Source organism: Gossypium hirsutum, chromosome A08, assembly GCF_007990345.1.
Source record: "Gossypium hirsutum isolate 1008001.06 chromosome A08, Gossypium_hirsutum_v2.1, whole genome shotgun sequence".
NCBI lineage: Eukaryota > Viridiplantae > Streptophyta > Magnoliopsida > Malvales > Malvaceae > Gossypium > Gossypium hirsutum.
The window spans coordinates 95,495,491-95,567,579 of NC_053431.1; positions in this window are offsets into that span (position 1 = coordinate 95,495,491).

A 72,089-nucleotide genomic window follows, 5' to 3' on the forward strand; every position below is an offset into this window, starting at 1 on the left:
CTCTCAAGGGAGTAGTCGGTACGCACTGGTATAAAATGTGCTAACTTTGTTAACCTATCCACAACAACCCAAACAACATCCTTTTTGTTCGGGGTTACCGACAAGCCCATCACAAAATTTATGGTAATCCGATCCCGCTTCCACTCTAGAACCGTTATAGGCTGAAGTAGACCCTAATGTACTTAGTGTTCAGCCTTCACTTGTTGAAACACAAGACACTTGGAAACGAACTCTGAAATATCTCGTTTCATCCCGACCACCAATACATTTTCTTCAGGTCGTTATACATTTTTACACTGCCCAGGTGGATGGACAAACAACCATTATGTAGCTATCGCAGAATCTTCTAAATAAGCTCATTGCCCTTGGGTACACAAACTCTATTTTTGAACATTAAACATCCATCAACACCAATACGAAACTCAGATTCATTTTCCGTCTCACACTGAGTCTTCTTAGCTTGCAACTCCTTCTCATCATTCTGAGCCTTACGGATCTGTTGTAGAAATGTCGGTCTAGCTCTCAACTCTGGTAGAACTGAACCATCATCTAATAAATCCAGTTGGGCATCCATTACTCTCAACGCAAATAATGATTTTCTACTCAAGGCATCGGAAACCACGTTCACCTTGCTCGGGTGATAGTCAATCACCAACTCGTAATCCTTTAATAGCCCTATCTATTATCGTTGCCACAGATTTAACTCCTTTTGAGTCATCAAATACTTTAGACTTTTACAGTCGGTGAAAACCAGACATCTCTCACCATTCAAATGGTGTCCCCAAATCTTTAATGCGAACACTATAGCTGCTAGCTCCAAATCATGGGACGGGTAATTTCTCTCGTGTGACTTTAGCTGTCTCGAGGCATAGGCTATAACCTAGCCTTCTTGCATGAGCACTCACCCTAACCCATTCAAGGATGCATCACTATGCACCACAAACTCCTTTTTTGATTCTGGTTGCACTAGAACTGGAGCTTCGGTCAACAAAGTCTTTAATTTCTCAAAACTCTGTTGGCACTTCTCTATCCATTCGAACTTGACATCCTTTTGTAATAACCTTATCATCGGAGTGGCTATCATAGAGAATCCCTTCACAAATCTTCTATAGTATCCAACTAAACCCAGAAAGCTTCAAACCTCTATCACATTCCTCTGTGGTTTCCACTCAATAATAGTTGAGATCTTGCTTGGCTCAACTATGATCCCATCTCCCGACACGATATGTCCTAGGAATCCAACCTCTTTAATCCAAAATTCATTCTTACTGAACTTGGCATATAATTGTTTATCTCTTAATGTTTGCAAAACAGTTCTCAGATGCTCCGCGTGCTTACTCCTATTACTTGAGTAAATCAATATGTCGTCGATAAAGACTACCACAAACTTATCCAAATCCGACCGAAAAATGCGGTTCATTAAATCTATAAACATTGCAGGAGCATTTGTTAAACCGAAGGCATAATAAGAAACTCATAGTGCCCATACCTCATCCTAAACGCGATTTTCGATACATCTTGCTCCTTAACCCTTAACTGATAGTAGCCCGACCTTAAGTCGATCTTGAAAAACATGATGGCTCCCTTTAACTGATCGAACAGATCATTGATCCTTGGCAAGGGATACTTGTTCTTCCCGATTACTTTGTTGAGTTTTCGGTAGTCTATGCACAATCTCATCAACTCATCTTTCTTTTCCACAAAAAGTACCGGAGCACCCCACGGTGAATAACTCGGTCTTGCAAAACCCTTATCCAATAACTCTTGTAATTGAGCCTTCAACTCTTTTAACTTCGTAGGAGCCATCCTATACGGAGCGATCAAGAGGGGTGCCGTACCAAGGACCAACTCGATACTAAACTCAACTTCCCTAGTTGGAGGGAATCCGGGCAACTCTTCCGGAAACACATCTGGGTATTCACATACCACAGGCACTAACTTAATTTTCACTTCCAACGCCTGAGTATTTAACACAAATGCAAGGTAGGACTCATATCTTTTTTTCAAATATCTCTCCGCATTCATAGACGATATTACTACAGGCAAGTTATCTGATTCACTCTGTTCAACTCGGAGGACATCCCCGTTTTCACATTTCAACTTGATGACTTTTCGTCCATAATCCAATACAACCACATGAGAAGTCAACCAGTCCATACCTAGGATTACATCGAATTCATCAAAAGGCAATAACATAAGGTTAGTCGGAAAATAATGACCTCTAATTGTCAAGGGACAGTTTCTACATACTTGGTCTACCAACATATGTTTGCCTAACGGGTTAGACACTTTAACCACAAATTCAGTAGGTTCAACTAGCATATTCATACTGGGTGAAACACCCCGTACCCGAGACCGTTGCCGGAGTCGAACACAAGGTATTAACGGGCTTAATTCATTACTTAAACAGCTCATACAATCAATTTTAAAATTTTCTAGACAAGCTGGCTAATTGCATCACAGTCACTTTAAAAATCATATCTCGAGTTCCGTAACTCGAAATCCAATTCCGTAATTTTTCCTGAAACTAGACTCATATATTTATCTAGTAAATATTTTTGTAGAATTTTTAGTCGGGCCAATTAGTACAGTTTATTAGTTAAAGTCTCCCCTGTATCAGGGTTCGACTACTCTGACCTCTATGCATTACGAATTAGATATCTCCATGTACAGGGCTTCAATGCCTATGCCGTTTGTCTCTAATAAAACTAGACTCAATAATGAATCTGTACATATAAGACATGACTTCTAATTATTTTTTTAAAATTTATGGTGAATTTCCAAATTCAGAACAGGGGTTCCAGAAATCGCTCTGGCCCTATTTCACGACAATTTAAACATCTCATAAAATATAGCTCATATACCTGTTTTGCTTCTTCCATATGAAAATAGACTTATAAAGCTTCGATTCCATAATTTATTCATTATTTAATTCCATTTATATTATTTTTAGTGATTTTTCGAATTCACATCACTACTGCTGTCTGAATCTATTTTATGGTAAAAATTTACCTATTTCATGATTTCCATGGATTAGCTAGTAATTTGACATACATAACACCAAATATGATCATGATTAGCCATTCCAATGGCTAGTCATTACCAAGAATTTCCATACTACTCAATAACCATATCATAAGTGTAACACCAAAAATGATCAGTCATGACATACGGCATAATAATCAAATAGACTTAGACTATTACTCAATCAAAACCGAATTATTAAGGCCAAACTTACTGAACCTTATAACTAAGCACCCATAAGGCCAAATCCAAACTTAGCATTTAAGCCATATTCACATGGCTAAAAGTTTACATATTAAAGTTCAAAAAAACATAATAGCCTATACATGCCGAAATGTTCTCTTAGACCAACTAAGAAGAGGGTACCAAAAAGTTGCAAGCTGGTGTGATGACTTCGACGATGGTCCCGAGCACACAAAATGGGTCAAAGAAACCTAAATAAGTAACAAACAAACACACCAAATGAGTATATAACTCAGTAAGTCATAAGCCTTACATACCGTCCATTTGTAAAAGATCATAAGAGAAAGCAAATAATGCAAAATCAGTTACTCCAACCATACCGAACTATGCTATAATTTCTTAGAATTTCGATTCAATCTCATGCCAAGTCCTACAATCAAATCAAATACCAAAACAACCCAATTGATTTAGACCCGATTCCTCAAAGCATGGAATCATGATGCACTAGATAAATTTATACCTACTCAGCACATGTCTCAAGTTCGATATTTTAGTTACTAGTTCTACCACTTCGTTCTTTCATGCACACTTTATATTATCAACCGTATTTGCACACATAGTGCTCGTCACACTCGCACACATAGTGCCATAGTAAACCGCACACTCAGTGCATTGGATTTTCTCTCATGCTTCAACATCCAAATCGGCACACATAGTGCCACTTAATTCCGCACACATAGTGCCTTATGTTAACTCATTATGATGAAGCAATTTACTTAATTGAAATAGCACATATGGTCACATTAATAAATAGGAAAATCACTCCAAGAGAATACTCATCAAAAGGAATCCTTTTATGATTCACTAGTATTATTTATATACAAACTAATCAACCTTACAAAAATGCTTAAGGACTTACCTTGTGTTGGGTAAAACGGTTCCAACTCGGCTACTCGATGTTCTTTGCTTTGCCCTTGCTTGATTCCCCTCCTTTAACTTCTTGAGCTTAATCGAATAAGTTAAACTAGTTTAACCGTCTTGCTAAATATTTATATCAAAATATTAATGATTTCATATCATAAGAAACACATGGTAAATTTTTATCCTTCTACCTTATGCTTTTGAGCCATTCGGCTAATAACCATATAATATCACCTTACTATCAATAATCCAATTACACATACATATATACATATTTGTATATTAGGCAACCACCCTTACTAATTACTCATTTTAGTCGATTTTATACAATCAAAGGTAATATCACAAATGGGCATACTTATATAGCCGAATGTGCAAAAATTAGATTTAACATCACCTATACACTTAATTAGATGGCCGAATACATATACTATCAATTATAATATCATTTTTATTCTTTTAAACACATAGTTTCCTCTCATGAACACTTGACCGAATTTTTCCTAATCTAGCATAGCTTCACATCTATTTGTAACATCATATAAATCCACATATAACTACATTTCTACCTAAATTTTCTTTCACATTTCTACTATTTCCATTCACAACATCAAAAGCACCATACTCTTAGCATTTACCTCTCCCTAACCGTATGCCATTTAATTACCTATTTAGGTAGAAAATTAACATATGGGATATAATAAGACATTGGCTACTAACTAGATTTTCACAAAAACTTTAACAAAACTAACATGAATCCTACCTTAATCAACCCCTTAGGATGGCTGAATGTCTTAGAACATTTCTTCCTTCTTTCTCCTAGCTCACGGCACTTGAAAAAGAAAGAAGATGAAGACTTTCTCTTGCTTTCTTATTTTATTCATCTTTCCTTTCTTTAATTTATTTTAACCATTTACTAATAAAAGCATTACATTAAAAATTCAGCCTAGTGGAAGAACCATCCTTGCTTGGCCGGCCACTACTTGAGTTTTGGGCAATTTGACATGCAAACCCAAGTTTTCTCACCTTGTTGTTATTTGATCCTTACAATTTACCTATCATCTTTTCTAAGTTTCTCAACTAAGTCCTTTCAAGAAAATTCACATTCCTAAGAATAAATTAAAACATTAATTTTTCATACACACACTATTACGCATCAAATTTATGCAATTAAAATTAAAGTAAATTTTTATGACTCGGTTTTGTGGTCCCGAAACCACATTCCGACTAGGGTCAAATTAGGTCTGTCACAACTCTCCCCCACTTAAAAATTTTCGTCCCCGAAAATCTTACCAGCGAATAAATTCGGATAACGTTCTTTCATAGATTCTTCGAGCTCCCAAGTAGCTTCTTCAACCCCATGCTTAAGCCACATTACTTTCACTAATGAGATTTTTTTATTTCGTAATTCTTTTACTTCACGTGCTAAAATGCGAACCGGTTCTTCTTCGTAGCTCAAATTAGATTGAATCTCGATCTCAGATGGAGCAATTATGTGCGATGGTTCGGACCTATATTGTCGAAGCATCGAGACATGAAAGACGTTGTGAATCTTTTCAAGTTCAGGGGGTAAAATTAATCGGTATGCGACTGGCCCAATCCGTTCAGATATTTCATACGGCCTGATGAACCTCGGACTCAATTTGCCTTTACGGCCAAATCTCAGCACCTTTTTCCAGGGTGAGACTTTAAGAAACACTTTGTCTCCAACCTGATATTCAATGTCTTTTCTTTTTAAATATGCGTACGACTTCTGACGATCCGAAGCGGCTTTCAAACTTTCATGAATTACTTGAACTTTCTGCTCAACATCCCTAATCAAATCAACCCCGAAGATTTTACTTTCACTAAGTTCAGTCCAAAACAACGGTGTACGGCATTTATGACCATAAAAGCCTCGTAAGGTGCCATCTTAATGCTTGATTGAAAACTATTGTTGTAAGCGAATTCAATCAAAGGTAAATACCGTTCCCATGAGCCAGTAAACTCAAGGATGCAACATCTCAACATATCCTCAAGTATCTGAATTACCCGTTCGGATTGACAATCGGTCTGGGGATAAAAAGCGGTGCTAAAATGCAACCTGGTACCCAATGCTTCTTGCAATTTTAACGAAAATTGCGATGTAAATCTCGGATCTCTATCCGACAAAATAGAAATAGGTGCTCCATGTAACCTTACAATCTGAGAAACATACAGTTCAGCTAGCTTGTCAAGGGAGTAATCCGTACGTACAGGAATAAAATGAGCCGATTTTGTCAGTCTATCAACAACCACCCAGATCGCATCTTTCTTACATGACGACAATGGCAACCCAGATACAAAATCTATTGTGACTCGATCCCATTTCCATTCGGGTATCATAATCGGCTGAAGTAACCCTGAAGGCACTTGATGTTCCACTTTCACTTGTTGACATATCAAACACTTCAAAACAAAGTCAGAAATGTCTCGTTTCATACTAGGCCACCAAAACTGACGTTCCAGATCGTTGTACATTTTCGTACTACCCGGGTGGATTGACATGCGACTACTATGAGCCTCGCTTTAAATCAAAGAAATAAAGTTCTGAATTTCTTGGAACACACAGTCGACTTCTGAACCTCAAACAATCGTCATCATCAATTTTAAACTCTGATTCCACATTTGAAACACATTCAACTCGTCTAGCAACCAATTCATCGTCAACTTTCTAGGATTCACGTAATTGATGAATCAATAATGGTTTGGCCTTTAATTCTGCTACCAACACATTATCGGGTGAAACGGACAGGTGTACATTCATTGCTTGCAAAATAAACAGTGATTTGCGACTTAAGGCATCGGCAACCACGTTAGCCTTTCCCGGGTGATAGTCGATGACAAGCTCATAATCTTTCAACAACTCGAGCCAACGTCTTTGTCGCAGATTCAAATCTCTTTGAGTCATCAAGTATTTGAGGCTTTTATGATCTGAATATATATGACACCTCTCTCCAAATAAGTAGTGTCGCCAAATTTTCAAAGCGAACACAATGGCAGCTAATTCAAGATCATGGGTTGGATAGTTTTTCTCATGTGCTTTCAATTGTCTCGACGCGTAAGCTGCTACTCGGCCTTCTTGCATCAACACACAACCTAGCCCAATCAAAGATGCATCACTGTAAATGACAAACTCTTTACCGGATTCAGGCTGTACAAGCACTGGAGCTTCAGTCAAATAAGTTTTCAACTGATCGAAACTTTTCTGACATCTTTCTGACCATGCAAACCTAACATCTTTCTGAAGTAGTCTCGTTATTGGTGTGGCTATCATCGGGAAACCCTTTACAAACCGTCTATAGTAACCAGCAAGCCCCAAAAAGCTTCGAACTTCGGTAACATTTCTCGGGGGTTTCCAATCAAGTATGGCTAAAATTTTGCTCGGTTCAACTCGAATTCCCGATGCAGATACTACATGCCCTAAAAAGCTAACTTCTCTCAACCAGAACTCACATTTACTGAACTTAGCATACAACTGCTTATCCCGTAAAATCTGTAACACTAATCTCAGGTGCTCAGCGTGTGCAGTTTCATCATGTGAATAAATCAAGATGTCATCTATAAACACAACTACAAACCGGTCCAAATACTGCCTGAAAATTCGGTTCATCAAATCCATAAATACCGCAAGGGCATTAGTGAGCCCAAACGACATCACTAAAAACTCGTAGTGACCGTATCTCATCCTGAAGGCAGCTTTAGGTATATCTGAGTCTCGAACTCGCAGCTGATAATAACCCTATCTCAAATCTATCTTTGAAAACACTGAGGCTCCCTTCAATTGATCAAATAAATCATCAATACGCGGTAACGGATATTTATTCTTTATTGTCACTTTATTCAACTGACGATAGTCGATGCACAACCTCATGGTTCCATCCTTCTTTTTCACAAACAATACTGGTGCACCCCATGGTGAAAAACTCGGTCGAGCGAAACCTCTATCTGTCAACTCTTGCAACTGTGCTTTCAATTCCTTTAATTCGATTGGTGCCATACAGTACGGCGCTATCGAAATTGGTGTAGTCCCAGGTACAAGTTCGATGCCAAAGTCTACTTCTCGAATGGGTGGTATCCCGGTAACTCCTCAGGAAAAGCATCTAGATACTCACGAACCACCGGTACCGTTTCAAGTTTCCTTTCCGACTCTTTGTGATCAAGTACGTACGCCAGATATGCTTCACTCCCCTTTCTCATATATCTCTGAGCGATCATCGAGGATATTATTTCTGGCACTCCGTTCAAGTCAGTAGACTCAACTCGGACTATCTCATTATTTGCACACCTCAAATTAATGGTCTTTCTTTTGCAATTCACCACTGCATCATGCACGGTCAACCAATCCATACCGAGAATAACCTTAAATTCATCAAACGGTAAAAGCATCAAATCTGCCAGAAAACAGGAATCTCGGATTATCAGAGGACATTTCTTACACACTTTGTCAACAAGTACATATCGACCCAAGGGATTTGACACTTGAATTACGAACTTAGTAGACTCAACTGGTAGAGTTTTACTGGATGCTAAAGTCTCACATACATATGAATGAGTAGAGCCAGGGTCAATCAATGCAATCACATCAATATTAAAGAGAGTGAAAGTACCAGTGATAACATCAGAGGATGATGCCTCCTCTCGTGCGCAGATGGAATAAGCTCTAGCAGGAGCACGAGTCTCAGATCGAACAGCCGTATCAGACAGCCGTATCAGAAGTCCCTCTCTGACTACCACCCCTACCTCCTGAAATTCTCGGTGGTCTACCTCTAGTCGTTGTTCCACTAGGTCTTGCACCTTGCATCTTATTTTTCTCATTGAGTTCCGTGCAATCTCTAATGAAGTGATCCTTCGAACCGCATCTGTAACAGGCCCTGTTAGTAGACTTACCCCAACATTCACCTACGTGTCGTCTTCCACATTGTGGACATTCAGGTTTTTCTTGGCGATTGTTACCCACATTAGCAACCGAAGTAGCTCGAGAGTCCGTTGATGGTCGCTCTCTAATAGAAATCCCTGCAGTCGTCTTCGATTTATTAGTATCTTTCCTGAACTTCTTTACAGCCGAGAATGAAGTTTTACCCGCCAATCTTTTACGTAAGTCTCTAGCTTCAAATTCAGCCTTCTTTTTCTCCTTTCCAAGTTCTTCTGCCTTGCAAGCTCGTTCAACTAGTGTTACAAATTCTTTTATCTCTAAAATACCCACTAGTAGCTTTAAATCTTCATTCAATCCTTCTTCGAATCTTTTGCACATGGCGACTTTATCAGCTACACACTCCCGAGCATATCGACTGAGTCTTACAAACTCACGTTTGTATTCAGATACTGTCAAACGACCTTGTTTGAGCTCCAAGAATTCTTTACACTTTTTATCCATGAATCGTTGACTAATATACTTCTTTCGAAATTCCGTCTGAAAGAAATCCCAAGTAACTCGTTCCTTCGGGACTATAGTAACCAAGGTTCTCCACCAATAGTAGGCTGAGTCTCGTAACAAAGATATGGCACACTTTAAACACTCATCAGGTGTGCAAGATAGCTCATCAAAAACCCGGATGGTGTTATCAAGCCAAAACTCGGCCCTTTCAGCATCATCAGTAGCTGTGGCTCGAAATTCCTCGGCCCCGCGCTTCCTAATCAAATCCACATGAGGTTTACTCAGCCTTACAGGATCGGTATCTGTTGGTATTATAGGCACCTGAGGCATTATTTAAATTCGAAAATGGTTGAGCAGCAGGGTTAGTTCGGGCATATTGTGCGACCCACTCATTCATCTTGGTAAAAAGGCTTGTTTTGCCCCATCATCTTGATTATTCGCGGATGATTGAGGTTCAACAGGCGGTGTCCCTTGCGCAGGAGTAGCCGCTACACTTTCAACGTCATCCGCTAAGGTTCTCTCTAGATTGGGTTCCATTTACTAATCAAAACAATAATTTCGATCGTCAGAAGTCATCACACTATCAAATACTAACATTAAGGCATGTATAGCTAGACTCATACACGCTATGGTAGTCCTAGAACCGACTAAACCATAGCTCTGATACCAAAAAATGAAACACCCCGTACCCGAGACCGTTTCCGGAGTCGAACACAAGGTGTTAACGGGCTTAATTCATTACTTAAACAGCTCATATAATCCATTTTAAAATTTTCTAGACAAGCTGGCTAATTGCATCACAGTTGCTTTAAAAATCATATCTCGAGTTCCGTAACTCGAAATCCAATTCCGTAAATTTTTCCTAAAACTAGATTCGTATATTTATCTAGTAAAAATTTTTGTAGAATTTTTGGTCAGGCCAATTAGTACAGTTTAATAGTTAAAGTCTCCCCTGTATCAGGGTTTGACTACTCTGACCTCTATGCATTACGAATTAGATATCTCCATGTACAGGGCTTCAATGCATATCCCGTTTGTCCCTAATAAAACTAGACTCAATAATGAATCTGTACATATAAGGCATGACTTCTAACTATTTTTTTAAAATTTATGGTGAATTTCCAAATTCAGAATAGGGGATCCAGAAATCACTCTGGCCCTGTTTCACGAAAATTTAAACATCTCATAAAATATAGCTCATATACCTATTTTGCTTCTTCCATATGAAAAGAGACGTATCAAGATTCGATTCCATAATTTATTCATTATTTAATTCCATTTCTACAATTTTTAGTGATTTTTTGAATTCACATCACTACTGCTGTCTGAATCTATTTTATGGTAAAATTTACCTATTTCATGATTTCCATGGATTAGCTAGTAATTTGACACACATAACACCAAATATGATCATGATTAGCCATTCCAATGGTTAGTCATTACCAAGAATTTCCATACTACTCAATAACCATATCATAAGTGTAACACCAAAAATGATCAGCCATGACATACGGCATAATAATCAAATAGACTTAGACTATTACTCAATCAAAACCGAATTATCAAGGCCAAACTTCCTGAACCTTATAACTAAGCACCCATAAGGCCAAATCCAAACTTAGCATTTAAGCCATATTCGCATGGCTAAAAGTTTACATATTAAAGTTCAAACAAAACATAATAGCCTATACATGCCGAAATATTCTCTTAGACTAACTAAGAAGAGGATACCAAAAAGTTGCAAGCTGGTGTGATGACTTCGACGATGGTCCCGAGCACACAAAATGGGTCAAAGAAACCTAAATAAGTAAGAAACAAACACACCAAATGAGTATATAACTCAGTAAGTCATAAGCCTTACATACTGTCCATTTGTAAAAGATCATAAGAGAAAGTAAATAATGCAAAATCAGTTACTCCAACCATACCGAACTATGCTATAATTTCTTAGAATTTCGATTCAATCTCATGCCAAGTCCTACAATCAAATCAAATACCAAAACAACCCAATTGATTTAGACCCAATTCCTCAAAGCATGGAATCATGATGCACTAGATAAATTTATACCTACTCAGCACATGTCTCAAGTTCGATATTTTAGTTACTAGTTCTACCACTTCGTTCTTTCATGCACACTTTATATTATCAACCGTATTTGCACACATAGTGCTCGTCACACTCGCACACATAGTGCCATAGTAAACCGCACACTCAGTGCATTGGATTTTCTCTCATGCTTCAACATCCAAATCGACACACATAGTGCCACTTAATTCCGCACACATAGTGCCATATGTTAACTCATTATGATGAGGCAATTTACTTAATTCAAATAGCACATATGGTCACATTAATAAATAGGAAAATCACTCCAAGAGAATACTCATCAAAAGGAATTCTTTTATGATTCACTTGTATTATTTATATACAAACTAATCAACCTTACAAAAATGCTTAAAGACTTACCTTGTGTTGGGTAAAACGGTTCCAACTCGGCTACTCGATGTTCTTTGCTTTGCCCTTGCTTGATTCCCCTCCTTTAACTTCTTGAGCTTAATCGAATAAGTTAAACTAGTTTAATCGTCTTGCTAAATATTTATATCAAAATATTAATGATTTCATATCATAAGAAACACATGGAAAATTTTTATCTTTCTACCTTATGCTTTTGAGCCATTCGGCTAATAACCATATAATATCACCTTACTATCAATAATCCAATTACACATACATATATACATATTTGTATATTAGGTAACCACCTTTACTAATTACTCATTTTAGTCGATTTTATACAATCAAAGGTAATATCACAAATGGGCATACTTATATAGCCGAATGTGCAAAAATTAGATTTAACATCACCTATACACTTAATTAGATGGCCGAATACATATACTATCAATTATAATATCATTTTTATTCTTTTAAACACATAGTTTCCTCTCATGAACACTTGACCAAATTTTTCCTAATCTAGCATAGCTTCACATCTATTTGTAAAATCATATAAATCCACATATAACTACATTTCTACCTAAATTTTCTTTCACCTTTCTACTATTTCCATTCACAACATCAAAAGCACCATACTCTTAGCATTTACCTCTCCCTAACCGTATGCCATTTAATTACCTATTTAGGTAGAAAATTAACATATGGGATATAATAATACATTGGCTACTAACTAGATTTTTACAAAAACTTTAACAAAACTAACATGAATCCTACCTTAATCAACCCCTTAGGATGGCCGAATGTCTTAGAACATTTCTTCCTTCTTTCTCCTAGCTCACGGCACTTGAAAAAGAAAGAAGATGAAGACTTTCTCTTGCTTTCTTATTTTATTCATCTTTCCTTTCTTTAATTTATTTTAACCATTTACTAATAAAAGCATTACATTAAAAATTCAGCCTAGTGGAAGAACCATCCTTGCTTGGCCGGCCACTACTTGAGTTTTGGGCAATTTGACATGCAAACCCAAGTTTTCTCACCTTGTTGTTATTTGATCCTTACAATTTACTTATCATCTTTTCTAAGTTTCTCAAGTAAGTCCTTTCAAGAAAATTCACATTCCTAAGAATAAATTAAAACATTAATTTTTCATACACACACTATTACACATCAAATATATGCAATTAAAATTAAAGTAAATTTTTATGACTCGATTTTGTGGTCCCAAAACCACATTCCGACTAGGGTCAAATTAGGTCTGTCACACTGGATTCTAATTTCATGCAGACATAAGAATGGGTAGACCTTGGATCAATTAAAGCAATAACAAAAATATCATGGATTGAAAAAGTACTCGTGATCACGTCGGGAGACTCTTCCTCTTCACGGGCACGAATAGCGTAAGTCCTTGCAGGTGCTCTACCTTCGGACCTCACTGCAACATCTCTTGGTGCACCTCTACTAGTAGCCCAGCTTCCAGAGTTCTTTTATGGTCTACCCCTAAATGGAGCACTATTTACCTTCGCTTCTTGCTTTTTCTCCCTCTCTTCCATTTCGGGGCAGTCTTGGATGAAGTGGTCCAGTGACACACATTTGAAGCACCCTCTTTCTTTACCTCGACACTCATTGAAGTGACGCCTACCACATTGTGAACATTCTAGCCTATCTGGCTGAGCACTGCCGACACTCGCAACAGAAGTGGTTTGGGCTCTAGAAGTTGTGTTCTGCCTATTCTTATTTCTATTTGAAAACCCCACTGAAGCATTTGATCGCGTAGTGAATTCCTTCAATCTCTGAGATTAAGGACTAATGTGACTTCCCCATCTATCTCTTCTTTAAATCTCGCGACTCAAAAGCCGCTTTCATCCTCTCTTTTACTAGCTCCTCTACCTTGCATGCTCCCTCAATGAGCACCATAAATTCTCTTAGTTCTAGGATGCCAACAAATACTCGGATATCTTTATTAAAACCATCCTCGAACCTCTTACACTTAGTGGCTTCTGAAGACACGCATTCCCTCGCATACTTACTGAGCCTCAAAATTTCATGTTCATATTTCGTCACCGATATTCGGCCTTGCTTTAGCTGTAGAAATTCCTTCCTCTTTTGATCTATGAAACTTTGGCTAATATACTTTTTTCCAGGACTCTTCCTCGAAAAATTCCCAAGTTACTCTCTCTCTCTCTCGGTACCACAAACATGAGATGTTCCACCACTGGTAGGCTGAATCTCTCAAAAGCGATATTGCACACTTCATGCACTCCTCAGGTGTACACAACAGTTCATCAAATACCCTGATGGTATTTTCCAGCCAAAACTCTGCTTTCTCCGAGTTGTCATCTATGTCTCAGAATTCCTCAGCCCAGTGCTTCCTAATCTTGTCTACCAGAGGCTTCTCTCTTCTAAACAGGTCCACGCCTTGCAGAGTTACCGGGGCATATTGAGGAATCAGAGGAGGTGGGGGAGGTGAAGCATTCAGATTCGCACAAACGAAATCCATATACCAAGCATCCATCATTCGGAGATAGGCTTCTCTAGCCCCTCCGTCTTGGCCCATAGTCACGCGCTCACTCTCAACTAGCACGGTCCTTTCGGTGGGAGCTGGCGCGTTACTCTCTACTTCATCCGTCGTGGCTCTATTAGGATCCATTTACTATATAAAAACTACAATTTATAATCGTCAGAAGTTGTCACACTATCAATATACAGTTATGGCATGTATAGCTAGACCCGTACTCTCGCTAGGTTAGTCTTAGAACCAACTAAACAATAGCTCTGATACCACTAAATGTAACACCCCATATCCATAATCCATGCCAGAGCGAAATACGAGGCATTCTTAACTCGATATCACGCACACAACATTCCTCAAGTCACTGAGACTTGATCCAAATTATAACTTTTCAATTTCTACTTAAAACTTCTTATTATGGGCCCACGAGCCCCAAATCAACCATTGAAAACTATTCAGGATCAACATGGGTCCTTAGACCATCTATAGAAAATTTAACTTTGAAAGAAGGCACACACCCGTATGGAAAGGCAACACGCCTGTGTGGCCATTTTGACATGGTCGTGTGATGGCCCGTGTGGCTCACACGACCCAAGAAATATAGAGACATGCTCCTGTCCTTGACTCCTGTAGAAATAATCTTAAATACACACCTATAAGGGTTTTCACACGGCTAGGAACACACCCGTGTGCCTGGCCCGTGTCCTTCACACGACCATGACATGACTGTGTCCTAGCCCGTGTGCAAAAAAATGGACATTCTATTTTTGATGTCAATATCCCCAAAATGTCACACGGCCAAGGCACACGCTCGTGTGCTAGGCCGTGTCCATCACATGGCTGAGACACATGGCCGTGTCTCTGCCTATATGTTTATCATCATGCATACTGACTTGAAGTCTTTACGTGCAGGGGACACACGGCCGAACCACATGCCCATAGGGCAAGCCGTGTGTCACACACAGTCTAGACACATACCCGTTTGTCTACTCGTGTGGACAATATAAGGCTATTTACCAAGCCTCATTGCCATCCTTATATACACAACTTACACATAAGCAACCAAAACCAATACAAGGCTATCTCATGCATCCAAATCAGCCACAATAAACAACATTTCATTAATGCATTTTACTCATCCATGAAAATAGCATCTTTGCCTATAAGTCAAAATGAATAATAGCCATCATTCAAGGCTTAATACAAAATAAAGGGTTTCCAATCCAAGCCAATACATTTGACCAACTCTCAGTGACACAAAACACAAGTTTAGTTCCCTATACATGTCATAGTCAAAAATATAAATCAAACTATATCGAAAACTTCGATTGATAGTGTGATCGATATCTCTAACTTTAGTTGATCCTTGAGCTAGATAGATGACACTATAAGAAAATGAAAAAGGAGAGGGAGTAAGAATAAAGCTTAGTAAGTTGCACATAAATAAATATACAACATAACTTTACCATTCATCAACAAGTATCATAATACACAAGTGGCCTAAGCACAACTTACTCATCAATATTCAATACACCTCATATAGCATATATCGAGCTCATAGTTCATACATACCATATAGGTACCTGTACCACTCACAACAGAGTTTTGCTTTCCTTGTTAACTTGAAATTATACTTTCACCGTTAAACCATTTGGAACTTTATCGGATACTCATTTAGCCTCAAACATAGGGTCAGGTGCTGAAGTCATGTCCCAGACATGGTCTTACACAAGCTCTAGTATATCTATACCGATGCCATGTCCCAGACATGGTCTTACACTGACACATCTCGTAGTCGATGCATGTCCCAGACATGTCTTACACTGGCTTACATCTCGAGGCCGATGCATGTCCCAAACATGTCTTACACTAGGGCTCGTCTTAATGCCGATGCCATGTTCCAGACATGGTCTTACACTGGCTCTCATAATGTGGTCGATGCATGTCCCAGACATGTCTTACACTAGCTCACACAAGTGGCCCAAATGTCATAGCATGAATATTTGATTTATTTCTTGAGGTTCATTCGGGAATTCTACTATCTCTATTCTCATCACATTATCTCATTTCCACAATCAAGAAACTCATGCTATAATAATTTCAAGTACAATTCAATCACATACATTATCAATATAGTTGTATTATTTACATACAACTTACCTTGGATTACAAAATGTGACGACTAGTCGATTTAGTCGATTTGCTTGGCTTTTCCCCGGTCTAGATTTGGAATCGGTATTTCTTGATCTAAAATAACAAAATGAACTTATTTAGTCACCTTATCAATCTAGGAACTCTACCATACATAAGTGGGAAAATAACCAATTTGCCCTTAGACTTTTACAAAGTGACCATTTTACCCTTAAGCTCGAAAATTGATTTTTATCAAATTTCTTCACACCTTAAGCCGAGCCGAACCCTTTCTACTCTTATAGCAACTCCAAATTTCCACTAGTTTACACACTTATAATCTATTTTACAATTTATGCAAAATAGACCTTTTAGGTATTTTCATGCTAACACCTTTCACAAAAGTTGGTTATAAGACACCCAAGACTCATTTTCTTTCATAAAAACTCAGCAAACATTACAAATCCTTTCATGGAAAAACCCTAAACTCTTAATCATTTTGCAAAATAGTACCCTCATTTCAAAGCTCATGCTTCAAGGGTTTCAAAAGTACAAAAATATTCAAGAAAAGCCATAAAAATCACTTACTTGTGAAGGCTTAAAGTTGTTGAAATTTCAAGCTCTTAAAACTCCATTCTTTGCTGAAAATTTCAGTGAAGAATGAGAGGTGAAGGAGATGATATCATCCTTTGATTATTTTATTTCTTCTTTAGTCAAATAGTTAAAAAATCAATTATCTAACATTGAAAATTTTCAATTCATTGTCCCCTATGATCGGCCACCCTATTTCTGAGGGTCTAATTACCCTTTAAAGGCCCCCAATTTTTATTCTCTAGATATTTGACACTTTTAGCTATCAATTTAGGACTTTTGCATTTTTTTCTCAATTGAGTTCATGAACGTCAAAATTAACTCACCAAATTTTTCATGCACTAATATAAACATTCAATGACTCCAAAATAATAATAAAATAATTTATTCAACTCCAGATTTGTGGTCCCGAGACCAATATTCTGACTATGCCCTAGATTAGGCTGTTACAAGGGTTACAACCCAATAATCAATATGAACCATATCACATGGCCATATATAAAATAAATCAAATATTACCATAAGCCAACACATTTGGCTAATCAATATGACACATGACAAAAAGACCAAGTCCCTATACATGCCATACTCAAAATGTTGAGACTAAATATGCCCAAATATCCAGTTGATGGTGTGATCGAGCCTTCGACGTCCTTTGATCCCCGAGCTAGCTTGGCAATACTATAAGAAAATGGAAAAGAGAGGGGAGTTAGCATAAAGCTTAGTAAGTTTACATGTAAATAAATAGTAATACAATCATAAAAATAAATACCAATGACATAACATAGTTTACTTATGTGTTATCATAAATTCATAGGCTTAACTTACACAATTCCAATCTTACCACAAGTTCATCACATGCCAAGCTCATTCATATAGGTTTTTTGTACATACCTGTACCAACTCATCATTGACTTACTATCGGATACACGGAAGACTTGCACATAGTGCTTCAAACGTAGCCACATGCTACCACATATCACAATCACACATTGCTCGCTCTCGAGCTAATCACGGGCCTGCTCACACAAGCTCACACAAGCTAATCACACGTACTCGCAACACATGCTAGGCTACCCAACCATCGGTAGAACGTACAAGACTAGCACCTGGATTCACATAATCACATGTAAACATAATCTCATGAGCTCATAATCACATAGTTCCTAGTGACATGTCACATTGTATCCTAAATTATTCCTAAGGTTCAAACGATATTTTCTCGATTTCACATCTTTGTCAAACTCGTTCACAATGTCATTCTCATTGACCACAGTATAATTCATACACTCATTGTAACAATTAAACATAGAAATTCATACATTAATTAAGCATTAAAGCATGATACAACATTGCATTAGTTACACATGAACTTACCTCGGTACAAAGTATGGACAATTAATTCGATTTAGTCAAAAACCTTGTTCTTTCCCCGGTCTAGGTCCGGACTCCATTTTTCTTGATCTATAATAGAAAATTTAGCTCCTTTGATCATCACATTATTCAAATCAGTCTAAAAATTATTATATAGGAAAAATTATGATTTTGCCCCTAAACTTTTACATATTTATAAATTAGTCCCTAGGCTCGTAAAATGAAATGTGTTCATTTTCATTGTTAACCAAGCCTAGCCGAACCTATTCCATGCTCATATCAGCTTAAATTTTCCTTTATTTCACATTTTACTACTTATTTTTACACCTTTTATGAACAAGTCCTTTCCATGCATTTCTATCAAAAATCACTTAGTAAAAGATGTTAAACACACATCAAACTTTCATATTCTTCCATTAAACATCAAAATACAAACATGTCACACATGGGTCAAATTTTATACATAAACCCTAGCTCAAAATATGGCTAGAAATGGATGGATCATGCTTCAATGACTTCAAAAATGCAAAGAACATAAAAAACAAGGCTAGTGAGCACTTACAATCAAGCTTGAAAAGTTGAAAAACCTAGCTATAGAGAGCTTGAGAATTTTGACTATGGCATGGAGAAGATGAGAAAATTTTGCTTGATTTTTCCCTTTTTTATTATTTTATTAACCAAATGACCAAAATGCCGTTTTCACTAAACTTTCAAATTTTACTCATGCATGCCCATTTTTGTCCATAAAAATAGAAATTGGGAAAATTTCTATTTAAGAACCTCTAATTAATAATCCAAAGCTATTTCATAATAAAAGCTTCTAGAAATACATACTTTTCCATTTATTCAATTTAGTCCCTAAAGTCAAATCATAAAATTTCTTCATGAAATTTTCACACAAGCATGGAATCATATCATAGACCTAGTAATAATCATAAAATATTTATGTCTATTTCAGATTTGTGATCTCGAAACCACTATTCTGACTAGACCCTAATTCAAGATGTCACATTACACACTCAAGATCATCTATTATTAAATAGTTTCCTAAGAAACGATATTTAAGTTAGAGATGATGGCCAAATGTCAAATGGTCATTAGTTCATGTAGAATCTTGAGAATTAAGATTCATGAACTGATTGGATGTAATCCATGTTCTTGCTAGTTAATCATGGGACCTGAAGGCAACATGGTTGATGGGTGTAAAAATGATCATAGCAATGAAAAATTATTTTTTTAAGGTTTTGAATACAAGACGCATGCATCATACTGCATTCTTAATATGTTTCTAAAATGAGAAGTATTTGCTCAATACAAAGCATTTTGTGAATCTTTATTTTTTTCAGTTCAACTATGTCTCATACTCCTCTTATTAGCATTCTCACCGAGAATAAATTAACTGGAGATAACTTTCGAGAATGGAAACGAAACTTACTGATAGTTCTTAGTTGTGACAAACGCAAATTCATTCTTAACGAAACATGCCCTCTTGAAGCTCAGCCCAAAACGAGAAATCACTGGAGAGATTCTGACTCGGTTACTTAAATCTATAGGTTAGTGAGTATGAGTAATGTGTTGCAAAAGCAACAAGAGAATTTTCATACTGCTAAAGAGATCGTGAAAAAGTTGGAAAATTTTGGATGATTTGCTCAGAGGTTAAGTTGTATTAGCTCGATAATTTGCTATTACAAATTTGATGAATTCTCAACAAAAAAGTAAACTTATGAAGGAATTACAATCCTATGAGTTGATGCTGAGTGGTGGTAAGTCAATTTAGGTGAAACCTGAAGCAAACTTAGCTATGAGCCCTTTGTCATCTAAAGGGATGTAGAAAGCTAACGGAAAGAAGAAACCGACTAAGTCTTCAGTTCCACCTCGTGTGGATAGGAAGAAGGCTAAGAAGTCAAAAGATCCTAAAAAGATCAAATGTTTCTTTTGCAATAAGAAAGGGCATTTCTAATCAAATTGCAAGAAGTATTTGGATTACATAACTAAAAAGGGTAAAGGTATGGAACTCTTTATAGATGAAGCTTGCTTAGTGGAAGAATCAATTGACAACTAGGTTTTTGATTCTAGAGCCACTAACCATGTGTGTGTTTCTTTACAGCGGTTTAGCGAAACGACATGTCTACATGACAAGAGCCTCTTATTGTGGACCAGAGATGGGAGCTATGTTTCAGCCAAAGTAATGAGAGATGTTATTTTACACTTTGATAAGTTTAGGAATATTATTTTAAAAAACATGTTTTATGCACCTCATTTTAAGAGGAATTTAATTTCTATAACATGTTTATTTTATGACGATTATACCATGACATTCAATAATGGGATTATTATTCATAGAAACCATTCTTTAATCTATAACGGATGGATGAAAAAAAATTCTACTTTGTCAAACCAAATAACTACTCAATGCTTCAAAATAAAATAGTGAATAAAAACCTTAAACCTTCTCACTCTAATAAGGAGATCCTATGGCACTTAAGACTTGGTCATATTAACCAAGAAAGAATCACCAGGCTCGTGAAATATGGTCCCTTAAGTATGCTTAATGAACTTAGTCTTCCACAATGTGAATATTGCTTGGAAGATAAAATGACTAAGAGGTCTTTTAATGCGAAAGGTACAAGGACCAACCAAACTTTAGAACTTCTGCACACTAATGTATGTGATCCCATGAGCATCAGTGCCTGAGGAAGTTATGATTATTACGTGACTTTTATCGATGACTATTCTAGATATGGATATGTGTATCTAATGTACCGCAAAAGTGAAAACTTTGATAAAATTTGAGAGTTTCATGCTGAAGTGGAAAAGCAATTACGTTTATCCATAAAGAATCTTTGGTATGATCGAGGTGGAGAATACTTGTTGATGAGTTCTTAGGATACCTCAAAGAGAATGAGATTTTATCCCAATTGACTATGCTATGCATTCCACAGCAGAATATCGTAGCTGAGAGAAGGAATAGAACATTACTTGATATGGTTCATTCAATGTTAAGATATTTACAACTTTTTAGTTCCTTCTAGGGATATGCAATAAAAATGGCTTGCTATATTCTGAATGATGTGCCTGCCGATCAACTAGTAAGACACCTTATGAACTATAGCATGGAAACAAACCCTCTCTAAACCACTTTAAAGTGTGCATGGACAAAATTGTGCATATTTGTAGGATATACGAAAGGAACAAAGAGAGGATTATTCTACAATTCGAAAGATAATAAGATCAAAGTTTCTACTCATGCTACTTTCCTCGAAGAGAGCTACATGGATAACTTTAAGCCTCAAAGTAAAGTGGTACTCGAGGAAATTTTGGGAGTGGTGAACAATCACCAAGTTCAATTCTCGAGAAAGTTGTAAAAAGACGTGTAAACGATCAACAGCATAGGGGAATCCATCGTAGTGGGAGGGTTTCTAAGAAATTGAACTTCTTCATCTATGATGGTAGTATTTATAATACGGAAGCCAATCATGAGGATGATGATCCACTCACTTACGGTGAGGCTATGTAGGATGTTAATTTTAAGATTTGGAAACAAGCCATGGATGCCGAGATGGATTTTATGAAATCCAATACGGTGGGGGAACTTGTAGACTTATTGATTGAGATTAAACCCATAGGGTGTAAGTGGATCTATAAGAAGAAGAGAAATATGGAAGGGAAAGTGGAAACACACAAAGCTAGACTTGTAGAGAAAGGTTACACATAGAAAGAAGGCATCGATTACAATAAGACCTTCTCTCCAGTAGCCATGCTCAAGTTTATCTGTGTACTATTATCCATTACCATTGCTCTCGATTACAAGGCATCAATTATAATAAGACCTTTTCTCCAGTAGCCATGCTCAATTTTATCTGTGTACTATTATCCATTACCATTGCTCTTGATTACAAGATTTGGCAAATGGATGTCAAGACAGCATTCTTGAAAGGCTATCTTGATAAGAAAATTTACATGGCTCAACCAACTGACTATGTTGTCAAAGGAAAGAAAAAGAAGGCTTGCAAACTGCTAAGATCCATTTATGAACTTAAGTAGACATATTGCTCATGGAATAAAAGATTTGAACAAATGATCAAGACTTTTGGATTTGAGCAAAATGCTGATGAACCTTGTGTTTATAAGCATATAAAGGAAAAAAAAGTGGTTTTCCTCATTTTGTATGTCAATGATATTTGACTTATCAGAAATGATGTAAGAGAATTGTCATCAGTTAAACTATGATTAGCTCAATAGTTTAGCATGAAAGACTTAGGTGAATCTAGTTATATTCTTAGAATTCGAATCCTTAGGGATCAAAAAACAAAACGATAGCTCTTCTCAAGCTTCATACATTAATAAGGTACTAGAACGTTTTTCAATGACTGATGCTAAGCTAGGCGTTCAACTGATTTCATCAGGTTTATATCTTTCTTTAGATGATTGTTCTAAGGTAGTGGAAGAAAGAGAGCCAATGATTAAGGTTCCATATATTAAGGTATGGTTAGTTGATATCAAGCGAATCCAGGTCTCAAGAATTGGCAAGTTGTAAAGCATATATTAAGGTATCTTAAAAGAATCATAGATTATATGTTTGTGGCTTCTGGGGAGAACCTTACTATTGCTGGATACACAAACTCAGACTTCCAAGCCTGTAAAGATTCGAGGAAATCGATGTCGGGAAATGTATTCGTTCTAGGCCATGGAGTCATAGTATGGAGAAGTGTAAATCAAACTTGCACTACTGACTCTACTATGGAGGCTGATTATGTGGCTGCTTCTGAGGCAATAAAAGAAGCAATATGGCTTTAAAAGTTCTTAATCAATCTTAAAGTCCTTCCTGGTATGAAAAAAACTATAACACATTATTATGATAACAATGCTGCAATAAAGAATACCAAGGAAATTGTAGCCGAAGAAATTGTAGATGTGATGAAAGTAGCTTCTGAAGATAACCTTGCAGATCTATTTACTAAGTTTTAGCAAACACGTCGAGGATATGAGAGTGCGAAACATAACACAATTACTTCACTAAGGCAAGTGGGAGATTGTTGGGAAATGTGCTCATATTATAGTAAACATGTAACTATTTTCTATTTATTTGAACGATGAATAAATAAATAAAGTTAATTTCACATTTCACATTTCACTATTATGTCTTTTGTATTTCTGTCTTTTATATTTTGCATGCATAGCAAAATTGTGACAAGAAAATATTAGCTCATTGATTGTCTAAGTTCAAACTAAAGATAAGTGGCATTGTAAGAACGTTTACATTGCGAGAAAGACAACTTACTTCAGTAGATAATCTAAATAAGCCCGTAATCTTGTAAAAGAATCGAAGTCAACATTTGATTCAAATACTACGAAGGGTTATTATGTCGTCTAGAATTCCAATTAGGGAGATGGTTAGTCTTGGCTGTTGGAGCAGTTGACTCCACGGTAGGGACATAGATGTATTAATTGGTAGAGTGATACATTGGACTGCACCCAAGATGAATTATTTCTGAATCCATGTGTGAATTAATTCACTTGTGACATTCATTGTGTGATTTACCTAAATCTTGAGTTAGTCACTGACCATGCGTATGCAAGTCATGTGTTTTGATATAAGTGGAGGCTTATTGTAACAACCTGATTTTTAGTGGTGAGGGAAAAGTGGTTTTGGTATCACAAATTTCCATCGTATCGACTCATAATTATTATTTTTAAAATAACTATAAAGTTATTAAAGTCGTATTAAAATTTGGTTTGAAAATATTAATGTTTAGATAGTTAATTAAAGAAAAAGGACTAAATTGTAAAAGGTGCAAAATATAGTTATTATAATAATTAAGTGAGTAAATGGTTTAATTCATAAATGTGGGAGGACTTAAGTAACAATTATGCCTAAATAAGTACGGTGGGATGGTAAATTAATAGAAAATGAAAAAATAATAAGTATTAATGGCAAATTTGTAACTTTAATGAAATCAAAACAAAATTAAGTAAAAGAAATATGTTTCTTCTTCATTTTACCTTACATAGCCGTAATTTTGAAAATTTCTTGAGCTAGGAGAATCGGCCATACTTATTTCTTTGCATGTGAGTTAATTTCTTACCAATTTCCTTATTATTTTTATATTTTTGAGATCATTGCTACTAGGTCCAACTAGCTCTTAGCTCTATTTTTTATTCTATTAAAAATTTTGGAAGTTTCCATAGATGAATATTTAATGTTTTTTATGAATACCATGTGTTTGGAACTTTGATCATGCTATTTGATTACTTTGTAAAGTGGTTTTTGTTAAATTTCGATTTTAGGATTAAATTGTGAAAATGTCAAAATATTAGAGTTTGACGGTGAATTTGATATTCATTGGAGGCTGGATAAGGGCCTAGTATATTTGGATAAAATATTGATTTGAGAAAAATGGTTAATTTGATGAATTTTGAGTTAATGGACTAAATTGCAAAAATTGTAAAAGTTTGGGGTAATTTTTTAAATTCAAAAAATAAAAGGGTATTAATTGTAAAATGGATTGGAAATGAAATATATGCTAATAAATAAATAATTTTACATTTTAGATCAAGATTCCATACATACTCGTAGAAAAAGAAAAATTACAAAATAGTCCCTGCCCTTCTGCAACTTCTACATTTTGGTCCAAGTAAGTTCGTAAGGTTTAGAATTTAATATCAAAATAAATTATTAAGTAAAATAACATGATAGAATTTATATAATTAGTCTAAATTTTTTATGATGAATGGTAATTTAAGGATTAATATTGAACTTGATCTTCGGCTTGGTTTGAATGCGGGATAGAGTACGATTGAGATTTGGTGCATAATGGTGGTTTGGAGTGGAGATGGTATTGGAGAGAGATAATTGTATATTGCTTGAGTAAACTAAGGTTCAACATTTTTTGCGAACTTTCATGTTATACTTTCTATTTGGTGTGATGGTTGGATTAGCTCTTATAAGCATTGGTGTGATGGAGGGATTGGCTCGAGCGAGCATATTGTGTGTTTGGTTGGATTGATGATGTACTTCTATCCGTAAGCCGTTATTTGAGTAGAAAATTTCTGTAAGTTATCTTGTTGGGTAACTCTAATGAATTTATCACATATATACTTGGGAATTGAATTGATTAATTATGAATTACCATTTGGGATTGTGGATGTCAGGAAACTTTCACAATTGTTATATTATTATTTATGAATTGTTGTATTCGCTTCAGTAAGATTTATCAATTTAATACGTTGAACTTACTAAGCTTTATTGAGCTTACTTGCGTTAAACTTTATTCTTGTAAATCCTCAAAAGGTTGGACGATCGGATCAGCAGTCAAGTCGCACTATCCAACTTAATTCGGTAGCTTTTGAACATTTACTTCATATTATATGGCATGTAATAGGTTGAATGATGATATTAATGTTTTGGATATGTAAATAGTTAAGTATGAATTTGGTTGTATGAATTGTTTGGGTTGATCTTCTTTTGGTACTTTTGGTGCCTTATCATTATGTGTATATAGTCATTTGATACTTGTTTGAATGGTTAAAAGAGTATGTGATGAATTGGTTTTTAAGTAGTTAAGATATGGTATGTTTGCGTTGGTGTTAATATGTGATATCTTGAATGAATTAATACGTTGAATTAATGTTATGTTTTGATATAAATGTATGTATACTTGTGGTACCAACGATGGTACATTGGTTAGACACAAAATTAGGCTGATTTTGGTATGTTTTGGCATGATTAAAGTCAATTTGGATAGGTATTTTGATTGGTTAACGGTTTACTTAGGTTCCAAGTAGCTTGAAATGGTAAACTTGTTGATTAAGGTACATTTTAGGTCTACACAGCCTGAGACACGGGCGTATATCTCAGCCGTGTGTGATATATGGCCGTGTGTCCCTTATAGGTTCAAGGTATGCAAGTCAGGCTGTTACATAGCCTAGCACATGGCCTAGCACACGGCTTGGCATACGGGCATGTGAGGTCATTTCAAGGGTTGCACGACTTGGCACATGGACATCTGGCTTGGCCGTGTGACCCAAGTTAGTGAGTTACACGAGCGTGGACACGGGTTGGGACATGGCCGTGTGTCCCTATTTCGAATGTCCACATGGTCTGGCCACACAGCCGTCTGACCCCTGCAATCTAAAATTTTCAAATTTTTCCTAAAATTTCATAATGTTTCCGATTTAATCCCGGATTGTTTCTATTGTGTTTTTAGGGCTTCGAGGGCTCGATTAAGGGACATTATGAATGTCTTTGGATTAAATTTGATTATGTTTGTATTAATGTATGATTTGAATGGTTTGCTATTTTGTTTGTTCGGTAATGCTTCGTAACCCTGTTTTGGCAACGGATACAAGTTAGGGGTCTTATGCTCTAAAGGTGATCGAGCCCATAGCCGGTATGTTGGGTACATAACTTGTGTATGGCATGGCTTTACTAGCAATAGTAGAATTCATAGCTCAATTAAAGAGTTAATGATATCCTCTCATTTGCATTGTGTGGATTGATAAATATAGAATGTGGCCACAAGTTGCTTGTTCTCGAATAAGCAATTCATCACAGTTATTTGTTGACAGTGGTCATATTAATCATTAAGAAGACACAATGGTGACAATGAGATAAAATAGGATTATATTAAGTGAACGGATTTAACTCAAAGGAATCAAGAATATCATACAAGGATAACACACACATGACGAGGTCATTGAACAAAGCAGTTGGATGAATTGCTTTTGTAAAGAGTATAAAATAAGGAGTTTTCAATCATGGTACTTCTTGCGGAATGACTCGATAATTAAGTAATTGTGAATTATCGGATGATGCTTTTGGACATAATTGCAATTACTAGAGCTTAATTGTATATGTCCGATTGGTCCCTCCACTGGCTAAACAAAAGCTCAACCGGACTCTATTTGAATCAGAAGAAAATTCTATGACTTTGGAATTAATTTAATTGAGTTGATGTATTCGATGTGGAATTAAATTAGGTAGTTGTGAGAATTGTTCAACTAGAGAATTTGATTAAAGAATTTTATTAAAAAATTAATTTGGAAAATCGAAGTGATTTTTGAAAAAAATTAATTTTGATCAAATAAAACTAATATTAAAGTTATTATATTAATATTAAATTTAATTAAATGTTTATCTTGTAGATAAAAATTCTATTATTCTAATAAGATCTAATATTAAATTTAATCTAATATTTATCTTGATAAATATTATATTAATTTAATATTAAAGTGATTAAGTTTAATCATAGTTGAACTCTCTGAAATCTCCCTATATAAAGAGAGCCTTGGGTTATTATTTCACACACTTTGAATTCAAGAGAAAATTGTAGAGAGAAATTTCTCTAAAGAGATTATTTCAGAAATTTCTAAAGATATTTTTTTGATTTACAACTTGACTCAACAGTTTAGAGAAATTGCAAAATTACCCCACTAGTAATTTTTGTGAAATTTTTTTCTAATTCGAAGCGAGTCCACACTCGGTAGACGTGAGCTTGAGGATAGCGGAGAAGACTACTCGATCAGATCGCTCATCCTAGATGAATCGAAAAGGTAAAATTTTGATTAAGTGTTTATTACTTTAGATATTCCAACTAATATCTTGTTTTGGAACAAATTTTTTAAAGTCTTCTTTTTGCCTAATTTTATTTCCCGCTACGTTTTCCAAACCCCTTTTTTTCAGCACCAGAGGATCAACTAAACCAAAAGTTGTGATTCCAATTAACTTGTGACACCCTATACCCAACCCGATTTATTAGATTTGAATATAAGACAATACCTATATACTTAGCAAAATTTTATCATCTACAAAAGTCATATTGAATGTACCTCTTATTTATTTAAAATCATTTCTAAGACAATGAGTTTGAATAAAATATTTATCATTTGTCACAAACTTTCAAAGGTAGTATGAAACCTTACAACTTAATTTTTTTTATAAAACAAACATATTAATAACGTGCATTACTATTTTTCATTTGAAAAACATATTTCTAAGAAGGTCCCTTTGTATGCATAATATTGCCCTCAGTCTACCACCATGGCGCATTCCCTAGCTTGGTCCATCCTGACGCACTAGTTCGATTCTCAGACTTGCGTTCCAAAAGACGCATATAAGTTCAAAAGAACTTAATGGGTCTCACTATTTATTACCTTTTTATAGGGTCGTAGAATCTTTCGACTCAAGGGTTTAGGTTCCCTCTAAGACCTTAGCGGATACTTTCTGATTCTTGGTTGGTGGATAATCGTACGCCAATCTCTACACTTAACTGTCTTATACTCATTTCACCCAACTAGCAGATCTCATACTTTACACCACATTTTGAATCCCATTACACAATTTCTTTGTGATTTGTAGTTAGATACGCTTCTCGGAATGATACTCGATGGGTACTACTCTTGACGGATTTCTTTACAAGATCCAACAATTATAAAAAAAATAGTTACATCATATTTTCAAATTAGTCTAGACAACCAAACTTGCTTTGAAGAATGTGTCATTTAATTCAAACGATAGAATCCTAGATGACTTCAATACTGAACCTAAGAAATTCCAAGTTTGACGGACACTTGCACCACCAATATTCCAAATACCCCAAGTTCCCTATCTTGGCGATCATCATGATGGAATCATACTAACGAGGACTCTTTCAGATAATGCCTCATAGGCATGCCCAGATCTTACCAAAAGGATGGAATAAAAACTCACCACAACAGCTTTCCAAATAATTCACCGTAAAAGCTTTCCAAATGATACACCACAAGGGCTTCCAAAAGAATTCACCACATAGGGTTTCTAAAGAATTCTTGATTTTATAGTACCAGTGGACCTTGGTTTATGATCCTGGCGAACTATATTTTTCCATGCTAGCCTTTGTGTTTTCTATCTCGGTGGACCAACATAATGGATGCCATGGAGTCTCACTCACATGGTCTTACACTGTCTCGCCATCTTGGCGTATAATCAAATGATGCCATGGGGCCTCACCCACATGGTCTTTCACATATCATATTCGCCTGCAAGGTCAGGTCATGATGTGTCAATCTAGTTTGCAATAAAACTACCATACAGAAGGCATCACAAATAAAGATTCTTTCTACATTTTCATATAACACAAATTTGTTAGTTCTGGAATCACATAACAAGAAGGTATTAGACTAGGATTATACTTACGCCTGCAACGCAGCTTATCACTCCTACCTAGACTCCATGAGCCAACTGATCAGGGTAGAGACACTTATGTAAATCTTATTCATATTTATGACGGAATCATACGGGTGTAAGGTTCAGAGCCTAACCAAAGACCTATCTTTACTTCGACCAGGAGTTTCTATTTCGTTTGTATTTCCTAATCCAATAGTAGCAACTGCTTAAAAGATCATAAGATTTTCATTAGAATCTCCATTACAGGAATTTTACTAATATTTCAACTACGCGTGACCTTTATGTAGGGCCTTCTTGTAACACTCTTCCCTTTTATAATTGTAACATGCAAAGCTGTAAGACTTACCAGAAGGTAGAACATCTACTCATTAGATGAGATCTTAGTCCAATCTTAACAAAGAGGAAGAAGAGGATGTTGAGGTTAGAAAGAAGAAACTGCATATTAAGCAGATAAAAAAACTATTTGAAATGTCCCCTTCCCATAAATATACTCTCGATCGTGTTGATTTCCTTGCCAAATCCAAGGTAGGTAGAAGAAAATTTGGTAAAGGTTTACCTTACTGCTAACAAGTCGTGAGCAGGATTAAATCAATCTAATTGACTCCTGTTGAGAAATGGTCAGCTACTTGTGATGATTTGTTTAGTTGGCTTGTTTTAATGTAGAAGCAATCTTTCACACATCTCGCTACTCTGTTCTTTACTCTAATCTCTGCTTTTGTTGATGCGGAATTCCAAAAACTCCCAACCAAACTAGAAACCTATTCTAATTGGACAATACTCATGCAAATCAGACTCACATTCAACTTGATTTTAAAGACAATTAAGTCTCCTACAGCTTCCTTGTACACTTGACAGTCTTTTAATGTTCAAAAAAAAATCTAGGGTGTACCCCTTCATGGAAGTGCATTCTCTTGGGTGTAATCTTTCTTCTCTTGAAACATCCTGTGATCAATTCCTTAAATATCACAAATGGGTGGATGCGTTAACACTAGTATGCACCAATACTCTAACTCACCGTCATGCAAATAAGATGGTGAATTATGTTGCCATAACACGCCCAACAGTTTACATACCTACTTTACTCATATTTTTAGATCTATCAATTTTCAGGGTGTGACAGGAACATAACCGCTTGGTTGAATGAGAGTGGGCTATTGGTATAGGGCTAATGTTTCCACTTGCCCCTCCCTTTAGTTAGATAATTTATTCCATTGTCCATACCAATGTTTCGATAAAAATTCATATAAACATTTTCAATAAAATCATCCATATGATATGGAGCATTGTAATATTTACAGATCTCATTGGGAGTGAAAAGGACTTGTTTACCCCTTACAGTAACATATGAACGAATGTCAGTTCGTAGTAAGGTATTTTCCTAATATTTCAATTATGCATAAAATTCTTGGACCATCGGAATGATAGTCGATTCTTTTGGGTTTAAACAAAAATTAGCCCACCCGTGATAGTGAGCTAAATCTCACAGCTAATTGGATAGAGTTAATGACGGGTGAAAACCCCTTTCCTATATAAATATTTTCCCTTGAATTTCAAGAAAATAATTTTCCACGTTTTGGTGTTCAAAATTATCAGAGTCAAAACTCGTCGATTGCTCTATGCTTTTGGTTTTTCTAAACTTTTTCAGTTCCATATTCAACATCCATGGGTTCAATCATGAATGTTATAAAATTATAACTACCTACAATTTAAGACAAGCATTCATGTTTTCCATATGTAATCATTCATTATTTGGTATATTTAATTTCTTTCACATATTTACAATTTCATAAAATTAAATAACTAGTCTAAATTTTAACAACCTAGAATATTATACTATCATGCCAAATTTACAAATTTCATACAATCCAGTCCTATTAGATGCTCTTAACCTATCATTAGCATTGTAACAAGCTCAAGCACAATGCACACAAAAAAAAATTTGGCGAAAAAGACAATAAAAAATAGTAGAAAAATAATTAAAAAGTTTCTATGTAACCCCCCCACACATACACACTTTAGATTGCACATTATCCCTAATGTGTAACAACCCACACCCAACTCGATCACCAAGTCTAAACTATAGGGTGCCACATTCATTGATGGAACAATTTCAATCAATTTATAATATAATAATCATTCACATGTGCAGTTAAACATAAATCATGATGAAATAATAATAATAAATCAATTATGGGTCTTATTAAAGCATACAAAAGCTTAGTACCATTTTCGGGATCAATTAGGACTAAACTAAAAATTTTTACAATATGACAAGAGGGTATCGCGATATCCAGGGCTTGGTATCTCAATGTCCTAGATAGTAGCTAAACTTCCCAACATAAGGTCCAAATTACAAGTTTTCAAAATAAAACAGGGCCGATATCGCGATATTGAGGGTACAATATTGCAATATCAAGAACAAGCCACCAAGTCCCTGTATTTGACAAAATTCACATTCCTGAAACTTTATAAGCATAATCACATACATACTCAAATCATGCTCAGCTAACATAATCAAACCTACAATATCAATTCCTGATTATTTATACCATATTTAACCACATACACAATTTTCATTTTCATACCAATCTAAGCATACCAATTACCTTAACTAAACTAGGCTAGTACCTTACCATCTATAATCTAAACAACTATTACATAACATTTAAAAGCTTATGCAAACATACCTACAATCAACTAATCTTCAACATATCAACTATCCATACCATTTAGAACATATATACTAGTATAAACAACATATGATCACTTAGTCAAATCTACACATTAGCATAACAAATTCAAAAGATACAAAAGTTTAGAATAAAAAAAACTTAGCTCAACTTAGGTAGGTACATGCCAAACTATTAACAAAATTAGAAATGCACAAACATTGTTGATTTGGGTTTGATTTCTAGATGTTGAGATGACCACATTTTGATTTACCAGGAATCTTGTAATGGCCTAAACTCAAGGTTATCGGAACAGTGGTTTTGTAACCACAAATCTGATTTAAAGAGAAATTTATTTTAATATTTTTGCATGAATATTGATATGATAGGAAAATCGCATGAAAATATCGATAGAAAAATTATACCGATTAGTGGTTAGAAAAAGAAATTATTGAAGAAATTGGGTAAAAATAAGGTGTCGAGACCTTGATCTCATAAAATCGAGTCGAAAATATTTTTATAAATATTCATGAACTGTTAGTAATGTGGTATTAAAATTTCGTTAGGAAATTTTAATATTTGGTAGTCAATTAAATGAAAAGGACTAAATTGAAAAATGTGTAAAAGTGGCTGAGATGATTAAATAGCTTAAGTGTCTAATGAGAAAGGATTTAAAAGGCAATTGGACCCAAATTTTATTTGGCCTGGACGACAAAGGCATGAAATTAGCAAGAAAATGGATGATTTAAGGGCAAAATTGGAATATTGCATAATTAACTAAATAAAATTAGGACTAATATGGAAATATCTAGATTTCTTGTGATTTCTCTTCATTCTCATCAGCTAAAACGCCATAAGAGGGGTTCTTTACGCTGGTATTTCATAAATGTTTCACCAAGTGAGTTAATCCTTGCCTTTTTCTTTTAATTTTTGTGTTTTTAAGACTTTTACAACTAGGTCCTACTATTAAATTCATTATTTTTTGATTTCATGGATGAAATTGAAAGTCACCATGGTTGAGTGCTGTAAGTTTATGATGAAATATCTGAAATTGAAGCTTTAATTTGTTTATGAGATGATTTTATTAGGTAATTTCAATAGAAATTGATTTTTAGGACCTAATTGTGAAAAAATTTGGAATTAAAATCTAGTGCTGAGGTTCTAATTCCCAAAGATTATAAAATATTTTAAAGTGATAGAATAAAGTGTTAATTGAGAAAAATCAGCTCAACTGAGAGGTTAATTGAGTAGGGACGAAATTATCATTTATTAAAAGCTTAGGGGAAAAAATGGTAATAAACATCTTGCACTAAAACAGTTTTGGACAACAGCAGTAGGTTAACTTTGAAAAATCATCATAAATTGTGGAAATCGAATTAGAGGATGAAAAAAATATGGGCTTAAATATTATTGAATCTAGGTTCTCCTAGAAGAAACGGTGTAAGAAATGGAATTATAAATCATGAGATATAATAAATTTTGTGAGACAAGGTCAGAATGAATTCGGGTTCCCTTGTTCTGAATTTGGAAAATCATCAAAAATTGGAGAAAAATAATTAGTGGTTAAAATTTGTATTTTTAAATTAATAATGAGTTTATTTTCAATAGAAACAAACGGAAACATCATCCAAATTTTTTACTAAGAGATAATTAATTTCTAGAAAAGAAAGGTCGAAGCTGTTAGACAGGAGGATAAGGGTAAGTTTGATGATTTTACTGTACTTATTGGCTGAACCAAAAATTCTTAAATTTTTATGGTAAAAGGGTATTTGAGTCTAGTTTCAGAAAAATCAAGCGGTTTTTAATTTTGAATTTTGTAGCTTAAGATATAAATAATTTAGTGACTATGACTCAAGTAGACAGCTTTGAATGAACTATAAATAATAATGGAATTATAGAGAATGTTACATATGAACATGAAATGTATTTAATTGATGATTAAATTTATTTATTTAGATCCAGAAAATTCAAATAGGAAGCTAGATCGAGTAAAGGAAAAAGTTCAGGATTAGTAGATTTTTGTATACAAACAAGTATCGAGGTAAGTTCGTGTAACTTGAATTATATTCTTAAATGCTTGAAATGTATGTTATTGATGTGAATATGATTTGAATGTTCATTGTATGAAAATTGATAAAAAAAATTGATATATTTGATAAAAAAGGGGAAGAAATCCCAGTTGAATGAAAGGAAAATTCGATGGATCTTTGAAAAGGAATTGATGGTAAAAAGGATCTAGCCCAGACCGGTGATCCTATCCTGATATAGCCCTCCTGAAGAATATGTGTAAAATGGATTTAGCCTGGACAGGTAATCCGAATTAGGGTCTGAATTTAGCTTGGACTGGTAATTCAGATCCAAGCTCATTAAAGTAATTGTCGTTGCAGGGGATTTAGCCTGGACTGGTAATCTCGACAATACTCTATGAGTTTATATTACAGGGGATTTAGCCTAGACTGGTAATCCAGGTGTAAGAATGAGGTTCGTGAGAGTGTGCTCTTTGAAATGGAAATGTGCTCACATGAATATGAATTGATGGACCCAGAATTGTACACTAAAAGTGTACCTCTGAAAATCCATCGAAATTCTGAGAAATTCAATGGGATAAATATGGGAAATAATAGGGGTAATAGAAAACATGGAATTGATGAGCTCATCAATCATTAATGTATTGAACTCATATGATGTTATTTGATTAATGTTTTGGTTGAGTTCGTGTGTGATAGGTAAATGGTAAATTGAATGGATGTATGAATATTTATTGTATTGTATTGAAAATATTAGGTAAGTATAATTCTTGTTACATGGGCTTACTAAGCACAACGTGCTTACACTATTTCCTTTTTCCCTATTTTGTAGTACCGAAGGTCAGATTGGGTCGGAGACACATCACACAATCAACCTCAACATTTTGGTATATCAATAAATTTTATTCTGGAAATCAATGGCATGTATAAGTTAATAAAGTAAATATTAATGTGAAATGAATGTAAAGTTAGCCATTGGTATGGCTAACAAATCCTGGTTTTGGTATGTGATGAGGTTATCTTATCGATATGTATGAATCTATCTTGAAAAAATGTTAATAGGATTGGTTGATTTGGATTGGACTAGGTTTAAAATTTCAAGGAAGGTTAGATAACTATAAAGGGGTTATATAAAAATTTAGGGTTTTGTAAAAAATTTCTCATGGTTTCAATTTAATCTCGGTTTGGTCTCGATGTATGTTTTGGGCTTCGGTAAACGAATAGTATTTAACTCGTAATAACGAAAAAATTAATTCGATAGAATCCGATAATGGCTCGTACCCTATTTCGGTGACGAATACGGGGAGGGGTGTTACAAATCTACTTTACCTACGTACAGGGAAAAACAAAATTGTACGCAAAGCAAAACACCCAGTGGTAAATCTATTATTCAAGATAATTTAAACAACTATAAGTTGATGGATACATTTAATTTCAACTTAACCTACAATCAATTCACATGTAATTTACATGCCAAACACTTTTTAATTCAATATAACATGCTTATATACATGTTAGTATCCTAATTCAATATGCATATATAACATCTTACCATATAACATACATTTCATAGCTAAATTAATTCATTTCTACAATCACTTATAAATATTGGCGCTTATTCACTTATTATTATCAGAATCAAGTCATATGTTCCATTTTATTTCAACATTTCAATCATTTCTGAGCTTCATAGCTCTTTCATATTCATTCAACCCTTAGGGCTTGTTTTCAACTATTTGCATGTTGATACATATATCAAATCAATATAATTTCTTCTCTTATACCATTTAGTCAATTTAAATCTTTATAACACTATTAACTAGACACAGACTCGGTATAGATACAGATTTGTCACCGCAGGTTGCCCGACAACGATGACACTGTAATGATATATAATACCATCTCGGATTGCCCAACAACAATGATTTTCTCCACTCAATCAATTTGTCACCCCAGATTGTCTAGCAACGATGACTCATAGCATAATATCTACCACCCTAGATTGCCAGAAAATGATGGTTTTACACAGTATTCTAACCTTATGGCATGCCAACTATGTTCGTTTATCATATATAAACCAATTTTCATTTCATTACATAAAGATCAATTCACATTCTTTTATTCTCAATTTATCATCGAACCATCAGTTTATCATATATCACCACATGCTTCAATTTAATTTCATATCCAATATCAATCAAATCTAGAATATTTTATTCTATTCAATTTAGTCCTTATCTCGATAATCAATTCAAATATGTCAATCAACTCAAATAGTCATCAACAACTTACCTAAAAAATATATGATGTAAAATGACATGAAAATGCAGAAATTAAATAGGTATCAAATCATAGAAATACAAACCAAAAATTTCGAGCTATTTGTCGACGGCTTTGGATTTTCCTTTCCCTCGTGACGAAGCCAGGTCAACGTTTGCTATAGATTAACAGAAAATATATAACACTATCAATAATCAACCAATTCCAAATCAATTTTCAATTTATAAAAAAAATCAATTTATTCAATTTAGTTGCTAAAACCGAGACTAACAAAACTTTCAATTTAAAGTTCCAAATCAAAATATGATTTCACTATTACCCATTTGGGACCTTTTATTCTTATTTATATATTCAATTTTATATTTTATTTAGTTTGGTCCTTAATATACGAAACTATCAATTAAGCTTTACAATTTAGTCCCTTTTCACATTTAAGCCAAAAATCTATTAATTTCACACTTAAAACTTCCAGAAATCAATAATTGAAACTTTCTAAACCTTTAAAAGTTTTACAAATTGATGTATGGGCTAGCTAAATCAAGCTCTCATGACCTCAAATCTATAAAAATTTCAAGAGAATGACTAAATTGCACTTACCAAATTAGGGCCAAAAGTTCAAGCTTTCTTTATGTTTCTTTCGTTTGCTTCGTTTTAGTGAGGAACAAGATGATGTTGTTCATCGTTCTTCCACTTTATCATATATATAATTAAATTAATTAAATAGAATTTATTTAGTTAAAACTTGAATTAATTAAGCTAATGGTTTCTTAGTCTAACTGTCCACTATATCTTATTTTATTATGGTCTAATTGCTATTTTAGGCCTTTAGATAATTTTAATTTAAGTTCTCATTTAATAAGTGGTACCAGAAATGGTGGTTTCGGAATCCCATTTTCTAATAATTGAGTCAGTAAATATTAATAACTAGTCTATTATAGAATTATTTTGATATTTGGTCCGATAATTTTTAATGAATGGTTAGTAATTAAGGTACAAGTACTAAATAGTAAAAAACTATAAAATTTAATTGTATTGATTTTTATTAGTTTAAAAGGTTAAATAGTATAACATAAAGGTTTGAAGCGGTAAATTAGCCATTTTTATAAAGCATGGACGATTGAGCATGTGTATTTAGATTAGTTTCGTTAATTATTATGTTAATTAAATAAAAATTAAGAATTAATAAATGAAACAAAAGGTGGATGGAAAGAGATAGTACCTTCATTCTCATACATCTTTACTGTTTTCACTATTGAAGCAAAGGAATGAAAGCTTCAAAAATTCCATTGACATTTGGCTTTGCATGGTATGTCTATTCGGGACAATTTTTCATAACTTTTATGTTTTTGAGATCGTTGTATCTTAATCTAACTAATCTAGGGATTAAATCACAAATTTCTTAAAGTTTTGAAATGTTTCTATTTACAGTTTTTTATGTTTTTGGATGTTAAATGACTTGGTTGTAAGTTTAGATATGATTAAGGACTAATTTCTAAAGTATAAATGGTTAGTTTTGAGTATATAAACTAGTAAACATTTCGAAATTTGCAAGAAAATTTTATAATTACAGATTGTAGAGTGTTGTAGAAAGGTGTATTTGAAATTTTATTGTAAAATAGTGTTTAAATGTGAAAGATATGATAGTTTCAATTTATCAACTAAACTGAAAAAATTGCAAAACTTTAAGGAAATTGTGAAAAATGATAATAGGATATCATATGCATTATAAACTGTTATAGGGTAGTTAGCACTGATATTTTGAATTGAATTATCGTATAGATCAAGAGTCAAATCAACTAGAACTTAATCAAGGAAAAGGAAAAATTATTAACTAGTCCCCCGCACCTTGTTTATTATATATTTCCAGGTAAGTTCATACGGTGTAGTTATATATACATATAACATATATACATATATATGAGTAATGCATTGTATTCGGTTTGTGAATTTATTTTAAGTAATTATAATATGAAATTATATTCAAAATGGTACATAAAGGTGAGTAATGGATTGAATTGTAATGATTGTATCAGATGATAAATGGTTCTTAGATAAACAATATGATAGGATACAATTGGCATACCAATAGGGGTGTTTGCATGTTGTAGGGGATTATAGGTGAGATGTGATTGACGTACAAGAATATACTAATTATACCAGAATCCAATATTTGTTTCAAATTACTGAGTTTGTCTCTGCAGAGACCACTGTTACCAATTATCTCTATGGAGATTTAGGTGTGTTTTAGACGGATGTGTACCCTACAGTCTTAGCACTTTGGTGCCCAGGTGTGTATTCATGGTTTAGCTCGTTTAAGCAATTAGGTGTGTTTTGGTGGTTACCCGCGTATCCGTATCTCTGTATTATAGTTCATCGGGCTAAAATGGTAACGAAAAGGTAATAAATGGTATAATGATATACTTGATGATAAAAATGTAATTATATATGTGATTGAAAGAATGCAAATGATGAACTTGATAGATGAGTTAAGGGATTAGTTTTGAATGGAATTATATGGTACAATCCAAAGTGTTAAAGTATCGTATTTATTAAACTTACCATATTGTTGGAATCATGTTGATAGAAAATTCATGTAGTTATTTAAATTGGCAAATTAATAATATATTACGATAAGCTATATAGTTTCTTAACCTATGAACTTACTAAGCTTTCAAATGCTTACTCGGTTATGTTTCTATTTTGTAGTTGTCTTTTGCGAAACTCGACTATCAAATCACTCTAGAACTCACACTATCTAGGTTCTGTCTCAATATTCTTTTAATCGTTCAAAAACTCGATTACGTGGCATGTAAATAAGAGTCATATTGTATTAATGTTATTTTATAAGTTGAAAGTCAAAGTGTGATGTATGAAAGTGTGTGTGCATATTTGTGTTATGATAAGTTAAGTTTGGAGCTTTTAAATGACTACTTTTGAAATTAGTTGATTAAGTTATATGATGGTATTGATATGGTTGTTTGGTATGAAAATGTGTTAGAGCATTGTGCGTTAATGGTATGATTGATGTTAAATTAATGATATAGATATGATATTTGGAAGGTTTTGGTGCATAAGTTGTGGTATGGAATTGAACCATATTGAATGATGAATGGTTTAAGTTGATTCATGACATGTTGATTGTTTTGGCTGTCATTTGATGCATATTGGTATCTTGTTTGAATATGGTCAAAATGTGGTAAATTGGTATGTGTTCTATCGAGTTTCTGTAGGTTTTGAGTAGGTTTGATTGTGTAATTGAACATAAAACTATGCTTCGAATATAGTTTGTCTTGAAGTAGGCACTAAATGACAAATTTTGTGTCACACAGTTGTGTGTCACACACAGACTAGTGACACAGTCGTGTGCCACTGAAAAATAGGGTGCATTAGAAACACACGGTTCCCAGTTATCACATGAGCTGGCCACAAGCTCGTGTGAGTGCTATATAGCTTTGGTCATTTAGATTATACCCGGTCTTAGTTTGTTACATGGCCTAAACACATGGTCGTGTGACTTTTGATGAAATTTTTCAATTTGATCCAAACGACCGTGTGACCCCTATTTTGCATAATTGCCTTTATCTTTTCAAAATTTTACAATTTGATCATTGTTTGTTCTCAGGTAAACTCTAGAGCTTACATAAGCTTATATAAGACTCGAGAAAAGTTTTAAATGGTATTACATGATTGAAATGATTAGAGTAATTGAATTTTGACCATTAATTTTTGTTAACTATTTCATTTTGTATTGTAGCATCCCGTAACTCAATTCCAATAATGGGTGAGTGGTGTTACAATTAGTGGTATTAGAGCTACAGTTTAGTCAATTCTAGGACTGAATATAGCAAGTATCGAGTCTAAAAAATATATGCCACGATAACATGTAAGAGTGTGATACTTTCTGATTTAATTTGACCCTGTTTTCATATAGATTCAAAGCTATCACAAGGTCAAATCTTATTGTCACTGACGAGGTAGACAGTAATGTACCGGCTTCTAAGTTGGAAACAAGTCATAGTATGTCGATTCTACAAATGTTCGAAAATGATGTGAAAAATGCATTTTTGGGCATGATGAGTTGGTGGTTTCAAAGTTTATGCGAGCCAATCTTGTGGCTCCACAACATCCACCCCCTACTGTGCCTTCCTTGACACCTTCTATCCTCTAAGTTTGACTCTTTTACATATGCATAGGCCTCCAATAGATAAGATTCAAAAATATCGGGCTAAAGAGTTCCAAGGTAAGATGGACGATGATCCAGCTAGGGTTGAATATTAGCTTGAAAACACTTAGAGGGTTTTCAATGAAATGGCATGTTTACCTAACAATTATTTGAGGTGTGCTATATCATTGTTAAAATATAAAGCTTACCATTGGTGGTCGACATTGACATCGATGGTACAAAAGGAGAGAGTTAACTAAGACTTTTTTCGAACTGAATTTAGAAAGAAATATATTAGAAAACGATACTTAGACAAGGAAAAGAAAGAATTCCTTGAACTGAAGCAAGGAAATAGATCTTTATCTGAATATGAGCGAGAATTTGGGAACCTAAGTAAATATGCTCATGAAATCGTACTAATGGAGGACGAAATGTGTTCCTGTTTTGAATCTGGTTGAATGACAAGATCCAAATGTTAGTTGGGGCACTGGAGTTATGAGAATTTGTAGTTTTATTGAAACGAGCTCAAAAGATAGAGGAAATTTGTAACGAGAAGAAATAGGCAGAAATGTGATTTCGAGACTCTTTTCAACCACTCCACCAAAGAAATTAAGGGAAGCCTTTAGTTGCCTCACCTCACCATCAAGTTTCTTGGAAAGAAATAAGTCAAAACTGAGCTGTTCGAGATTGATCTAAGATGTCAGAGTGGCAAGTTGATTACTATTAAGTTTGATAAACCGGACTGTACTACTATTGTTATATCAACAATCTTCGCTTAGAAATTTATCAGAAAAGGTTGTGAAGCATTTTTGACTTACATTCTTGATACTCGAGAACTAGGATTGAAGACTGATTACGTACCGATTGTTAAAGAGTTTACAAATGTATTTCTAGAAGAATTGCCTGGATTACCGCTAGAACTGGAAGTTGAATTCGTGATTAATTTAGTGCCAGGGACTACTCTGGTATGTATTGCACCATACAGAATGGCATCAACAAAACAAAAAATAACTTAAGGCACAGTTACAAGAGTTGTCTGACAGAGGTTTCATACAGCCAAGTGTGTTACCTTGGGGTGCACCAGTATTATTTATTAAAAAGAAAGATGGGTCGGTGAAACTATGTATTGACTACAGGCAGCTAAACAAAGACACTATATTGAATAAGTATCCACTACCCCGTCTTGATGATCTGTTCAACTAGTTAAAATGAGCTATTATATTTTCAAAAATTGACCTCCGATCCGATTACTATCTGTTGCGAGTTAAAGATGATGTGTCGAAAACTACATTTAGAATTCATTACAGGCACTCAAGTTTCTTGTGATGCCTTTTAGATTGACCAATGCCCCTGTCGCATTTATAGACTTAATGAATCGAGTTTTTCAGCCACATCTAGACAGATTTGTACTGTATTCATTGATGATATTTTGATCTATTCAAAAAACGAGTCTGAACATCAACAACATTTGAATATAATGTTACAAAATGTATGGGAAAAGCAATTGTTTGTGAAGTTTAGTAAATTTGAGTTCTGGCTCAGAGAAGTTGGGTTTCTTGGTCATGTGATTTTAGTGGAAGGCATACGAGTTGATCTGAGTAAGATATTTTTAATTTTGAATTGGAAACCTCAGACAAATTTTTCTGAGGTACACAATTTTATGGGTTTGGCCAAGTATTATTGACGCTTTGTCAAGATTTTTTCGATCATAGCATTACTGATAACAAAACTATTTCAAAAAGATGTTAGTTTTGTTTAGACAGAAAAATGTCAGCAGAGTTTCGAGTAGTTGAAAGACATGTTGACTGAAGCTCCAGTACTAACCCAACCTGAATCTAAGAAAGAATTTATTGTCTACAATGATGCTTCATTTAATGGTTTGGGTTGCGTTCTAATGCAGGACAAAAAAGTTATAGCTTATGTTTCTCGACAGCTTAAACCACACGAGAGAAATTACTCGACATACGATTTAGAACTGGTCGCAGTTGTGTTTTACTTTGAAGATTTGACAACATTACCTGTATGGTGAAAAGTGTCACATTTTTACCGATCATAAAGCCTAAAGTACTTGATGACTCAGAAAGAATTGAACTTGGGACAGCATTGATGGCTAGAACTGTTAAAAGATTCTGATTTGATCATTCGCAGCCTAATCTATTCCTAAAGTTCAACCGAGATTTCTCATTTGCCGAATCGTCGTCGAACATATCCGCAAGGTCGTATACATAATTTATTCAATATTAAATAATTTAAAACACAATTATAATAATGCTTATTAACATAGAACTTTCCTCGATCGCTAAAACGACAGAACGGATCGATTAGTCCAAATCCTTGTTTTTTCCCCAATCTAAATCCGAATTTTGCTTTTCTTGATCTAAATGTATTCAAAATTAGCTTATTTAATAATCATTCTATTCAATTTAGTCCAAAATACACATTAAGGCAACTTTACACTTTTACCCCTAATATTTCAACATTTTTACAATTTAGTCCTTATCTCATAAAAGTACAAATTCATGCAATTCAACCTATACCCAAGCTAGAAAAATTTCAATTAAGACCCTACCATTTTTCATTTATTTTACAATTTAACCACAAAATTTTAACATTTCTCAATTAAATCCCTAAATGACAATTTTGTCAAAAATCACATTACAAATGTTGTTTATCTAACAACAAGCATACATTTTCTATCATCAAACATCAAAATACACACATATTCATCAATTGCAAAACCCCAAACCTTTAACATTTCTACAAAATAGTCTCTGGGCTAGCTAGATTAATCTGCAACGATCTCAAAAGCATAGAAATAAATTAAAATGGAACAAAAACCACTTACAATGCAAATAAAATAGCTTGGATGAACCCTAGCTATGGCTTCCCTTGATAATTTCGGCTAAGGATGATAAAAATGAAGAAGATGGACACATTTTGTTTAAGTTATTTTAACTTTAATTACTAAATTACATAATTATCCTTAAGTTAAAACATTAAAATTACTTAATGCATGTCCATAAATATCTACTAACATTAAAAATGGTCTAATTCCATATAAGGACCTCCACTTTTTAATTTCATAGCCATTTAGTACCCTTAGCTAATAGAACTCAAATTTTGAACTTTACGCGATTTAGTCCTTTTTATCAAATTAAGCATTTAAACGATAAAATTTCTTAACGAAACTTTCACACAATCATAATATCATGCTGTAAAAATTAAAATAATAATAAAATAATTATTTCAACCTCGGATTTGCAGTCCCAAAATCACTATTCCGATTTGACTAAAAATGGGCTGTTACAACACTCCCCTTTAGGAATTTTTGTCCCCTAAATTCTTACCAGAAAAGAGGTTAGGGTATTGTTTTCTCATAGCTTCTTCGGGTTCTCACGTAGCTTCTTCGACCCCGTGACGTTGCCACAAAACTTTCACCAAAGCTATCCTCTTATTTCTCAATTCTTTAAACTCTCTAGCTCAAATTCTGATCGGTTCTTCATTATACGTCATGTCAGGTTGAATTTCAATCTCTGTCAAAGAAATGATATGTGATGGATCTAATCGATACCGTCATAACATCGACACATGAAGTACATTATGGATCTTTTCTAATTCTGACGGTAAAGCTAGTTGATATGCCACTGGCCCTATTCTTTCGATAATTTCATACGACCCAATGAATTGAAGACTCAATTTTCCTTTGCAACCAAATCAAGGAAAATTTTTCCGCGAATATACTTTCAAAAATACTTTGTCGCCGGCTTGAAATTCAATGTCTTTACATTTTAAATCTGCATATGATTTCTGTCGATCTGAAGTTGCTTTCAAACTGTCGTAAATTATTTTCACTTTATCTTCAGTCTCTCTAATCAAATCAACCCCATGAATCTTTTTCTCACTAAGCTTGGTCCAGTACAACGGAGTTCAAAATTTACAACCATACAGAGCTTCATATGGTGTCATCTTTATGCTCGATTGAAAATTGTTGTTATACGCGAATTCAACCAAAGGTAAATATTTCTCCCAATTACCTTCCAATTCCAAAACATAACAACAAAGCATATCTTCAAGAATCCAAACTACTCTCTTAGACTGACTATTCGTTTACAGAGTAAATGCAGTACTAAAGTTCAATCGCGTACCTAAAGTTTCTTGCAATTTCTTTCAGAATCGCGACATAAACCTCGAATCTCTATCCGATATAATAGAAATTGGCACCCCATGCAATCTAACAATCCCAGAGATATATGGAACGACGAAAATGTACAAGTGTACACAATCACAACAAGTAATAAAGTGACAAGTAAATGTCGAGTTATCGTACCCACAGGGACTACGAAAAGAATTATTTATGAATGCTATTTAAAACACTTTGGTGAAGAAAAATATTTTGTTTGAAGAGGGTGATTAAAAACTAAGATTTTAAACTAAGTAAACTAAATAAATCTCAAATGCACAATTTCAAAATATGATTTAATCAAGAAGACATAATTGTGTTGATTTAATTACATTTCTTTAACTTAGAATTATTAAACTCATGTTTATGTTGTTACGAATAAATTCACAGCAACTCAATAATTTGCTAACTTATGAACATATTCACCTACACAAATCAATTTATCTCTTAACATGTCCCTATATTAATTCAAACGATTAAACATATTTTAATAAGCAAACATGTTATGGCACATACATACTCATTAAAATGAACTAATCTCTTACATATCCCTATGTCAATTCAAACAATTAATAAAATCTATAGAGCATATAAAAGACTACGTGAAGTAACAAGGTATTCTTACCTTAAAACAGTTTATTCACAATAATCTTGCAAGTTATGCAAGGCAAGTGTATCGCCAGATACATTGCTAATTTAACCTTCAGCTACCTTAGAAGAATAAACATGCACTGATTAAATATTGTGTCCATTAATTACAATTTCAATCCGTTTAAATAATTAATTCATTAGTTACCTCACAATTGTAATGCAAAAATAACTTAGGCATGATTTTACTTAATCAAGCATTTTACTAAGGCCTATAACAGCATAAACACAATTTTCATAATTTAAGCAAATGAAATGCAATCAAACCAACACGAATTAAATTCAAGCTAAAATGATTAAATTAACCATTCGAAAAACATAAATATTCATAGATATGTTTATCATAACAACAATAAAAATTAAAGAGATAGGGAACAAGAATCAAATCCGGTGTTTCTTCGTGGCTTGACTAGTTTGCTCCGTCTTCATTCTCTGTTGTTCTCGTCGATCAAGGCTTCTATGAACTCTCAATTGCTACTCCAAAATGGCTGAAGAAGAACCCTTTTCCAAGGGGAGAAATTGACACAAGAGCAAGGGACTTGGAATGGGAAAATGAGAGGAGAAAGTGAGAGATGGGAGAAGAGATGTGAATGAATTAAGGTGTGAATGAGGGATCAGCCAATGGGGGTTTTTATAGCTGAATGTGGCAGCTAAAATCTTCTAAAAATAGCAGCCAAAGAGCCACCCCTTAGCCTGCCATCTATGTGGCAAAGTTGATGGCTTCAACTTTGCTAAATTTGGCTTAGGGCAAATCTTCAAAGCCATCAATTATGGAGGGGCTGATTTGCAATTTGAACAAGTCTTCAATGTCTTATTTGCAGCTTAAATAATCAGCTAATGAGCTGAATTGGGTCAGAATTTGGATGGTTTTGGGTTGTCTTCTCCTTGGCCGGTTCGGCTCACTCTCTTCGGTTCAATCGGACCATTTTTCATAATTAATTAATAATAATTTATTAACCCAAATTAACTTAGATTTAAATTAAAATTAATTATATTATGATTTAATACATATAATTTTGGACTGTCTTAGGCTGGAAATTAATTCACCTTGATACTTCAAATTGCTTCTTAGTTTTGTGCTTCTGGTAGTGTCTACCGAGCCATTTTTCGCCCTTTGTGCAAATTTGTTGAAAATAATTAAAATTCATCAAAAATAATTATGAAATTAACTAAATTTAAACATGTTCATATTTTAAGTACACTTTAATTATTTTATAAAAATTAATTATTTTTTTACAAGAATTTAACCAAATTCGCATGAATTTAACTTAAAAAGGGTATGAAAAAGTGTGTAAATTTTTGTGCTAATCTATCAAGCGAATAGTCTATACGTACCAGAATGAAATGTGAAAACTTCATCAGTCCATCAATGACAACCCAAACAACATCTTTCTTTTTTGGAGACAGGGGTAATCCCGATACAAAATCCATCGCAACTCTATCCCATTTCCATCCTGGTATCATTACTGATTGTAGCAATCTCGAAGGCACTTGATGTTCGGCTTTAACTTGTTCACAAACCAAGCATCTCGACACAAATTTTGAAATGTCTCGTTTCATACCTGACCACCAGTACAATTGTTTCAAATCATTGTACATTTTAGTACTCCCTGGATGAATAGATAAACAACCACTGAGTGCTTCGTGTAGAATTTTTTGAATAAGCTCAGAATTCTTCGGTACACAAATTCTACCTCGGAACATTAAAAATCATCGTATCCAATCTGATAGCCTGAATCAATAGTCGACTTACATTGCACTCTTTTAGCTTGCAATTCATTATCACAATTCTGACCCTCACAAATTTACTGAAGAAATAATAGTTTAGCTTTTAATTCATCCAAAATCGAACCATCATCAGACAAGGTTAACTGCATATTCATCAATGACTAACTATGACTAACTCATAGTCTACTGAGACTATCCATGACTACATTCACTTTCCCCGGATGATAATCAATGACTAACTCATAGTCTTTCAACAGCTCGAGCCATCTTCATTGTCGTAAATTCAAGTCTTTCTAAGTTATTAAATACTTCAAAATCTTGTGGTCAGTAAAGATATGAGACTTCTCTCCAAATAGATGATGTCACCAAATTTTCAATACGAAAACAATGGCGGCCAATTCTAAATTGTGCATCAGATAATTTTTTTCATACGGTTTCAACTGTCTGGAAGCATAAGCTATCACTTTTCCCTCTTGCATCAAAACACAACCCAAACCGTCCAATGACGCGTTGCTGAAATTCACAAACTCTTTACCCAACTCAGGCTGAACTAAAACTGGTGCCTCAATTAACAATGTTTTCAATTGATCAAAACTCTGTTGACATTTCTCGGACCACTCGAACTTCACATTTTCTGTAGCAATCTAGTCATCAGTGCAACAATCATTGAGAATCCTTTAACAAAACATCGATAGTAGCCAGCTAATCCCAAAAAGCTTCTAACTTCAAGCACATTTCTTGGTGGTTTCCAATCAACAATTGCTGAAATCCTGCTCAGATCAACTCTGATACCTTCCGCTAAAACAATATGTCCCAAAAATCCAACCTCTCGGAGCCAAAACTCACATTTGTTGAATTTAGCGAATAGTCACTTGTCTCTCAATGTTTGTAGCACAATTCTCAAATGTTCAGCATGCTCAGATTCATCTTGGGAATAAATCAGAATATCGTCAATAAATACAACAACAAATTTGTCTAAACACTGTCTAAAGATCTGATTCATCAAATCCATAAAAATTGTAGGAGCATTAGTTAATCCAAAAGGCATAACAAGAAATTCATAATTCCCATACCTTATTCTAAATGTAGTCTTCTGTACATCTGAATCTTTAACTCGTAACTGATAATAGCCAGATCTCAGATCAATCTTCGAAAATACTGTTGCTCCTTTTAGCTGATCAAACAAATCATCAATTCTCAAAAACGGATACTTATTCCTAATTGTAACTTTTTTGAACTTACGATAGTCGATACACAATCTCATCGACCCATCTTTCTTCTTTACAAATAACACTGGTGCACCCCAGGGCGAAAAACTAGGTAGTGTAAAACCTCTTTTTGTTAACTCTAGCAACTGAGCTTTCAATTCTTTCAATTCTGTCAGAGTCATTCTATACAGAGTTATCGATATCGGTGATGTTCCCGAAACTAATTCGATAGCAAACTTGACTTCTTTGATTGGTGGCAACCCAAGCAACTCTTCTGGAAACATATCCGGATACTCACAAATTATTGGCACTAATTCAATCTTCAATTCAGATACTTTTGTATCTAGTACATATGCAAAGTATGCATCACAACCTTTTCTTACATATCTCTGAGCTAACATCAATGATATCACAATAGGCAATCCATATGACTCATCTAATTCAATTCAAAGAATTTCACTATGCTGACATTTCAATTCAATAGTTTTTCGCCTACAATTCACAAAAGCATCATGCAAAGTTAACCAATCCATACCCAGAATCATATCAAATTCATCAAACAGTAAAAGCATCAAATTTTCCGGAAAACAGTAACCCCAAGTCATCAAAGGACAATTTTTGCAAATTTTATCAAATAGGACATACTTACCTAAGAGGTTCGAAAATTTAATCACAAATTCAATAGAATCAACAGGCAAACTCTTACTAGACACCAAGTTCATACAGATATATGAAGGAGTTGGTCCAGGATCTATCAAGGCAATTACATTAGTGTCATAAGGAGAAAATGTACCGATGATAACATCTGGTGATGACGCATCTTCGCGAGCGAGAATAGCGTAAGCTCTGGCTAGTGCTCTAGCCTCAGATCTCACAGCGGAGTCCTTTTTCGTTCCTTTGCTACTAATCACATTTCCTGCATTTCTAAGTGGTCTCCCGTTAGAAGCTATGTTACTCAATCTTATATTCTAAAATTTATCTTTCTAGGTTAACTCAGGGCAATCTCGAATAAAGTGATCTAGCGAACCACATTTGAAACAAGCTTTATTATTCATCTAAAAGTGTCCAAAATGTCATCTACCACATTGTTAACACTCGGTTTTGTTGTTTCTCACGCTACCCACACTTGACACTAAAGTAGCCTGAGCTTTAGGACCCGTATATTACTTCCCACGATCTCTATTAGAATATCCCATTGAAGCATTCGGACGACTATACGAATACTGTGATTTCTTTGACGAGGAGTGATATGGTTTGCTCATCGATCTCTTTCTCGAATCTCTAGCCTCAAAATCAGCTTTTCTCTTTTCTTTTCCAAGTTCTTTGGCTTTACAAGCTCAGTCAACTAGCACTGCAAATTCTTTTAACTCTAGAATCCCGAGTAGCAATCTAATATCTTCATTCAATCCATCTTCAAATCGTTTACACATAATTGCCTTAGTTGAAACACATTCTCGAGAATATTTACTGATTCTTACAAACTCTCTCTCGTACTCAGTTATAGATATTCGACCCTATTTCAGCTCCAAAAACTCTTTTCGCTTTTGATCAACAAACCGTTGGCTGATGTATTTCTTTCTAAATTCAGCTTGAAAGAATTCCTAGGTGACCCGTTCTCTCGGTACCACAGATACTAAAGGATTCCACCATTGATACGTAGTGTCCCGCAGAAGTGATACGACATGTTTTACTCATTCAATTGGTGTGCAAGATAATTCATCAAATAATCTGATAGTTTCTCAAGCCAAAACTAGGCTCTCTCAGGGTCGTCATCAACAGTAGCTCTGAATTCTTCAACCTTGTATTTTCGAATTATATCAACAGGTAGCTTATTCAATCATAAAGGCTCTAAAACTTGAAAAGCTATGGGGACTAGTTAAGGATTAGGTTGGGGTGGAGGTTGCTGAGCAGCTGGATTTGTTCGACCAAACTCCTTAAACCACTCGTTCATCATTTGGAAGAAGGCTTCCTTAGCCTCTCCTCCTTGACTACCCGATACGGGTCTCGACTCAGATTGCACTACTCCGTGAATGGAGGCTAGCACGTTTCTTTCAACATCAACTACAACTCGATTGGCATCCATTTACTATATGAAAACACGTTTTAAAACTATCAGGAGATATCACACTATCACAGGTTATATATGGCATGTATAACTAGACTCTCACATAGGCTACGTTAGTCCTAGAATCGAATAAATTGTAGCTCTAATACCAACAAATGTAACACCCTTCACCCGTATTCAACACCAAAATAGGGTTGCAGAGCATTACTGGACATATCATACAATTAAACATACATTTCACCTACATTCTCAAATTTCAAATAAACATCATTCAAAATCATTCACATTGTCCTAATATGAGCCTACAAGGCCCTAAACATGCATTCGGGATGGTTCAAGACTAAACCGATAACTTATGAAATTTCTGGAAAACTTAGAAAATTTCACAAAATACATGCGTGTGGCCCGGCTGTGTGTCTCACAGGGCCAAAGACACGCTTGTGTCCCAACTTGTGTTTGACCCTGTGTAACTTTCTGGCTTGGGTCACACGGCCAACCATACGCTCGTGTGACCAGCCCATGTGCCCTTCGAAATGGCCTTACACACCCGTGTACTAGGCAGTGTGCTAGGTCGTGTCAAACCTGTAGGGTATACTGACTTATGCCACACGGCCAAGTCACACGCCCATGTGTTGGGCCATGTAGAGCATACTGACTTGATTTTAATTCAACACCAGGGGACACATGGCCGTGTAACCTAACTGTGTGTCACACATGGCTAAGACACACACCCATGTCTCTGCCCGTGTGGACAAAAATAGGTTATTTACAAAGCCATCTTGCCACCAAAATTTGTATACACTTATACCAAAACAAATAACACATAATATGGCATAAATAGGCATTCAACAAACTCAACCAAGCATAAATCATATCATTTCAATACCAACTTATATAGGGCACACAAATACAATATGCCATTCAACTTCATACCAAACCTCACTTTCACAAATCATCAATGTGGACACTTCCAATAATGCATCATTTTGCCTAAACTCATAAGCCTACCAATTCTCAAATATCAACCATTCACCACAAGCATTTGCATAGTAATTATCAACACAAGACAAAGGCCATTTGCATATATATACACAACCAAATCAACCAAAATTAAGCCAACTCTCATGGTTATATACAAAACCAAACACTAAACATTTACAAGCCAATCCAAATGGCTAAATTCATTACCAAACTATATACCAAAATGACCAAAGCTCCTATACTTGCCATATATCCCAAAAACATAGATTCAAAGGTACCAAAGTGATGGCATGACAGTGTGATGAGGTCTCCGACGATTTCCAAATCCGAGCTAGCGTTGATTTCACTATAAAACACGAAAAAATAAACAATGTAAGCTACAAAGCTTAGTAAGCTCGTATGAAATAATAAGAAAAGCTCACCATTCAATTACTATTTAATAATATGAACATAACATAGTACAAAACATTTAATCACAATGTTAACATATACTTAAACACATAATTAACCATGAACTCACCACTTTCATAGATTCAATGCTTATATAGTTTCCGTACATACCTGTACTGATGCGTATCCATTTCTTACCATTTCATATCTTCAATATACCCGTTGAACCATTCGAAATAAGTGACACATACATAGTTGAAGCTATCACAATCACATATCACATATAATGCTACTCTCGAACTATCAACGGGCCTGCTCACACATGCTGACAGTCATGACGAAGCTACACGGTGCTGCTCACACAAGTTGATGACAATCCACAACACATAACGGATAACTTAGCCACCGGTAGGATGTACGGACCAGCACCCAAATCACAAAACCCCTAATGACATGTCATTCGTATCCTAATTTATTCCTAAGGTTCAACTGGGATTTCTCATTTGTCGAATTGTCGTCGAACATATCCCAAAGGCCGTATAAACAATTTATTCAATATTAAAGCATTTAAAACAAAATTATAATAATGCTTATTAACATACGAACTTACCTCGATTGCCAAAACGACGAAACGGATAGACTAGTCTAAAACCTTGTTTTTTCCCCGATTTAAATCTGAATTTAGATTTTTTTTATCTAAATGCAATCAAAATTAACTTATTTAATTATCATTCTATTCAATTTAGTCCAATACACATTAAGGCAAATTTACACTTTAGCCTCAAATATTTCAACATTTTTACAATTTAGTTCTTATTTAATAAAAATACAAATCCATGCAATTAAATCTATACCCATGCTAGCAGAATTTCAACAAGTCCCTAATAGCCCATATTTTTCATTTATTTCACAATTTAACCATAAAATTTCAACATTTCTTAATTAAATCCCTAAATGACAATTTTGTCAAAAATCATTTTACAGATGTTGTTTATCTAACAACAAGCATACATTTTCTATCATCAAACATCAAAATACACACATATTTATCAATGGAAAAACCCTAAAACTTTAACAATTTTGCAAAATAGTCTCTGGGCTAGCTAGATTAAGCTGCAACGATCTCAAAAACATATAAATCAATTAAAACGGAATAAAAACCACTTACAATGCAAAGAAAATAGCTTGGCCAAACCCTAGCTATGGCTTCCGTTGATAATTTCGGCTAAGAATGATAAAAATGAAGAAGATGGACACATTTTTTTAAGTTATTTTAACTTTAATTACTAAATTACATAATTATCCTTAAGTTAAAACATTAAAATTACTTAATGCATGTCCATAAGTTTCCACTAACATTAACAATGGTCTAATTACCATATAAGGACCTCCACTCTTTAATTTCATAGCCATTTAGTACCTTTAGCTAATAGAAATCAAATTTTGAACTTTACGAGATTTAGTCCTTTTTATCAAATTAAGCATTTAAACGATAAAATTTCTTAACGAAACTTACACAAAATCATACTATCATGCTGTAAACATTAAAATAATAATAAAATAATAATTTTAACCTCAAAGTTATGGTCCCAAAACCACTATTCTGATTTGACCAAAAACGGGCTGTTACAACTGTCCTTATCTGAACTGACTATCTTCTTCCCCTTGTTTGTGGTTGACACTTTTGAGCTAGTGTATAAAGTGTTAGATGGGTTCCGGACGGTTATGACTTTATCTTTTGTTGAATCAATCGGTAGTTGTGGCTATGGAGGATGCTTGATGCCGTGTCTCTTGGAATAGTGAGCTATTATTGGCTTAAAGAACTCTACACCTTGTTTCATGTACTCTATATAGGCTTGCATGATAGTATCTTTACTCCTTCGAGCTGTTGGATTTGCCTTCTTTTATGGTGTCGTTTGTGGTACCAGTTGTTGCTCCTCTGTTGATTTCATCAATCTTAGATCTTGATTATTCTTTTATTGCTCTATTATTTTCTTTTGATTAACTAATTTCAATATTTGAAAATCTACAAAATAAGTAGGAAAATAAGAAGATAAGTACAAAGAATCTTTGTGAAATATAAATGAAAGAGAGAGTTTTGAGAGTTTAGGTGGCTAATGTTGTGTTTTTAATGCTTAGATGAGTTTAATTAAGTTTTATACTTAGGTTTTAGGGTTTAAAACTAGTGGATCTTAAGATTTTTCATGTCGAGTTGCATCATCAGGTCGGGTATTTTGCTGTAAAACTCTACTCGATGTCGCAACAACCAATATTGATGTCACAGCATTACACTTCGAAGGCCAAGGCTGTGACATCAAGGTTCAATGTCATTACATTCACCCTTGGATATCCTATGAGGGTAACACACTTATAATAATGCCATTGGATAAGCACTGATCGAGTTACTTTCATAATGGTATGACATAAGGAGAGCTCAATCACAGTACTATAGTGGAATGACTTCATGACTAATATGAGTTTATAATTAATAGGTGAAAAATTAGAACTTAATTATAAATCATTTGAGCCCTAATCGCATGTCCAATTGGTTACTTCACTAGCTCATTGAAATTGGAAATGAATTTAATGTTCAATCAAATAAACAGAAATTGATAAAAATGGTAAAGTTAGAGAAATGAGAAACATTTGGAAATGAATGTAGCTTTCTTTAAATGGAAATGACCTAAAAATTAATTTATAGTTCTTCAAATTATTATTTAATTGATTAATTAAATAATTGAAGTTCAAAAATGGAATTAAATTAATTGGTCATTATGAATTCGTTGAATGTATAAGTACTAAATATATTTTCTCATAGATTCTTTTACGGTAAAGTTGTCATGATCTTAATGGAATTGGAATTGGGTTGAGAAAATTATGTAATTGGGAAATTAATTAACTAGTTAATTTAAATTAATTTAAGATGTTTACTTTGGGAAATATAAAAACAAGTATTGGGCTAGATTGAATGATAAAGTACTGGGCCAAAATTCTAGAAAGTACTTATAATTGGACCCGATACGAGAGAGGCCCAAAAGCCTTTCATTATTGATACATGGGACGGCAAACCTTTGTTTATTTAACTAGGTTTTTCACCCCCTAATCCTAGTTATTGAATTAAACTTCTACTAATTTAACAAGGGTTTCACTTATTCTCCAAATAAATAGATGGCATCGGTAGGGCTAAATATAAAACTTCGAGATACTGGTTTTCTGTCCAAAAATAGTGCGAATTTATTTTCCAAGTATAAATTTTATTTTTCGAAACAAAAATTCTACTATTCCCATTAAAGAGAGATTTGTTTTCCCACTAAAAATAAAGTAAAGAGAGATTCAAATTCTTTCGAGCCCACACTTGAAACAGTTCGTGGTATGAGAATATTAATGTAGGTTATTCGATTAAAAGCTAGGAATGATAAGGATCCGTCTAGCTGAAAACATAGGTCTAGTTTCGGTAAAGGGTTTATTGTTATAATATCACAAATTGGCTCGATTTTCAAAATTTTTAGTTTACCTTGTGCAAGAAAATCGTTTTCGAACCGAATTTTTTTCCAACAGGCATTTTTTTAAGACAGAGGAAGAGTTGGTACTTGTGTGCACTCTATTAGCACTTGTGCACATTTATATTTGGAACTCATGTGCATTATTGAAGTGTTAGATGAAGTGTGCATTATTGAAGTGCTAGAGTAAGTGATGTTTTTACACGTATTGGTTCATTTTTGCCTATTTGGCGCTTGTACCCATCTATGTTGAGTGTTAGGAGATTAACTAGTGTATTTTTTCTTTGACCCAATATTGGTTAATAGGGGCATATATTTAATTATAACCAATATGATAATGATAAAGATGAAATGACATTGTTGATGATCATTATGTATGAGAACGAGATGTCTGAAGTTGAGATAATACCAAGTATGATTTGATATATGTCATCAGAATTGTGAAAAAGAGATTAATTGATGTTGCAACGATTATACTAAAATCTGTTTAATTGTTGATCTCTTGATGCTCTAGCTTGCTCTATTGCTTAATGGTTTTATATTGTGAGATTGTCTTTTTGTTAATACCATTGATCTTGAAAAGCTTAATGTGCAAATTATTTGTTTTATGCACTAGTTAAAAGTGTGTATGAGTGTCGATTCGTTTATCCACAGTATCCAAGGCCTTGAGTCTCAGCTATGCATTTGTTAAACTTTGTAATTTCTTACATTGAACTTAGTTTTGGCCATGTACCTAGGTTACTAAGTGGACTTTTATGTCTTCAAATATATTTTCATATGGACTTGGTATGTTATGAATGTTTGGTATGTTTTGGTACATTTTGGGAACCTTTGGTTACTTTTAAATTATATTTAGGATGCCAATTTACATGTTGAATGTTAGGATTGACCCGATTAAGCAACGAACAAGAAAAAATAGCAAAATAAATTGAGAAATTAAACACACAAATTTAACATGGAAAAAAGCCCTCTAAAGAGGATAAAAAAACCACGGGCAAAGATAATTTTACTATAATGGCAAAAGAATGAAAAGTACAAAAGATGGAGATAAAGACTAAACCCCAAAAAGTCGAAAACAAAGAACCCTCAAAATGTAACCACAAAATTATCTAAATGTGTTATGAGTTCTAATCTCTAATGGGTGTATTTTTCTAAGGTTGTAAAAGAGCCTATTTATAGGCTAAATTCATAGGTCAAATAATAATAAAATAATCTAAACTAATCAGTGTTTGATTGAAATAAGTAAACAGAGTTTAACTGAAAGATTATTTTTCAAATTTGATTGAAAATAGGAGTCATATTTAACATTGAATGTATGGTTTTTATGTTATATTTTACTTGGTTAGTTAATTTTGATATATTATGCTAGTGATTATGTTTTTAAATGTTTTAGACTTGTTTTAAATATTTAGGTGCTTTTAGGGACACAGTTGCATGACATGTAATGCTTAATTTCTGCATTTTTGGGCATGTGTCTCGAGACATGATGTAATTATCTTAAGACATAAAACATTGAACCTAAATTCTTGAAAATGAGACTAAAGTCTTGAGTCATAGTGCTATTGTCTCAAGACATGGGTAAATTATCTTGAAACATGAAACTTCGAACCTAAAATTTTAAAACTAGGAGTCATATCTTGAGACATGGCTTCACTGTCTCGAGACATAACCATAAATTTTTCTAGTTTAACCTAAGATTTGTAACTTGGCTCTGTGTTTAACTGTCTTTGGCCCTAAATTGTTTTATACGGGCCCATTTGAGTTCATTTATGTGCATTTAACACTTGTATGATCATTTAATTATTGCCACACTTAATTTATTTTTAGCTTTAGTGATTGTTTTAACATTTCTTTGAGTTGCTTTGGCAATGGATATGACATCTTGTATCTAATTGACTTCCGAGTCAGGTGTAAGGTGTTACAAAAAGAAAGTGGTCATCAAGAATATGGTTGTTTTCTAGTGTAAGATTGTTACATTTACTAAATTTGATCTGAGGACAATGAGCTTTAACGAAATTGTGAAACATGTTGAACAGATTACCCAAGTAATCTCTACCTTTTCTTTTCCTAATATTTCAAATTCTAATAAAGCAAAACTCTAACATTATGGAGAAAAAATGAACCTTTGGATAAGATGCCACTAAAACTAAAGTACTCATACAAGTGGAAACAAGGAAAACATTTTGTTACTACAGTTGAAAAATGTATTGAAGCTAGGGAGGAAGCAGAGGATGCAAATGCACCACTTGTTACTAAAGCAATTGCAACTACTAGTCCACTATTAGCTTTGAAGACTCGGTAGGTTAAACATCTCAATGAGGAAATTGTTGTACTTGATCGTATTACCACCCACTTAAATAACACACATATAGATTTTTGTTAGATATTCTTTCCAATAAATGAATATCTTTAACATGTTTTGAACAAAAAGGGGGAGTAGAGTTGGAGAACTAAAGTTATTGTTGTTGATGATAATGGTAATATTTTTTGTTTCTTTAAATTTTTTGTTTATTTCTCCTCAGTTTGATGATGTTGAAGTCTGCTCAAAGAACTTCTTATGATATTTTGTGGATGATTTCAATTTGGAACTCGTTTTCTTTAAACTTACTATGATATAATCCTAGCTTCTTTAATTTTTAATACATACTTTGTCTCAAGCATTAATGGCTGATTACTTGGTTATATTCTTAGTTGAGTGTTTTTAAGGGAGAGTTACTTATTAATTAAGGGTGAAATGTTTGTTGATCAATCTTTTGTTTCTTTAAAGGGAGAGTTACTTACTAATTAAGCTGGTTATAATTTTTGGAAGTATTCATGACATATCTTGAAATATTGATTTAAAGGATGAACAAATCTCAATGGATCAAATCCAAGCAAATCAAGAATTCCAAATTCCTTGATTTATGGAGATTGGATCGAATGACTTAAAGTATATCTTAAGGATATTTTTATTTATCTTAGGCTTTTATTAGGATATTTGTAATCCTAATTGTAGGCTACTTTGGTGGGAATTAACATTGTAATTTATATGTGTTTTATCAATCCTAAAACAACTATATATGAAAGTTTTGACTTAGTTAGTTAGTACTAAAGTTAGCATTTTATACTGTTCAATTAAGAACCATTTTAAGAGTGTATTTTGTAATTAAAACACAAGTGAGACTAACGCAAAAAGAGCGTACCATGAAGGTAAACTGATTAAATAGGGTTCATTTGACCCACTTGAGTTGGCCCGATTCATGAAACATATGGAGAAACCCAACTATTTGAATCCTTGGTGGCCCAGTGAAGCACTTAAAGAAAATTAGGGTTGCCATGGTAACTATTAAAACTAATCTTAGAAGATTTGTAATATTATAATATTTGATTTTGTAATATTAAAAAATTGTGTAAATCCTTTAAGAAAATCAATTGAAAATAAGCTTTAATCTCGACAGTCAATGTAAAGTAAATTGTACCGTTGGATTTAGGAGAGCTCAACTATAAATAGAGGCATTCCCCCTCATTTGTAATCACTTCATTCAAAGTATTGAATATATTTGAGAACATTTACTTAAACATCTTGTGAGCATTGCTTTCTTGTGGCTTTTTTTATTTTCTTGTTACTTCTTTGTCTTTGAGTTATTTCCACATTATTTTCAGTGTTTTGGAGAATTTTTATTGTGAAATCTCACTTTGTGAAAGTTAGGCTAACTTAGGTGTATTTAAAGCAAGTAAATCACCTAAGGTTGCACATATTGTAAGACTAAAGTTCTAGCCCATGACTGTTGGTATTAGAGCTAAAGTTCAAAGGTGTCTGTCGAGATGAAGAAATAAGTAGATGATCAGATTGAACTTAGTGAGACCCATGGTAGGGGCAAAAAAACTAGTTGATCGATGGATATGTTGTCGACTTTTGGAAAGTCGAGTGGTCAATCTTGAAGAATACATGGGGGATGTAAGGGAGACACTCAAGGTAGTTAAGGGACGTACCGATGGGCTGAAGTTGATTAAGGGGTAGCTCAGGAATTTTGTGGTAGAGTCTCTCGATTTTAATATGGAATCGATGCAAGGGGTGCTCAATTCCACCGTGGATAAGTTAACAATAAGGGACGATGCTCTTGAGGCCATGGTGACAACCTTGAAGGAATAGATGGGGGAGATTGTTATCTACTAAACTCTTTAGGTAATGGGATGTTGGCTACAACACCTAAGCATAAGGTTGTTGTCCCCAGGTTGAAAGATTTTATAAGGATGAGGTCTGCAAAAGACGTGAAAAAACTTTTTATGGGGAATGGAACAATACTTTCATACTAGAGGCATTGTGGATGATGCTACTAAGGTAAATATTGTTGCTATGTATTCACTGATGTTACTTTTTTATGGTGGCATTGTAGGTCCATAGATGATAAACGTGGTTGAACCACAATTGGGACTTGGAAGGAGTTTCAAAAGGAATTCAATAGGCAATTTACCCAATATATGCCAAAGATGAGACTCTAGCTAAGTTTTACCAGCTTATGCAACAAGGTATGGTTAGGGAGTATGTGTAAAAGTTCAGTGAACTCATACTCCAAATTTCCTATTTGAGTGAGAATGAGACATTTTTATCCTTTATAGATAGGCTAAAGCCTTGGACAAAACAAGAGTTGCACCACTGGGGAGTTAAGGAACTTACCAAAGCCATGACTGTAGTAGAGTCCTTAATTGAGCTTGTTCTGAAGAAAGGCAAGTTTGAGTCTTTCAAGCCCTAGGAGAAGGGCAATGGTGGGAAAGATGAAGAAAGAATGATGAAAAATGAGAATGGTGGCAATGAGAAATCACCTAGCGAGAAGTGGAGACCCAAGAACCATCTGAGGGACAATGAGAATCAAAAGAAGCCAACACAATGCTTCTTACATAGTGGGTCGCATAAGGTGTAGGACTACCCACAACAATTTATGTTGTCTGTGATTAGTAAATAGGGCAAAGAGGAGCCCAATAAGGAGAGGATGTTTTTGGACATCAACATCGCATGCCGAAGGAAGAGTGCTCTTGTCAATACAGGAGCATCTAGTCTATTCATATCGAAGAAAACTATGGGTAAACTTGGTCTCTCAATTAGCAAATTTACTAAAAAGATCAAAACGGAAAATGCCAAAGAGGTTACAAATGTGGAGTAGCATAAGAAGTTAAGCTATAAATTGGCAAGTGGAAATGCAAGAAATATTTCGAGGTAATTCATTTGAATGATTACAACTTCGTGCTTGGCTTGAATTTCCTTAATTAGATTAATACTCTTTTGATTTCTTTTGTTGATTGCATTTTTGTCTTGAATAATCGTCAACAACAATGTATAGCATTAGTGAGTCATGATAAGAAAGATGGTACCAAGGTATTGTTGGCAATCAACTAGCTAAGAATGTTTATTGTGGCAAGAACATTGACTTGATAGATCGGAATTCTAAGGGGCTACCACCTATGAGAGAGGTGGGTTGTGCATCAGAATTTAGGGGAAAAGTAATTATGCAAACTACACAATTAAAACGAGTAAATGCAACGAAAGATGTGCATCTCAAACACTTTCCTAGTGTTTTACATTTTGACTTACCGTTGGCTTGGCAAAGACATAGGAGCCCTTTTAGAGTTCTGAAACGGGTAAGCCGAGGGGTTTACAAATCGGATTTGGTGGGAATACTCAAAGTCCAGTGTTCAATTTGGGCATGCCTAACCTATTTGTGCTCGATCGACGCAAGTCAAAATGGGGGCAAGTAAGAGCAGTGGGCTCTTGCTAACGAAATTTTTCAAGGAGTGAAATGGTTTGAGTTAGGCGATGACGGAAGCTGAGGCAAATGTTCCAAGGGACGGAACTACCTAATGAAGTGGCTAGTTGGGAATCGACTGAGGCACTAAGACAGTTTCGAGATGAGTCAAATCAATTTCATTCCGATGACACAACTAGGTCATCGTGAGAATGAGTGGAGGAATGTCACGATTCGTGGATCAAAGCTCGTGACTAATGCACAAAGTGCATCACGTAGAGGTTAATTAATTAAATGGGGTTCATTTGACGTACTTGAGTTGGCCCGATTCGTGAAACATATAGAGAAACCCATCCATTTGAAGCATTGGTGGCTTAATGAAGCACTTAAGGAAAATTAGGGTTATAATGGTAAATATCAAAACTAATCTAGAAGAGTTGTAATCTTATAATCTTTGATTTTGTAATCTTAAAGAATTGTGTAAATACCTTTAGAATCTCAATTGTAGATAGGCTTTAATCTTGACTATCGATGCAAAGTAAATTGTATCGTTGGATCTGAGAGAGCTCAACTATAAATAGAGGCCTTCCATCTCATTTGTCATGACCTCATTCAAAGTATTGAATATATTGAGAGCATTTACTCAAACATCTTGTGAGTATTGCATTATTGTGGATTTTTCTATTCTCTCGTTGCTTCTTTGTCTTTAAGTTGTTTCCGCTTTATTTTTGTGCTTTGGAGAATTTCTATTGTGAATTCTCACTTCGCAAAAGTTGGCTGACTTAGGTGGATTTAAAGCAAGGAAATGGCTTAAGGTCGCACGGATTATGAGACTAAAATTTCAGCTCCGTGACACTAAAGTTAGCACTTTATACTGTTCAATTAAGAACCATTTTACAAGTGCAGTTTGTAAGCAACACACAAGTGAGACTAAAAGTACAGAGACTGAACATAATCAAAATTTGAGAACAGAGTTAGCACTTTAATAGCTATCATATGAGTCAGGATTAAAATTTCAAACTTGAAAAGTACAAAGACTAAAAATGATAAAAGTAGAGAAGAGAGACTAAATCCAAAACTTATACCTAATACAAAACTAATAGTAGAATTTGACCTAAGAATTTAACTGTTACCATTTAACTTAAAATAAAAAATAAAAAATGCAAAATTTAAAATGAATCAAATTCAAACTTACAAATTTAATAATAAAATTTAACATAAATAAAGTATGCTAATTTGAGAGCTTTTTAATCCCTTAAACAATAGAAAATTATTATAGTAGTGAGATTAATGGTGCAACCACTTGATGACTCAATAGAGGAAATGATTGATCAAACTTTTATCGACAGGTAGTTGTGTCTTTGCCTTAAATTTATCAATTATGAGCAAGAAAAATCGAGGAAATGATTGATCAAACTTTTATCGGCAAGTAGACAAAATCATTCGTTGGCATTTGGCAACTCCCCTCGTATGAATATAAAAGGGAAAAAGAGTGGGTCTAAAATTTTTGAAGTGTTATGTTTTACATATCAAAGGTTATATTATAAAACGTAAATAATATATCAAAAAAATTTCATTTGTTTAGTAAACGTTTATATTTTATTATATCTAAACAAGTTTCTATCTTTTAATTTGTATCCAAATTAATGATAACATATATTAAATGAAATTTAATATCACGCTTACTTCTATTTAAAGTAAAAATTAGAAGCTTTTGGCTAACAAAAATTAAAAAAATATAAAAGTTAATTGTATGAATTATTAATCTTTCATAAATATTAATAGAGGAGAAAAAAAATTCAAAGTAGATTATAAGAAACAATTTAAAAAAAGATTTAAACTCTATCTAATATTATTTTAATATAAAAACCATGTTTTGAAATGTTACAATTAAAAAAAAATTAGAAGGTTATCAGAATTTTTTTTTAAATTAGTAATATTTTTTAACAATTTTATTATAAGTTTTGATCGTATTTACTATTTTGTTTTTGACATAATATTTGGAACTATTAATAGTCTCTGTCTAACTAGTAAATAAAAAAATAATATGCTTCAGCATACTCAAACCGCGTTCTCTTACATGGAAATTAATATCAATCATAAATTGAATATATTTAAAACTACGAAAATAATGTGAATAGAGTATACTCAATAAAATATTTAAAAATCTTGCTATCCTGTAACTTACATTCGGATGCAATAACATTTGGTAGGGGTATGGAAGTTATCATTATTTTGAATCCTTACTAAGGTAAAATGAGTAATTAAAAATATTGAAATGTATTATATTTATTTTAGCTCATCTTTTAATTAATTGCTGATATGTAACATATTGCAATTATGCCATAATAAGTTGAAAAGCTATTTCAACAAAGTTATTATGATGTATAAATAATTTATCCAGTTAACTCAGAGTTACCATGTTTTGTTATAGTATTAGTTTGTATATCTGTACAAACTGTAAATATATACTAAATATATAAAATTGTATCTTTAAAGCATTTACATAAAATTGTAACATTTGATAAATAATATGGTTTAAAACTAAAACATATTAAACTAAACGATATGTTTAAATGAATTTTAAATAAAATTGAAGGACTGTTAATATGAATTTATCATGTTAAAATGTTTGAATAAATGACTTAAACAAAATCAATATAATAACTTGGACTAAATAAGAATTAAATATTGATTTCATTTGAACCAATCAAATATAAAATTAAATTCACTAAATTGCATGATAGTTTAACTTGAAAATATTTACTAAATAATTAACTCAAAAAGTTAAGATTTAAGTAGACCTCATCATATGGGTGTAACACCCCTCACCTGTATTCAATGTCGGAATTGGGTTACAGAGTATTACCGAACATATTATACAATTACACAAACATTTCACATACATTTTCAAGTTCCAAACAATCATCATTCAATAACATTCATATCGTCCCTATTATAAGCCTACAAGGCCTAAAACATGCATTCGGGGTGGTTCTAGACTAAATCGATAACTTATGATTTTTTTTTAATACTTAGAAAAGTATACTGACTTGATTTTTAATTCAATACTAGGGGACACACGGCCATGTAACCTAACCGTGTGTCACACAAGGCTGAGACACATGCCTGTGTCTCTGCCCATGTGGACAAAAATAGGCTATTTACCAAGCCAATTTGCGACCCAAACTTGCACACACCTAAACCAACTCATTTGGCACCAAAACATTGCATATATAGGCATTCATCTAATCTCAACCAAGCTTAAATCATACTATTTCAACAACAACAACAACAGATAAACAAACATTGTGTGCTTTGTCTAAAATTTTCTGAATGAGTTTGAAATTCTTTGGTATGCAAATTTTATCTTAGAACATTAAACAATCATCGGATCCGATCTGATAGTCTGAATCACTAGTCGACTCACATTGCACTCTTTTAGCTTGTAACTCGTTGTCACACTTTTGAGCTTCACAAATCTATTGAAGAAATACCGGTTTAGCTTTTAACTCTGCTAAAATCAAACCATCATCAGACAAGGTTAACTGAGTATTCATCGCTCTCAAAGCAAATAATGATTTTCTACTAAAAGCTTCTGCGACTACATTCGCTTTCCTCGGATGATAACAAACTCATAATCTTTCAACAACTCGAGCCATCTTTGTTGTCGCAAATTCAAATCTTTCTGAGTCATTATATACTTTAGGCTCTTGTGATCAGTAAAAATACAGCATTTTTCACCGTAAAAATGATGTCGCAAAATTTTCAATGTAAACACAATAGCGGCCAACTCTAAATTATGTGTCGAATAATTCTTTTCATACGGTTTCAACTGTCTAGAGGCATAAGCTATCACTTTTCCCTTTTGCATCAAAACACAACCTAAACTGTTCAATGACACATCGCTAAAAATCACAAACTCTTTACCCGACTCAGGTTGAACCAAAACTAGTGCCTCAGTTAACAATGTTTTCAACTGTTCAAAACTCTGTTGACATTTCTTAGACCACTCAAATTTCACATCTTTTTTGTAGCAACCTAATCATCGGTGTAGCAATCATCAAGAATCCTTTAACAAAACGTCAATAGTAGCCAGATAATCCCAGAAAGCTTCTAACTTCAGACACATTTCTTGGTGGTTTCCAATCAACAACTGCTGAAATCTTCCTCAGATCAACTCATATACCTTCCGCTGAAACAATATGCCTAAAAAATCTGACCTCTCAGAGCCAAAACTCACATTTGCTAAATTTAGCAAATAGTTGCTTATCTCTCAAGGATTGTAATACGATCCTTAAATGCTCAGCATGCTCAGAATCATCTCCTGAATAGATCAGAATGTCATCAATGAATACAACCACAAATCTGTCTAAATACAATCTGAAAATTCGATTCATCAAGTCTATAAAAACTGTAGGAGCATTAGTTAATCCGAAAGACATAACAAGAAATTCATAATGCTCGTACCATGTTCTGAACATAATTTTTGGCATAACCGAATCTTTCACTCACAACTGATAATAACCAGATCTCAAATCAATCTTCGAGAACACCGTTGGCCCTTTCAATTGATCGAACAAATCATCAGTTCTCGACAAAGGATACTTGTTCTTTATTGTAACCTTATTGAGCTAATGAAAATCAATACAAAGTCTCATTGATCCGTCTTTCTTTTTTATGAACAACACTGGTGCACTCGAGGGTGAAAAACTAGGTCGTGCAAAACCTCTATCTGTTAACTATTGCAATTGAGCTTTCAACTCTTTCAACTCTGTCAAATCCATTCTATATGGAGCTATAAATATCGATGATGTTCCCGGTATTAATTCAATAGAAAACTTGACCTCCCTGATCAGTGGTAACCCCGGTAACTCTTCTGGAAACACATCCTGATACTCACAGACTACTAACACAGATTCAATTTTTGATTCAGACACTTTTGCATCCAAAACATAAGCAAGATAAGGTTTTCAACCTTTTCTCACACACTTTTGAGCTGACATAGATGATATAACAGCAAGTAATTTACTCGACTCATTTGATTCAATTCGAAGAATTTACTGTTCTAGCATTTCAATTCAATAGTCTTTTGTCTACAATTCACAACGGCATCATGTAACATCAATCAATCCATACCTAGAATTACATCGAACTCATCAAATGGTAAAAGCATCAAATTTTCCAAAAAATAGTAACCCCGAATCAACAAAGGACAACTCTTGCAGACTTTATCAACTAAACCATATTTGCCTAAGGGGTTCAACACTTTAATCACAAATTCGGTAGACTCAATAGGAAAACTCTTACTAGACACCAAATTTATACAAATATATGAATGAGTCGATCTAGGATCAATCAATCCAATAACATTAGTGTCATAGAGAGAAAATGTACCGATGATAACATCGGGTGACGATGTATCTTCGCGAGCGCAAATCGCGTAAGCTCTAGCAGGTGTTCTGGCCTCGGATCTCACAATAGAGTCTTTTGTCGTTCCTCTACTACTAGTCACATTCCCCACATTTCTAGGTGGCCTTTCTCTAGCAACTGGGTTGCTCGATCTTGCATTTTGGAACTTATCTTTATCGGCTAACTCAGGGCAATCTCTAATGAAATGATCTTGCGAGCCACATTTAAAACAGCCTCTATTATTCATCCAACACTCACCAAAATGTCTTCGACCACACTGTTGACACTCGGGCTTATTGTTTCTCACACTGCCAACACTCGATACTAATTTAGCTTAAGCTTTAGAACTTGAGTATTGCTTTCGACGATCTCTATTTGGATACCCGACTGAAGTATTCGAACGCGTGTACAAATCTTTTGATTTCTTTGACGAAGATTGATATGGTTTATTCATCAATATTTTTTCTCAAATCTCTAGCCTCGAAATTAGCTTTTCTCTTTTCTTTGCTCAATTCCTTGGCTTTGCAAGCTCGGTCAACTAGCACAACAAATTCTTTCAATTCTAGAATCCCAACTAACAATCTAATATCTTCGTTCAGCCCATCTTCAAATCTTTTGCACGTAATCGCCTCAGTTGAAACACATTCTCGAGCATACTTTCTAAGTCTTACAAACTCTCGCTCGTACTATGCCGCAGACATACGGCCCTGTTTCAACTCAAGAAACTCTTTTCACTTTTGATCGATAAATCGTTGACTGATATATTTCTTTCTGAACTCAGCCTGAAAGAATTCCTAGGTAACTCTTTCCTTTGGCATCACTAATACTAGGGTATTCCACCACTGATAAGCTATGTCCCTCAGAAATGATACGACACATTTTAAACACTTATCCGGTGTACAAGAAAGTTCATCAAATACTCTGATAGTGCTTTCAAGTCAAAACTCGGCTCTCTCGGGATCGTCATCAACATTAGCTCTAAACTATTCAGCTCTGTGTTTTCGAATCTTATCAACTGACGGCTTGATCAATCTTAAAAATTCCATACTTTGAGAAGCGATGGGAATTGGTTAGAGATTAGGCGGGGTGGAGGTTGTTGAGAAGCAGGATTTGTTCGAACAAACTCCGTAAACCACTCATTCATCATCTAGAAGAAGGCTTCTTTAGCCTCCCTTTCCTGGCTACCCGATACGGGTCTCGACTCAAATTGCGCTACTCCGTGAATGGAGGCTGACGCATTACTTTCAACATCATCAGCTACAGCTCGATTGGGATCCATTTACTATATGAAAACACGATTTAAACTGTCAAGAGATCTCACACTATCACAGTTTATATATGGCATGTATAGCTAGACTCTCACACACACTACGTTAGTCCGAGAATCGACTACACTGTAGCTTTGATACTAATAAATGTAACACTCCTCACCTGTATTCAACGACGAAATAAGGTTATGGAGCATCACCAAACATATTATACAATTACATAAACATTTCACATACATTTTCAAGTTCCAAACAAGCATCATTCAATATTTATATCGTCCCTATTATAAGCCTACAAGGCCTAAAACATGCATTCGGGATGGTTCAGGACTAAATCGATAACTCAGTAAATTTTTTTGAAAACTTAAAAAATATTGCATACTATAGGGGACACAAGCCCATGTGGTCTGACCGTGTGTCTCACACAGTCAAAGACACACCCGTGTCATAGGCCATGTGGACATTCAAAATGGAATCACACGGCCGTGTCCTAGCCCGTGTTCGACTCTGTGTAACTCTCTAACTTGGGTCACACGGCCAACACACACGTTTGTGTGACTAGCCCGTGTGCCCTAGAAATGTCTGTGTGCTGGGCCGTGTGCTAGGCCGTGCCAAACCTGTAGGGTATACTGACTTCTGCCACACAACCAAGTTATACGCCCATATGCTAAGCCATGTAGAGCATACTAACTTAACTTTTAATTCAACACTAGGGGACACACGTCCGTGTAACCTGACCATGTGTCACACACGGCTGAGACACACGCCCTTGTCTCTACCTATATAGACAAAAATAGGCTATTTACAAAGCCAGTTTGCCACCCAAACTTACACACACCTAAACCAACTCATTTGGCACCAAAACATAGCATATATAAGCATTCATCTAATCTCAACCAAGCTTAAATCATACCATTTCAATACCAACAACAACAAGTCTCACATGTACCAAAATATGCTATTCTATTTTATACCAAATTCACATTCCCAATTCAAATAAATGGACACTTTCAAACATGTATCAATTTGCTTAAACTCACAAGTATACTAATTCTTAATTCATTAACCATTTGACATTCACAATACCTATTACCAACAAGCATCACATATTAATCATTTAACACATAACCAAAATCATATGCGCATATATATACACAACCAAACTAATTAAATTAAGCCAACTCTAATGGCTATATACAAAACCAAAATTTAGACATTTACTAACCAATTCAAATGGTTAAATTCACTACCAATACATATACCAAAATTACCCAAAATCCCTATACATGCCATATACTCAAAATACTTAAATTCAAAAGTACCAAGATGATAGTAGGATAGTGTGATGAAGTCTCCGATGGTCCCCGAATCCGAGATAGCTTTGAATTTATTATAAAACACGGAAAATTAAACAATGTAAGCTATAAAGGTTAGTAAGTCCGAATGGAAATAATAAGTAAATCTCACCATTTAATTATCATTCAAAATATACATATAAAATACTATAAAATATTTAATCATAATATTAACATGTATTCAAAACACCTATTTAACCATGAACTCATTTCTTCCATATGTTTGATGCATATATAGTTTTTGTACATACCTGTATTGATATGTATATATTTCTCACTGTTTCATATCTTCGATATACCCGTTGAACCATTTGGAATAATACAGGATACTCGGGAATCTCACACCTTAAGTGCCAATATATATAGCCGAAGCTATCTAAATATCATATCTCAATAATGCTCACTCTCGAGCTATCAACGGGTCTGCTTACACAAGCTGACGATCATGACATAACTACACGGTGTTGCTTACACAAGCTAACGAGAATCCGCAACACATGCTAGATAACTCAGCCACCGATAGGACGTACAGACCAGCACCCAAAATAATAATAACCCTTAATGATATGTCATTCGTATTCTAATCTATTCCTAAGGTTCAACCGGGATTTCCAACGCCAAATCTTCGTCGAATAAGTCCGCAATGTTGTGTTCATAATTTATGCAATATTAAAACATTTAAAACACAAATATAACAATACTTATTACATACGAACTTACCTCGAATGCAAAAACAGCGAATTAAGTCGATTAATCTGAAACCTTATTCTTTCCCCGATCTAAATCTATATTTCGCCTTTCTTGATCTAAATAATATCAAATTTAACTTATTTAATAATCTCTGTATTTAATTTAGTCCAAAATACACATCAAAGTAATTTTACATTTTTGCCCCTAACATTTCAACATTTTTACAAGTTAGTCCTTATTTCATAAAATCACAAATTCATGCAATTCAACCAAAACCCATGCTAATCGAATTTCAATTAGGTCTCTAGCAGCCAATATTTTTCATTTATTTCACAATTTAACCATTAATTTTTACACATTTTACAATTTAATCCCTATTTGAACATTTTACTAAAAATCAATTAACAAATGTTGTTTATTTAACAACAAGCATGCATTTTCTATCATTATACATCAAAATACATCAACATTCATCAATGGAAAAACCCTAAACCTTTAAAAACTTTACAAATTAACCCCTGGGCTAGCTAGATTAAGCTGTAACAATATCAAAAACATAGAAATCATTAAAAACCGAGTCAAAAATCACTTACATGCATTAGTAACAATGGTCAAAACTTGAACCCTAGAAAAATGGCTTTCTTTCTTCTAATTTTTGGTGGAATATAGCATGAAGAAGATGATAGCTTAGTTTAGGTTATTTTACTTTAATTTATTTATTAAATTACACATTTAACCTTGGTTATTAAACATACAAATCACTTAATACATATCCATAAATGTCCACCCATATTTCAAATGGTCTAATTACAACATAAGGACTTCTATCTTAATAATCCATATCTATTAGACACCTTTAGCTAATAGAATTTCACTTTTACACTTTACGCGATTTAGTCCTTTTTATCAAATTAAGCATTTAAACGATAAAATTTCTTAACGAAAATTTCACACAATCATTCTATCATGCTGTAGACATTAAAATAATAAAAAATTATTATTTCGACTTCGAATTTGTGGTCCCGAAACCATTGTTCCAATTTGACTAAAAACGGCTATTACAATGGGCCAAGTCACTCGTCTAGGTGCAAAGGCCCGCTCGAAAAGTGAGAGGATTTTGAAAAAAAAATAGGCTCAAAAAATAGGCTTGGACAAGAAATAAGTTCCGTTTTCTGAATGGATCAGGCCTTGGGTAAGTTTTTTGCTCAGCCTAACTCGAATCTGACTAATTTTTTTTCCTACTATTGTTTTGATGTCATTTTGATATTATATTGCTACTATTTTGTTGTTATTGTTGGATATTTGTAACTCTTATTTTATTGTTAATTTTGCAACTATTTTAGAGGCATTTGTTTACTAAGTTGCAATTATTTTAATGTTATTTAAGTATAATTTTTTTAATACAAATACCTAAAACTACCTATAGTCCCTTTTCAAATCTTAAATAGGAGGATAAATGCACTTCAACGCACTCGAACCCACATATTCCTGCATAGGCAACAATGGCGATATCAACCGAATTAGGTCTAGTCGGTCTTATAAAGATTTTTAATATAATTTTAATTTTTTGAAAAATATTTATTTTAATATTTTTAGTATACTTGATGTATTATATTTTTATTTTTATTTTTATTTTTATGTAAAAATAAAATTAAAACAGTTAAAACAGACGGATTGGGCCAGACTCGGGTTTAGCATTTTTTTATCTAGGTCGGACTTGGTTAAAATTTTAAACTCATTTTTTGGGTTGGGCCTAAAATTTTGCATTGACCTGAACCCGACCCAACTTGACTCATAATCGGGTCTAAATATAAGCATTGAGTTATAATTTTGAAGAAATTACGTTAAATTTTTTTTATTTTAAAGATATTAATTAATATAAAAATATTATGTTATAATTAATTTATATATCATTTTAAAAATATAAAAACTTAGTGGTCAACTTCGAATATAGATTTTTAGTTTGTAAAATACTTGCATTTATGATTATTGAAATTTAAATATTCGTACGTGGAACAGGTGGCTTTTTTACTAAAATAAATTAAAAAAATTATTTA